Source organism: Nicotiana tomentosiformis, chromosome 12 (assembly GCF_000390325.3).
Source record: "Nicotiana tomentosiformis chromosome 12, ASM39032v3, whole genome shotgun sequence".
NCBI lineage: Eukaryota > Viridiplantae > Streptophyta > Magnoliopsida > Solanales > Solanaceae > Nicotiana > Nicotiana tomentosiformis.
The window spans coordinates 123,912,634-123,984,722 of NC_090823.1; the positions used below are offsets into that span (position 1 = coordinate 123,912,634).

At 39.3% G+C, this 72,089-nt stretch overlaps 2 protein-coding genes across 2 annotated transcripts; both read left to right on the plus strand.

Moving 5' to 3' along the window:
- The first annotated feature begins 44,954 nt into the window (after positions 1-44,954).
- Positions 44,955-46,579, plus strand: LOC104105506 (cell number regulator 7-like). Its single transcript, XM_009613827.4, has 4 exons — positions 44,955-45,095; positions 45,232-45,303; positions 45,611-45,820; positions 46,292-46,579. The coding sequence occupies exons 1-4, from the start codon at positions 45,011-45,013 to the stop codon at positions 46,369-46,371; spliced, it is 447 nt and encodes a 148-aa protein (XP_009612122.1). The 5' UTR covers positions 44,955-45,010; the 3' UTR covers positions 46,372-46,579.
- A 6,643-nt stretch (positions 46,580-53,222) lies between these two features.
- On the plus strand, positions 53,223-56,774 carry LOC104105505 (peptidyl-tRNA hydrolase, mitochondrial). The gene is made up of 8 exons (XM_009613825.4): positions 53,223-53,622; positions 53,708-53,792; positions 54,796-54,863; positions 54,951-55,001; positions 55,072-55,145; positions 56,118-56,176; positions 56,249-56,325; positions 56,405-56,774. The coding sequence occupies exons 1-8, from the start codon at positions 53,308-53,310 to the stop codon at positions 56,510-56,512; spliced, it is 837 nt and encodes a 278-aa protein (XP_009612120.1). The 5' UTR covers positions 53,223-53,307; the 3' UTR covers positions 56,513-56,774.
- Positions 56,775-72,089: the final 15,315 nt, after the last annotated feature.

The window sequence follows — 72,089 nt, forward strand, 5'->3', positions numbered from 1 at the left end:
CACGAATGAAAAAGGTTCAATATAGGTCATTATTGAAACAGTCAACAAATGTCAACTCCCAGGCCCACTTGGTCCAAACCCAAAATTCAGACAAATACCCGATTACCCATTCACCCATATCCCGGTTATGTATTTTGTTCCGAAATCCGACCTCAATTTGAGGTCTAAATTCTAGTTTTACAAAAATCCCTAATTCTTCCAAAAACCCCAATTTTCACCATGAAAATCCTAGATTTTAGGTTGAAATATTATGATAAGTAATGGAAAAATTGAAAGAAAGTAGGTTAGAATCACTTACCAACAAATTGGGGAAGAAAAGTTCTTGGGAGAATCGCCTCTAGGGTTTTCTAGCTTTGAAAATTTGAAGAATGAACAAAATCCCGTTTTTGGTACTGTTTTAATCACTGGCATCAGGGGTGCTTCGCGTTCGCGTGAAACCTAACACGTTCGCGAAGAGCAAAGCCTCAATGGCTTAGACGATTGTGAGTTGATCTACGCATTCATGTAGGTTTAGCCCCCTAGCCTCTGCGTCTGCGATCCTTGTATCGCGTTCGCATAGAGCAATAGTCAACCCCCAGCCCCCATCTCTATTTCACTATGCGTTCGCGATTGACTGGCCTTCGCGAAGAGCATTCCCCCCAATGCTCCGCGTTCGCGACCGAAGTTTCGTGTTCGCGTAGAACAAAATCTCTCCCAGCCCATTTTACCCTTCGTGATCACGGGAGTATATTCGCGACCGCAAAGAAGGAAACACCAGAAACTAACAGAAGTGAAAAACCAGCAAACGTTCTAAGTTCAAAAGGTGTGTAGGCTATCTGAAACTCACCCGAGCCCTCAGGGATCCAAACCAAATATGCACACAAGTCCAAAAACCTGATACGAACTCACTCGCGCAATCAAAATACCAAAATAACACCTAGAATTACGAATCAGACACCAAATCAAATGATGTTTTCAATGAAATTTTAGAATTTCTATTTTAACAAACGAATGTCCGAATCATGTCAAATCAACTCCGTTTCTCACCAAATTTGACACACAAGTCATAAATATAGTAATGGACCTATACTGGGTTCCAAAACCAAAATACGGACCCGATATCAATAAAGTCAAATACTGGTCAATTCTTTAAAGTCATTAAGCCTTTTAACTTTAAAATTTCGACAAAAAGCGATAACTCGAGCAAGGGACCTACGGATTCGATTCTGGGCATACGCCCAGGTCCCAAATCATGATACAGACCCACTGGGACCGTCAAAACACAGATCTGGGTCAGTTTGCTTAAAATGTTGACCGAAATTAACTCAAATGGATTTTTAAGGCAATATTTCATATTTTGTCATTTTTTAACATAAAAGCCTTCCGAAAACACACCCCGACTGTGCATGCAAATCGAGGAAGTCTTAAGGAAGCTATTGGAGGCTTCAAAACATAGAATTAAGGTTTAAAACTCTAGATGACCTATCAGGTCATCACATTCTCCATCTCTAAAATAACCGTTTGTCCTCGAGCAGACACAAAAAATTACCTGGGATGGTGAAAAGGTGTGGATATCTACTCCGCATGTCCGAATCGAACTACTAAGTAGTTGCCTCGACCGGTTGACCTCTCCATTGCACTCGAACTGAAGGATAACTCTTAGACCTTAACTGTCGAACTTGCCAGGCTAGAATAGCCTTTGGCTCCTCCTCATAAGTCAAATCCTTGTCCAATTGGACTGAGCTGAAGTCTAACATATGGGATGGATCACCATGATACTTCTGGAGCATGGACACATGGAACACTGGATGGACCACTGATAAACTAGGTGGCAATGCGAGCATGTACGCCACCTCACCCACTCTCTCCAGAATCTCAAAGGATCTGATGTACCTAGGGCTCAGCTTGCCCTTCTTTCCGAACCTCATCACACCCTTCATGGGTGAAACCCAAACCAATAATCTCTCTCTGACCACGAATGCAACACCACGAACTCTACGGTCGGCATAACTCTTCTACCTAGACTGAGCTGTGCGAAGTCGATCCTGAATAATTTTGACCTTATCCAAGGCATCCTGTTCCAAATCTGTACCCAACAATCGAGCCTCCCCCGGCTCGAACCATCCAACTGGCGATCGACACCGCCTCTCATATAGTGCCTCATAGGGAGCCATCTGAATGCTCGACTGGTAGCCGTTGTTATCGAAAAACTCTGCAAGTGGCAAAAACTAATCCCAAGAACCCCCGAAATCTATAACACAAGCGCAGAGCACATCCTCTAATGTCTGAATAGTGCGCTCGGACTGTCCGTCTGTCTGAGGATGAAATGTTGTGCTTAACTCAACCTGCGTGCCCAACTCACGTTGTACCGCTCTCCAGAAGTGCGAGATGACCTGAGTACCTTGATCTGAAATGATAGACATGGGCACACCGTGAAGACGGACGATCTCGCGGATGTAAAAATCAGCCAACTGCTCAGACGATTAGGTAACTGCCACAGGAATGAAATGCGTTGACTTGGTCAGCCTGTCCACAATAACCCATAATGCATCGAACTTCCTCTGAGTCCGTGTAAGTCCAACAAATAAATCCATACTGATACGCTCCCACTTCCACTCAGGAATCTCCAACTTCTGAAGCAACCCACCATGTATCTGATGCTCACACTTTACTTGCTGACAATTTAAACACCAAGCTACATAAGCAATTATGTCCTTCTTCATTATCCTCCACCGATAATGTTGCCGCAAATCTTGATACATTTTGGCGACACCTGGATGAATAGAATACCGGGAACTGTTGGCCTCCTAAAGAATCAACTCACGAAGTCCATCTACATTGGGCACATAAATACGACCCGGAATTTCCACCTTCGGGGTCATTATGGCACCTAATATTTCACTTGCTAGGCAAACTAACGTTAGAGGATCCTTAAGCCAATTTTTCAATTAATTCAATTAAGTAAAACTAATTAAGCCGAAAAGAAAATAAAACGGAATACAAATGACATAAACCGATAATATCTAAGTACAACCTGGATCTGGAGTCATAAGTTCACGAGCTTCTAAAATCTCTACAAAATCGGGTTTGAAATAAATACAACTGTCTTGAATGAAAAGAACAGTAAATAGGGGAAATGGAAGGGGACATAAAGGTCTGCGAACGCCAGCATATCTACCTCGAGTCTCCAAATACCAATCTGAGATAGTACGTCTCACAAACAACTGGGACTAGTACCAAAGTCTGCACAAGAAGTGCATAGTGTAGTATGAGTACAACCGACCTAATATACTCTGGAAGTGTCGAGCCTAACCTCGACGAGGTAGTGACGAGGCTATGACAAGACACCCATGTAATTAAACCTGTACAGACGGAAATATACGTACAAAATAATAACATATAAAGAATTAACAAATACAACTGGGAGGGTACATGCGAAAAGGGTACACGATACGATAACTACAACAGGGAATAATAACAAGAATGAGTCAATCAACCTTCAATCAACAAAATGAACAAGTATAATGAATAATTCTGCACGACATCACCCTTCATGCTTTTACACTCAGCCTCACTATGAAATAGTAATAATGACACGACATCACCCTTCATGCTTTTACTCTCAATCTCACCATAAAATGATAAATACGGCACGGCATCACCCTTCGTTTTACTCTCAATTTAATCATGAATCAATAGATACGGCACGACATCACCCTTCGTGCTTTAACTCTCAAATACGGCACGACATCACCCATCGTGCTTTAACACTCTCCCTTACCATGTAAAATGAACATATAAAAATTGGGAGATGGAATAAGCAATATCAAGTCTTACGTCAACAATAGTTCCACAATACCGATCTCAATTTCAGAAACAATACTCAATTATCACAAATAGCTCATAAGTACGGAAAGAACGATCAATTTATCAATTAACTAGTCTAAGCATGAATATTAGGATCAAAAAAGAGATAGATTACAAGAAACAAGTCCCACCCGCATGCTTTTAACCCAATAACAACGCATAAGTACTCGTCACCTCACATATACGTTGTATCCAACATTTAAACAAGTAGTAAATAGGCAAACAAGTCCTAATACCTCAAGTCAAGGTTAACCACGACACTTACCTCGCTCTGAAGGCTAACTCAAAGATCAACCACGGCTTTGCCTTTCGAACAAGCCTCCAAACCCACCAAATCTAGTAAATTAACAACCAAACGATTCAAAATAAGCTTTAGGAACTACCCACAAATGAAAAAGGTTCAATTTAGCTCATTATTGAAAAAGTCAACAAACGTTAACTCCCGGCCCCGCATGGTCCAAACCCGAAATTCGGACTAAAACCCTATTACTCATTCACCACTGAGTCTGGTTATGTATTTTGTTTCGAAATCCGACCTCAATTTGAGGTCTAAATTCCAATTTTACAAAAATCCCTAATTTTTCCCAAACCCTCAATTTCCACCATGAAAATCCTAAATTTTAGGTTGAAATCTTATGAAAAGTAATGGAGAAATTGAAAGAATGTAGGTTAGAATCATTTACCAACAAATTGGGGAAGATACGTTCTTGGGAGAATCACCTCTAGGGCTTTCTAGCTTTGAAAATTTGAAGAATGAACAAAATCCCGTTTTTGGGACTGTTTTAATCACTGTCGTCAGATGTGCATCGCATTCGTGTGAAACCTGACGTGTTCGTGAAGAGCAAAGCCTCAATGGCTTACACGATAGCGAGTTGATCTACGCATTCGCATAGGCTTAGCCCCCCTAGCCTCCGCATCCATGATCCTTATATCGCCTTCGCATAGAACAACAGCCAACTCCCAACCCCCACCTCTATTTCACTACGCGTTCACGATTGACTGGCCGCGTTCGCGAAGAGCAGGCCCGCCAATGCTCTGCATTTGCGACCAAGGTTTCATGTTCGCGTAGAAAAAAATCTTTCCCAGCCCATTTTACCCTTCGCGATCGTGGGAGTATATTCGCGACTGCGAAGAAGGAAACACTAGAAACCAGCAAAAGTGAAAAACCAGCAAACTTTCTAAGTTCAAAAGGTCTATGGGCTATCCGAAACTCACCCGAGCCCTCGGGGATCCAAACCAAATGTGAACACAAGTCTAAAAACCTGATACGAACTCACTCGCGCAATCAAAATACTAAAATAACACCTAAAATTATGAAACGGACACCAAATCAAATGAAGTTTTCAATGAAATTTTAAAATTTCTATTTTAACAACCGGACATCCGAATCATGTCAAACCAACTCCATTTCTCACAAAATTTGAGACACAAGTCATAAATATAGTAATGGATCTATACCGAATTCCGAAACCAAAATACGGATCGGGTATCAACAAAGTCAAACACTGGTTAATTCTTTAAAGTCATTAAGCCTTTAAACTTTGAAATTTCGACAAAAAGTGATAACTCGAGCTAGGCACATCGGAATTCGATTCCGGACATACGCCTAGGTCCCAAATCATAATACGGACCCACCGAGACCGTCAAAATTCGGATCCGTATCCGTTTGCTAAAACTATTGATCGAAGTCAACTCAAATGGATTTTTAAAGCAAAATTTCATATTTTATCAATTGTTAACATAAAAGCCTTCCAGAAAAACACTCGGACTACACACGCAAATCGAGAAAGGCTTAAGGAAGCCATTGGAGGCTTTGAAACACAAAATTAAGGTTTAAAATTTTAGATGACCTATCGGGTCATCACAAACGCCATCAGATTTGGCGATTTAGAGATATCGAGGAAGAGATTACCCTCTAAAGCAATCGGGCATTCCTCGAGCCCAAAATTGGTCAATCGATTCCTTGCCCCGAGTGCATACCTTGATCGGAAATTCACCATCAGTTTTTCCCTTCCGGAGGACGCTCGGATTCTTTTCGCCCCGTAGGGGTGGCCATCTATCTTCGGTGCCTGGTGACCGAGGATAATCAAGCTAAGATGAACAAGGTGGATGCTCTCTGACTTTTCAACGAGGCGCAACAGACGCTGAACCAGGTAACTTCATGCTTTCCTAAGTGAATTGTTTATTTACATTTAGATTATTTCGTAGATGACTTAGCTTTTCTTTTCTTATTCGTAGGTTTCGGTGCTTCATTACAAGGCCTTTTGAGGTACCGGGATGACCGGAAACAACTCGTAGCCGATGTTCGAGAGCTTACTGAGAAGAGAGACGCCTTCAAACTTATTAGTGAGCAGCTCGAAGGGGAGGCTAAGAACCTCCGTGCCGAGTTGGAAGTAGCTCGGAAGGATCATGCTGACTTGGTCGAACAGGTAAATATTTTCGAAGTTAGTGATGATGAATTTGATTCGGTGACTAATGATCAACATCTGCAGGTCCGGCAAAAACTTGATCATATTGATCAGCTCCGGGCCGAAATGGATATGGTCAAAGATGAAACCGATGAATAGAGAGTCAAAATGGATTGTTTGGCCTCGACAAAGGAGGCTGCTCGGGCACAACTAACTTCGGCCGAAATCCAGCTAAGAGCGGCAAAGGAAAGGGCCGAGGTTCATACAAAAGGGGTTGAGGAGCTCCAATCTCGGCTCGGTTCTGCCGTTTTAGATCGAGATAATCTGGCCAAAGAGCATAAAACAGCTAAGTTAGAGGTCGTCGTGGTCAAGGACGAAGCTGCTGAAATGGTGGCCCAGTATAAGGACGATTCTGAAGCGGCTCAAAACTATTCAAAAAATATAGCTGAGCATACGAAGTAGCAATCTCACAGGCTAGCCCTCGAGGAAGTTCACGCTCGGGGTTTTGATTTATCGGCTGATATTGAGGATGCCAAGGTGCTTGAAGCTGAGGCCAGGAAACTGGCCTATCCCGAGGAGGAAGATTCCGAGGGCTCAGTCAGGTCCAAGAGTGGAGGTGACCCAAAAAATCCCGATGACGAGGCGGGCTCGGCCAAGATCAGGCTACTTCTATTTGACTTTGTTTCTTTTTGTACTTAGTACTCTGTGTCGAGGATGCTCGGCCTTTGTAAAGACAATACTCCATAAATACAAATTTTATATTTTTTTGATAATTCTCGAGTTCTTCCTTTGCTTTTCTTTTTATGTTTTTGCAAAGATTGAATTGGCTTAGCATTAAATAGTCATGTTCGGAATTCCGAACAGGATTTTCATCGTGGGATCCGGTATGTCCGGGAAATGTTCCCCGAATACTTATGATTTTTAGAATATGACTTGTTGAGAGTGTGTTTTGCTCAGGTTTCGTAAGCTTTTGTAATCTCGGGTTTTGTTAACCCGGAAATGGCCTTAGCCTTTAGTTCGGGCAATGCCAAATAATCTTCATGCCCTCAAGGTTTGTTAACCTAGAACGACCTTAGCCTTTTAGTTGGGGCAATGCCAAAAAAGCTTCATGCCCTCGAGTTTTGTTAACTCGGAACGGTCTTAGCCTTTTAGTTCGAGAAATGCCAAATAAGTTGTATGCCATCGAGTGTTGTTAACTCGGAATGGCCTTAGCTTTTTAGTTCGGGCAATACCAAATAAGCTTCATGACCTCGAGTGTTGTTAACTCGGAACGACCTTAGCCTTTTAGTTCGGGCAATTCCAAATATGCTTCATGCCCTCGAGTGCTGTTAACTTGGAATGGCCTTAGCCTTTTAGTTTGGACAATGCTAAATAAGCTTCATGCCTGATCTCGGCCAAACCCATACCACAATTTAGCAGTGAGGCGGTCGATGCAATAATAAACCCAATGAAGGTCAGGATCGAATCCACAGGGAGTTAGAATATGGGATTAGGTGTATATCTAAGTTAATTACAAGTTTTGACTCAAATTACACTTCCACAAACTTGATTGGTGTTCTACTTATACTTGACTCTATTGTTTGCAAGTATAAAACTAAGGACAATATTTTTAGTTTTGAGTTTTTCGAATGATTAAAAAGGACTAGGTTTGTGACTTCTACCTAGGTGGTTACCTAATGGGTTGTAAACTCCAGGGCAAATTTGATTAGTTGGGGTCGTGATGTAGCAATCACATCCGGGTACTCACTCTATACCTCTCGGTAGTTTGAGTGATTTTGCCCAATTTCGCTTTCTCAAGCCCAATTGGGTATTTTCACAATACAAGTGATATTAGTTCAAGTCAGGTATTACTATCTCTAGGTTTAACCCTTTAATTGGGACTATCAATTTCGTAAGTTCACCCTAATTTCTTGTTAGCCAAGTTTTCCTAGACTTAATCTCTCTTTCTCAAGTAGAGGCCAAGTCAAATAGGCATGAATCAATGTTTGCAACCATTGATTCTAGGTCATGAACAAGGCTAAATATCACTAACCCAATCAAAAACAAGCCCTAAATTAAACACCCATAAAATACCCACACTAAGGTTGGGTCACAACCCTAGCTAAAGATTTAGCTACTCATAAAAAATAAAGAAATACAAGAAAAAATTAAGATATAATGCATAATAATTGATTAGACAAAGAAACTCTAATGTTAAGAAGTTAATCTAGCACAAAATTACTCAATACAGTAAAGAAAAAGGCCCAGGTGCACTTCTGAAAACTCGACTTCCCCTAAAAATGACAAAATTTTTATTTATACTAAGCTAAAAATATCTGACAAAAAAGCCCATACGAAGGTTGTGCGACCGCATAATTCTGGTGCGGTCCGCACAATGAGCTACTGCGGCCGCATAATTATGGTGCGGTCCACATTCTTGGGAACTTGGGCTTGGAACTTGAGGGCTTCTGCGGTCCGTATAAAAATGGGTGCGGCCACACAAAACTGTTGCGGTCCGCACTCCTTGCTTTTTTTGGACTTGACACAACTCTCTGATTCTTCATTGTAGACCGCATAATAATGAATACGGCCGCACAATTTCGGTGCGGTCCGAATGCCTTTAGCTGGCACAAAAACTACTCTTTGAATCTCCCCTCTACGGCCGCACTAGAATTGTGTGATCCGCACTGCTTGCCTTTTTGCCCTGTTTTGGTTCTTGGTTACTTTTGAATCCTTTATGAGTTGATTTTGACTTCTTTGGCTCGTGTCCCAATATTCATGCTAGTAAGCACATTTTGTTAGTTTCCGGGAATGCCTTTAAGCATTTTTGAGCTAAATTGCAAGTAAAAGAGAGCAAATAATCGGTCAAAATCCCCACTTATCAACTCCCCCAAACTAAAGTTTTTGCTTGTCCTCAAGCAAATAAGGCAATTCCCACCTCCACTAGAAAAAGAGATATTTCAGATGGCCTAAGGTGAGTCAATCACACATCAATTGGGACCAACAATTACCCACAACACATATGAATTATCAATAATGCAATGATTTTCTAATTTGACACTAGAGCATCAAAAGTTGACTCTATTCATCAAGGAAGCTCGTTCTTTCGCGTAGGTCATTGTGGATCCCAAACTCCTCCTCCACTACTCTCCATTAGCATATCTCACTTTATAATGCAACACTCGATACAAGGATTGTGAAAAGTTTACTCATCTCTCTCAAAAGAATGCCACAAGTCCGGCTCTAAGTACCATAAGCTTGCCCCTCATGTAAATCACCATTAATGTAAGCTCACTCAACTTAAAATCATGTAGGAATTTTGCGGGATGTAATGAAGGCTTTTAGACCAAGGTAGGATTTGTTGGAATAGAATGGTTTCATCTTTCCTTAAGCAATCTATTTTCTCTTTTCGGCTCATACTTTCTCGACTCTTTGAGTCATTTTCTTCTTCCTCGGGGGAACTAGAGAGACGTAACGTCTCTCTTTCTTGATCATGACATTCATTCTTCTCCTTTTTTATTTACTTCAGCCTTTTATCCTCATTTTCTTTTGAATTCCCTTCGACTCTTCACTTTATTCAATTTCTTTTTGTCATTTTTCTTTTTGTTCTTTCTTTCTTTTCTTTTTGCCTTTTATCACTACAAACTCCTCGTCTCTCCCCCAAACTTATGTTTTTACCAATTGTTTCTCAAGAATGCTAAGGAAATATTGTGTACCAAGAGAGGATCATTTCAGAACGGATAAAGACTTATAACTTGGTTATTGAAATACAAAGGCTTTGGCTCAAAGGGGTTGACTAGGGATATCACATTGGTAGGCTATGGAAGATTTCAATTTCAAGTTAGATCAAGGAGAGCCTACAATCATTTCTCAAGCCAAGGTACACTTAAAATATTTCCTAGAAAAACAGTCGGGGCAAGTTCTAGACTATTGGTACGGAAACTTGGACTTGTAATCCAATACCTCACCTCTCACACTGCTGGATTGCTAAAGAGAGCAGAGACTCGAGGGCCCACAACAACCCTAGCTAAGATTGAGAATCACAAATGGCTCGACTGAACCACTCGATGACTATTTGAGTCAACACAAGAGTCTAAAGGTCACAACTAAAGCTATTTTATGCCAACAACTTTGTTTTTAACCATAAGATCAGAGGTAAATGTGTTGGTACCAAGTGAAGCATGCTCGAGGCACTTTTATCCATTATTACTATATTTTGTCAAAACATAAAAGAAAACTGACTCAATCCCTTAAGAAAGTTGTCACGCCATCCATCCCCACCCGGTTCACACAACATCCACCTTTGAAAAGAACCGTGGCATTAAAAAAATCAAAGGCTTATTGTTCCCACAAAATTAAAATAAGAAGCTACTAAAGAAAATTAAAAGGAAGCTACTAAAGTAAATAAGAAGTTATACTACTAAGGAAAAATAACTAAAGAAGCTATAAAATATACTACGGAAAGCGAGATATAAAAATATATAGACCGAAGTCAAATGAGTATATACATAAGGAAAATGAATATCTACATCAAATTAGGACAATATATACATACCAAAGGAAAACAAAGACGAAAGAAAAAAAAATAGTATCAGAGTTATTATAGCGCACATGTCAAATGTCAAAGTCAAAATAATCAAAATAGACCACCCCCATATGAAAATAAGCATTATCCTCAATGCTTAATAAAAATAAGAACAGGGAAAGGGTAGATAGTTAACAGAACTCCATATGTGGTCTTAATCTGCATAGGATCACCAGCACCCTATGTCTCCTCCAACTGTATGTCATCATCTTCTGGCTGATGTACAACAGGGTTTCTGAGCATCTGTATCATCTCCTCAGCAGTGTATGCAGTCGCAACCGACTCCTCAGACTGGCCAGTTAGTGCCTCTGGTGCTAGGACTGTCTGCTCTATAAGCAAGTCCAATGGAAGATCTCCGGCAGATGCAATCTTTTCAACCTCTTTGCTTATCTTCTCTACCGATTCCTTTGATGCCTGAGATCTACGCATCTTTTTGACTTGCTTTCCCAAATCCTTAATGACCTTCCCATGTGTCGCCAGGGTATCAAAAATGTTCTTTTGGTTCTCTAGAATCTTCTTCAATGTTTCCTTCACTGACGGAGGTACCTGTGGCTCTGCTGGGCCTGCTGGGGTTGAGGACTGTGCTACAACAGCACTGGATATATCGGTCATCTTTGTAGCCGTTACCTACATCCAGTTGTTCAGACTCGCCAATGTCTGGGAGACTCGCAATGCAGTCTGAGGATAAGTAGATGAGGCTGGCACTGACAGTCTAGCAGAAATAGGTGGACCGGAAGATGAGGGTGGCATGGCTGCTGTACAGGTGGAAGTACCGGCTATGATGGAAGGCTCAACAGCTGAATTAGTAACCATTACCGCTGGCTCCTCAGCCTGGCAAGTGGATGTAGTAGTGTTTCCTTTGAATTTTGGGTTGTCAGCTCCCTGAATGTGATACCATGAGAAAGACTTCTTGGCCTTCACTTCTGTATCATAATGCTTCGGCCCCTACCCCTTGATCCTTGAAATATTCTGTAAGAAAGTTCGGGAACGGATATGATCTTTCCCCCTTATGGACAGCTAAAGTGATGTTGGTGGACATGATGGCACCAACATTTATCTGATACCCTGCCATAATTGAAGCCACCAACAATGCAAGGGGGAGTGAAAGCATGTTTGCATTGAGGCATGGGTCAATGCGGCTACAGACGAACGTTTTCCACCCTTTTGCTTCAAAGTTTAGGGTGGCCCGGATAATTAGAACCCCTGTTGTAAGCCACGTAGGTGTTGACCCTGGGATTTCCAGAATCGCAGCTAACAACGGATGAGCTGCATCACCCATATCTAGATTTTACAAATATTGCACTGCCTCTACTTCTTCAAACCCGACATATTTGTTTAGTGCACATGCGTCAAAGCAGATTTTAAGATTCCGCACTTTTGTTACCTTAGTTCCCTTTTTTATGTGAGCAACATTTGCATAGAATTCCTTGACCATGTACTCATTTGAATCTAGGACGCTGGTGGTGAACCATTTCCATCCTTTCCACTTATGGAATTTCCTAAGGATATTGGGGTTATGCTTGTTCAAATCTTTCATCAGAAATTGTCGCTCAAGAGTGAGCAACCGCTGCGGCCACCATTCCCAAAATTTACCAAAGGCAGCGGCACTGACGAATCTATTCTCCCATAGCTCTGGTTTCTTTTATCTCTCCAAACCTACTACTGTAGTATCTTCCCCTATCCCATCATCTGGGACATCATTATCATCGTTCACATTAATTCGATCAGCTAGAGCATGTGATGATGAGGGCTCAGAATCTTGACTACCATCTTCTGAACCTTCAGACGAACTGGCAGCTAAAGAAGACTCATCTACCAAATGAAATCTCCCCTTAAAAAGGTTGTCACGTCATCCATCGTTGGGAAGAGCCACCCGGTTCACACAAAATCCACCTTTGGAAAGAACCATGGCATTAAGAAAACCAAAGGCTTATTGTTCACACAAAACATAAATAAGAAGTTATACTACTAAGGAAAAACAAACTAAAGAATCTATGAAATAAACTACGGAAAGAGAGATAAATGAATATACAAACCGAAGACAAATGAGTATATACATAAGGAAAATGAATATCTCTATCAAATGGGAAGAATATATACGTACCAAAGGAAAATAAAGACGAAAGAAAAAATAGTATCAGAGTTATTACAGCCCAAATGTCAAATGTCAAAGTCAAATAATCAAAATATACCCCCCCCCCCCCAAATGAAAATAAGCATTTTCCTCAATGCTTAACCAAAATAAGAACAGGGAAAGGGTATAGAGTTAAGAGAATTCCCTATGTGGTCTCAGTCTGCATAGGATCATCAACACCCTCTATCTCCTCCAATTGTATGTCATCATCTCCTGGCTGAGGGACAACAGGGTTGTTGAGCATCTGTATCATCTCCTCCGCAGAGTGAGCAGTCGCAACCAGCTCCTCAGACTGGCCGGCCGGTGCCTCTGCTGGTGCTGCCTGTGCTGCTGGGTCTTTCTGCTCCATAAAGAAGTCCAATGGAATATCTCCGGCAGATCCAATCCTTTCAACCTCTTTGCTCATCTTCTCAACCGACTTCTTTGATTCCTGGGATATACGCATCTTCTTGACTTGTTTGTCCAAATCCTTAATGACCTTCCCATGCGTCGCCAAAGTATCAACAATGGTCTTCCGGTTCTTCAGAATCTTCTTCAACGTTTCCTCCACTGACAGAGGTACTTGTGGCTCTGCTGGGGCAGAGGACTGTGCTGCAAGAATACTGGATATATCGGTCAGCTTTGTAATAGCTTCCTGCATCCAGTTGTTGAGACTCGCCAATGTTTGGAAGACTCATAGCGGAGTCTGAGGATAAGTAGATGAGGCCGGCACTGGTAATGGCACTAATAGTCTAGCAGAAATAGGAGGACCAGAAGATGAGGGTGACATGGATGTTGTCCCGGTGGAAGTACCGGTTGCGATGGAAGGCTCGGCAGCTGAATCAGTAACTACTACCGCTGGCTTCTCAGACTGGCCAGTGGAGGTAGTAGCTTTACCCTTGAATTTCGGGTTGTCAGCTCCCTGAAGGTGGTACCATGAAAAAGGCTTCTTAGCCTTCACTTCTGTATCATTATGCTTCGGCTCCACCCCTTGATCCTTGAAATATTCGGTAAGGAAGTTCGGGTACGGATAGGATCTTTCACCCTTCTGGATAGCTAAAGTGATGTTGGTGGACATGGTGGCACCAACATTTATCGGATACCCCGCCATAATTGAAGCCACCAAGACTGCACGGGGAAGTGGAAGCATGTTTTCATTGAGGCATGCGTCAATGCAGCTACACACGAATGTTTTCCACCATTTTGCTTCAAAGTTTAGGGTGGCTTGGACTATTGGAACTGCTGTTGTGAGCCACTGAGGTGTTGACCCTCAAATTTCCAGAATCTCAGCTAGCCATGGGTGAGTTGTGTCACTAATAGCCAGCTTCTCTAAGTATTGGACTGCCTCCACTTCCTCAAACCCCACATACTTGTTTAGTGCACATGTGTCAAAGCGGATTTTCAAATTCCGCACTTTTGTCACCTTAGTTCCCTTTTTATGTGAGCAACATTTGCGTAGAATTCCTTGACCAGGCACTCATTTGCATCTAAGACACTGGTGGTGAACAATTTCCATCCTTTCCACTCCTGGAATTGCCTAAGGATATTGGGGTTGTGCTTGTTCAAATCTTTCATCAGAAATTGTCGCTCAAGAGTGAGCGACCTTTGTGGCCACCATTCCCTAAACTTTGCAAAGGCGACAACACTGACAAATTTATCCTCCCATACCTCTAGTCTCTTAGATCTCTCCAAACCTCCCACTGCAGTATCACCTCCTCTCCCATCGTCTGGGATATCATCATCATCGTCCACATTAATTGGGTCAGTTGGAGCATGTAAGAAAGAGGACTCAGAATCTTGACTACCCTCTTCCAAACCTTCAGACGAATTGGCAGAAGAATATGACTCATCTACTAGGTGGAATCTACGAGGAAATTGTTGTGATTGGTCTTCCTGCTGTGATTGCATGGAGTTACTCTCAGAAGCTTCCCCAGATGGGACATACTCACTGGTTTCCGAGGGTTCGGGATGTTTGTTGGTTGTAGCTTTCTTACTTATAATCCTTTGAAGTGCTATAGGTAGGTTGTTTTTACCTCGACCTCGGGAAGGTTCTGACCTCCCTTGCGATGTATCTAATCGAACACGTGAGCGAACCATTGTCTGCAATGCATAAGGATAAGAGTCAGTTAGATTTGTAAACCACATATGCATGCACAACAACTACAGTAAAGCAGTCTCAGAAGGGGCAGTGTGGACCATACAAAAGTGAGTGCGGCCGCACAGCCCCAGGTTCAGACTACTGGGGTCTCTGATGTTTCATCAGTGCGGACCGCACAAAAATGAGTGCGGCCGCACAAGTCCACTGCGGACCGCACAATTTTGAGTGCGGTCGCACAATTCAAGCACACAATTTTCCTAACTCAGAGAGTTGCGGACCGCACAAAAGTGTGTGCGGGCGCATAGCCTCTAGTGCGGACCGCACAAAAAATGAGTGTGGCCGCATAATTCAAAATTCACGGGAACTTTATAGGGTTAATGCAATATTTTCATAATATAGACATGGTTTGCACAATTAAACATGTATAGCTATTTACCCAGACCCCAATTAACACTTAATATGCTACCCACATGATTATAAGCAGAAAAAGACTAACTATTGACATTTTAGACATGTAATTAACCCTAAATCAAAGAACAAAATAAAATAAAAAATGAAAAATCTATAGATGGAATTAACATACCAGTTATGAAGATGCAAGTGATGAAATAAGGGACAATTTAAGAGCAGTGGGGAAATTTACTGTGCTAGTCTAGCTTCAGGGCTCAGAAAATTGAAAAATGTAAAATGAACCCGTGGGGCCCAGATTTTTACCTGAGTGCGGTCGCATAATTTTGATGCCGACCGCACTCCTTACAAGCCTTTGAGAAGTCTCACTGCGGACCGCAAAAAATGTGTGTGGCCGCAATTTGTTTAGCATTTTTGACAGGCCAAACTTCAGAGACCATGTATTTTTCATCTCCCAGTTGTGCGACCGCACACAAAATTATGCGGCCGCAGAGTGGCAGTGCAGTCCGCATAATTCTAGTGCGGTCCTGCAATGCACACCCATTCATGCATACACTTCAATACTAGTTAGTACAAAATAAAGCCTATCTAATCTAAAGAAGAAAAAACAAGAAAAAGAAAAAGACACATGGGTTGCCTTCCAAGAAGCTCCTGATTTAACGTAGCGGCACGACGCATGTTACCATCAATCACTTGAACTGGAGCAACGCCACAACGTGGATATCATCAACCTTGCCAAGATAATGTTTAACCCGGTGCTCGTTGACTCTAAAAACCTTATCATTCTTATTTTTCAAATCTAGAGCACCAAAGGGTGTCACATGTACAACTTCAAATGGGCCACTCCACTTTGATTTCAGCTTTTTCGAAAACATCCGCAACCGAGAGTTCAACAAAAGCACAAGATCACCTTCTTTGAAATATTTGTTCTAGATATACTTGTCGTGGAGGTACTTCATCTTGTCCTTATATAAGGACGAACTGGAGTATGCATGAAACCGGAACTCATCAAGTTCATTCAATTGCTCCACCATAAGATTTGCATCTACATCCCACTCAAGGTTAAGCTTCTTCAATGCCCACATAGCCTTATGCTCAAGTTCCACCGGAAGGTGACAAACCTTCCCGAACACTAACCGATATAGAGACATACCAATTGGTGTTTTGTAAGCTATTTTATAAGCCCAAAGAGTATCGTCAAGTTTCATCGACCAATCTGTCTGGTTGGTATTCACAGTCTTTGACAGAATACTCTTGATCTCCCGGTTGGAGACTTCAACCTGTCCACTTGTGTGAGGATGATAGGGGGTCGACACTTTGTGAGTGACACCATACTTGGAGTGTAAAGTAAAAAAATCTTTGTTGCAAAAGTGTGATCCCCCATCACTAATGACGGCCCTTGGAGTACCAAACCTTGTGAATATATTCTTCTTCAAGAAATCTACCACACTTCGAGCTTTATTGTTGGGAAAAACCACAACTTCAACCCATTTGGACACGTAATCCACAGCTACCAATATATTGGTATTCCCACATGAGCTCATAAACGGATCCATAAAATCAATGCCCCAAACATCAAAAATATCAATCTCTAGGATGGTGGTGAGAGGCATCTCATTTTTCTTGGAGATCCCACCGGCCTTTTGGCATTCATCACAACGCTTAATGAGATCGCTAGCGTCCTTGTAAAGGGTATGCCAATAGAATCCACAGCTTAGCACCTTTGTAGCAGTTCTCGCTCCACCATGGTGACCACCATATGGTGAAGAGTGGCAAGCTTCAAGAATACCCAATTGTTCTTCTTCTGGTACACATCTTCGGATAACACCATCAGTACAAATTTTGAAGAGATATGGCTCATCCCAATAGTAGTTCAGGCAGTCCTATTTGAGCTTCTTCTTTTGGTTTGAAGAGAGCTCATTCGGAACAATGCCACTCACAAGATAGTTGGCCACATCGGCAAACCATGGCATCCTAGTCAAAGAAATGAAAAGGAGTTGTTCGTCATGAAATGAATCGTTGATCTCAAGGCCATCATGTGGCCTCCCCTCCTCCTCCAATCTGGACAAGTGGTCCACCACTTGATTCTCGCTGCCCTTTTGGTCTTGAATCTCTAGATCAAACTCTTGCAATAGAAGCACCCACTGTATCAACCTTGCCTTAGAGTCTTTTTGCTCATCAAATAACTAAGTGTCGCATGGTCGGTGTGAACAATCACCTTTGTGCCCATTAGGTACGGGAGGAACTTCTCCACAGCAAAGACAATGGCTAGGAGTTCTTTCTTGGTCACCGTATAGTTGACTTGGGCCTCATTCATGGTCTTGCTAGCATAGTAGACCAGATGAAATATCTTCTTAATTCGTTGCCCCAATACCTCTCCAACCACCACATCGTTTGCATCACACATGAGCTCAAATGGTAAGCTCCAATTTGGCGCGGTGATAATAGGAGTGGTAGTCACCTTATACTTGAGTAGTTCAAATGCCTTCATACAATCTTCATTGAAAAGGAACTTGGCATCTTTCTCCAAGAGTTTGCACAAGGGGTTTACCACCTTAGAAAAGTTCTTGATGAATCGGCGGTAAAACCCCGCATGACCTAGAAAGCTCCTCACTCCCTTCACGGAAGTAGGGGGATAGAGTTTGGATATCACTTCAATTTTTGCTTTATCAACCTCAATGCCATTCTTGGAAATACCTTATCCAAGTTATCCAAGTACTTTTCAAAAGAATTCCCCACGACAGAAAAATCATCCATGAAAACTTTGAGAAAGTCCTCCACCATATTGGTGAAGATGGCCATATGTACCGTTGAAAAGTTACCGGTGCATTGCATAACCCGAATGGCATCCGCGAGAATGTGAAAGTGCCATAGGTACAAGTGAAAGTGGTCTTCTCTTGGTCTTCAGGAGCAATAAGAATCTGGTTATACCCGGAATATCCATCAAGGAAGCAATAATAAGCACATCCGGCTAACCTATCCAACATTTGATCAAGAAATGGAAGCGAAAAATGGTCCTTCCGAGTAACTTTGTTGAGCTTCCTATAATCCATACACACTCTCCACCCGATGACAGTTTTTGTGGGGATTAATTCATTTTTGTCATTTGTTATCAAAGTCATGCCCTATTTCTTTGGGACATATTGCATTGGCGAGGTCCGCTAACTATCGTAAATGGGGTAAACAATGTCGGTATCCAACGACTTGATGATCTCTTTCTTTACTACCTCTTGCATGGCCTCATTCAATCGTCTTTGATGTTCCACGGAGGGTTTGGCATCCTCCTCCAAAATGATTTTGTGGATGTAAAAGGCGGGGCTTATACCCCAAATATCCGCCAATGTCCAACCTATTGCTTTATTCCTCCTTTTGAGCACCGCAATTGTGGAATCTACCTGCACGTTAGTTAATCACGAGGAAAGAATAACAGGTAAAGTCGAACTAGGGCCTAGAAACTCATACCTGAGGTGTGAAGGCAAAGGCTTTAACTCCAAGGTGGGAGGCTCCTCGATTGAGGGCTTTGTTGGTGGAGTCTTCCGGTTTTCGAGATCCAAGGAAAGTTTTTGGGGCTCATAAGTATATGATCCCATTCCTTGCAAAGCATTGACACAATCTACAAACCCTTCCTTCTCATCCATATCATAATTCAACAACACAACTTCCGAGGTGTCTTCAACATTTATCACAACACTTGTGTCATCAACAATTACTTCGGTCACAAGATTCATGAACGAACACACTTCGTTGCTATTTGGCTGCCTAATTGATTTACAAACATGGAACACCAATTTTTCATCACCCACTCGGAATGTGAGCTCGCCAGCTTCCACCTCAACTAAGGCCTTCCCTGTAGCAAGGAAAGGTCTCCCCATAATGATTGGCACCTCGTAGTTAACCTCACATCATCACCCATATGTCTTCTTTGGTTTGAGGTACTAGCAACTCCACCTCTCCCACTTCTTGTTGTCATTTTCATTGCATGCCCCGTATTCCCACCTTTCGAGTTCACCACCGTATCACTCGGTAGTGCCCCTTTGGGTGAGTATTTAAAGCTTGAGAAATTTGTCCAAGTTAAACCTCCAAGTTACGGATAGAAGTGTTGTGGAGGCTAATTGGGCATCAGAGTCGGCGTTTTTCTCCATCATTTGCTTAAACATATTTTTAATCCATCCCATTTAAATATTGGAAGAACTAGGACCTTACGACAGATACGGAGGCGGGTTTGTTTGGTTGTTGATATATCGGGGGCCTCAGAAAGCCCGACCTCCGATTTCCTTGATTGTTATTGTTCCAACCCCTTTGATTATTGTTGCCTCCCCAATTGCTTAGATTATTTCCACCCCAATTACCTTGATTATTTTCTCCCTAATAGCCTTGATCACCCCAATTGCTTTGATTATTGTTGTTGCCACCACTCCAATTTCTTTGGTGGCCTTGATTGTTCCAATTTCCTTGGTTTCCTTGTGATCTCCATTGTTGTTGATTTGGAGTATTGCTTCATTGACCTTGATAATTGTTGACATATTGAACCTCTTCATATTGCTCATCATATGAATAATCTTGATTATACCCACTATTACTTTGCTCAAATTATTCCGGATGGTTTTGTACTTGTTGACCTCATTGCCATCTCTTGTTTACCATCATGTTCACCCCTTCCATAGCATTCACCTGTTTCGGCCCTTGAACTTGTTGAAGTTGAGCCTTGGCCAATTGGTTCATGGTGGTTGTCAACTCCGTAATAGCTTACTAATGATCATGTAGCTCCATGTGTAGGTGAATAATATTTGGGTCACCCTGAGGAATATTGGCTCTACTTTGCCACGCCGAAGAGGTATCCGCCATCTCTTCCAAGATTTCACAAGCTTCAGAATAAGGCGTGTTCATGAAGTTACCCCCGACGAGTTAATTTACCACACACTGATTCGTTGTGTTGATCCACATGTAGAAGGTCTGTTGGATTATGGCCTCGGTCATATCATTGTTCGGGCATTCTTTGACCATGGTACAATATCTTTCCCAAATATCGTACAATGGCTCATTGGGCTCTTGTTTGAAAGATAGAATTTCATCCCTTAGTGTAGCCATATGCCCTTGAGAGAAGAATTTGGCAATGAACTTCTTGGCTAACTTATCCCAAGTGTGGATGGAATGATTGGGCTATCTCTCTATCAAGTCCAAAGCCTTTCCGTGTAGAGAAAAGGGAAACAGCCTTAACCACAGTGCATCCTCGGAGACATTTATTTGCTTGCTCCCCCAACAAGTATCGACAAAACCTTTGAGATGCTTGTAGGCATTTTGGTGTGGAGCTCCGATGAAGAAACCCCGCTGCTCAAGCAGTGTAAGCATCACGTTGGTTATTTAGAAGTTGCCCGCCCTAATTCGGGGAAGGACTATTGCACTTGCATAGCCCTCATTCGGCAATACCCGGTGCACTGCTCTTGGTGGCTATAAAACGGATAATGGCTTGTAACATGGCTATTGAAAGAAAAGGGATTTGGCTCAAAGGGGTTGACTAGGGATATCACATTGGTAGGCTACAGAAGCTTTCAAGTTTCAAATTGGATCAAGGAGAGCCTACAATCATTTCTCAAGTCGAGCTACACTTAGAATTTCACCTAGACAAATATTCAAGGCAAGTTCTAGACTTATTAGCACGGAACTTGGACTTGCAATTCAATACCTCACCTCTCAAGCTGCTGGATTGTTAAAGAGAATAGAGTCGAGGGCCCACAACAACCCTAGCTAAGATTGAAAATCACAAATGGCTCAAAGAAATTACTTAATGATTGTTTTAGTCAACACAAGAGTCTAGACTTATTGGCACGAAACTTGGACTTGCAATTCAATACGTCACCTCTCAAGCTGCTGGATTGTTCAAGAGAACAGATTCGAGGTCCCACAACAACCCTAGCTAAGATTGAAAATCACAAATGGCTCAAAGAAATCACGCAATGATTATTTTAGTCAACACAAGAGTCTAAAGGTCACATCTAGAGCTATTCTTTGCCAATCAACGTGTTTCTAACCATAAGGTCGAAGGTAAATGTGTTAGTACCAAGTGAAGCCTACTTGAGACACTTTTATTCATTACTACTATATATACAAAAACATAAAGAAAACGGACTCAATCCCTTAAGAAGGTTGTCATGGGAAGAGCCACCCGGTTCACACAACATCCACCTTTGGAAAGAACCATAGCATTAAGAAAACCAAAGGCTTATTGCTCACATAAAAAGTAAAAAGAAGCTAACAACTTAAAAAGAAAGTAGACTGAAAATGTACAAAATGAAGTAAAGCGAATATATACATAATGGGAAGGAATATATATGTCGAATAGTGAGAATATATACATACCAAAAGTGAAAATAAAGATCAATAACGATAAAAGTAAAGATAAAGAAAAATAGTATAATGGTTATTACATACCAAATGTCATCAAATCAAAATGGACCACCCCCAAATGAAAAATAGCATTGTCCTCAATGCTTATAACGAATAAGAACAGGAAAGGGGGATAGAGAGTAGAGAAAACTCCCTATGTGGTCTATGTCTGCATCGGGTCATCAGAACCATCTGTATCCTCTAACTGGATCTCCACATCCTCTGACTGGGGGACTATGGGGTTGCTAAGCATCTAAATCAGCTCTGTAGCCGTGTGTGCAGTGGTAGCCGGCTCTTCAGACTGGCCGATTGTTGTATTTGATGCCTCGAGCACTGCTGCATGTGCTGATGGGAATGTCTCCTCCATGAGCAGGTCTAGTGGGATATCACCAGCAGAAGCAATCTTCTCAACCTCTTTGCTCAAATTCTCCACCGACTCCTTAGATGCCTGAGTCTTACGCATCTTCTTCACTTGCTTCCCTAAATCATTGATAATCCTCCCATGTATATCAAAAGTCTCACGAATCTTCTTCTGGTCATCCAGAATCTTCTTCTGGTTGTCCAGAATCTTCTTCAAAGAGTCCTCCACTGATGGAGGTACCTGAAGCTCTGATAGGCTGAATACTGTGCTACCACTGCACTGGATATGGCAGTCAGCTTTGTGGTAGTTGCCTGCATCCATTTGTTCAGACTGGATAGTGTCTGTGAAACCCGCAGTGTAGTCTGAGGGTATATAGAAGATGTGGGCACTGACAGTGGCAATGATATGGAAGGTCCGGAGGGAGGAAGAGGCATGGCAGCTGTTACGGCAGAAGTATAGGCCGTTGTGGAGGGCTCGACAACTGACACGGTGGCCACTACCCCTGGCTCTTTAGACTGGCCAGTGGAGGTAGTGGCTTTACCCCTGAATTTAGGGTTGTCCACTCCCTGGAGGTGGTACCATGAGAAAGGCTTTTTAGCCTTCACCTCCACATCAAAATGTCTCGGCTCTACCCCTTGGTCTTGGAAATACTCTATGAGGAAGTTGGGGTAGGGATACGATCTCTCTTCTTCCTGGACTGCATTGGAGATGTTGTAGGACATTAAGTTTCCCACATTAATAGGATAGCCGGCCATAATGGAATCTACCAATACTGCCCGGGGGAGTGGAAGGACATTCTTATGCTGGCACGGGTCAAGACGGCTACACACGAATGTTGCTCACCCTTTTGCTTCAAAGTTAAGGGTGACTCTGATAATTTGAACTCCTGTTGTGAGCCATGCAGGTGTTGTATCTTGAATAGCAAGTATATCAGCTAGCCATGGGCGAACTGCATCACCCAAGGCTAGCTTCTCCAGGTATTGCACTGCCTCGACATCCTCAAACCCTACATATGTGTTCAGTGTATGGCCATCAAACCGGATTTTCAAGTTTCGGACCTTCGTCACCTTTGTACCCTTTTGGATATGGGTAGCATTGGCAAAAAATGCCTTGACAAGGTATTCATTTGCATCATGCATCCGGCAGGTGAACTATTTCCATCTTTTTCTCTCTGTAAATTGCCATAGGATATTCAGATTATGCTAGCTTAGGTCTTTAGTTATGAATTGTCGCTCAAGAGTGAGTGACCTTTTGGGCCACCATTCCCAAAATTTTCCATACGTCTTTTCATTTACAAATCTATCAGCCCACACCTCCGACCTTTTTGATCTAGCCAGACCTCCCATGATTGTGTCACCCCCTCTCCCGTCATCCGGAACCTCATAATCATCATCTAAATTGATTGGGGTAGCTGTTGTGGCGGGTGTTGTAGCTGTTGTGGTGGGTGTTATAGCTGTTGTGGCAGGTGGTCCAGATGCCTGACTACCTCCCTTTGAGCCATCAGAAGAACTAGAGGAGGAGGTAGGTTCATCGACTAAACGGAGTCTATCGGGGAATTATTGTGATTGTGCCCCCGGCTGTGGTTGTACAGAATCTCCCTTAGACATTTCCCGGGATGGGAGGTATTCACTGGTGTCTGAGGATTCCGAAGGTGGTCTACTGATAGTAGACTTTTTTCCTAAGACTTTCTAGACTGATAGTGGCATGTTATGCTTTCCGCTACCCCGGCCTCGGGAGGATTCTTCCCTCCCTTTGGAAGCATCACCTCGACCACGTGAATGCACCATTGTTTGCAACAAACAAGTAGTGAAAGTCAATTAAAATTAGGATTCAACATGTGTTATTGAATTATAGTTGGAAAGAAAGACATTGCTTCTCATAACAGGGAAGCGCAGACCGCATACAATTGAGTGTCGCCGCATACTGCCCATCGCGGACCGCACAAAAATTATTGCGGCCGTGAAAACCCATCGTGGACCGCACAAAATTGAGTGCGGTCGCAAAAATCCCAGGTTCAGACTACTGGTTCTCTGAAGTTACCTCAGCGCGGACCGCATACTTGTGAGTGCGGCCGCGAAAACCCATCGCGGACCACACAAAATTGAGTGCGACTGCATAATCGATTTGTTGGGTCTCTGAAGTTTAATTGTGCAGACCGCACAAAATTGAGTGCGGCCGCGAAAACCAAATGCGGACCACACAAAATTGAGTGCGGCTGCACAAGTTTAGCAATGACAAGTGCCTTCAACCTAGGGTATCGCGGACCGCACAATTTTGTATGCGACCGCATACCCTAGCGCGGACCGCACAAAAATGTGTGCGGCCGCAAAATTCAAATCAGAGCGGCACTGAGGTACGATTAATACTAGGGTTTTCACTAATTTGGCATGATTTGTGGCAATTGAATAATAAAGGCTACTAACCGCAGACCCCATTATGCATTCAAACACTACCCACATGCTTTTAAACAAGAATTAAGCATCAATTTGACATTTTTGGCAAGAATTTAACCCTAGATAAAAAGAAAACTACAACAAGGAGGAAAGAAAAGAAAAGGATGAAATTAATTCATTTAAATTAACATACCAGTAATGAAATGTAGTAGGAAATCAACAATTGATGAGTATGGGATGAGATTGAAAATAAGAAAGAGTGCACTGTGCTTGAGAGGTCAGAGAGTGTAAAGTCTGAATAATCTCAAAAACTCCTATTTATACTATGGCCCACCGACTTACCTGAGTGCGGACGCACAATTTTTGCGCAGTCCGCACTCTTTACCTTTTCTAACTCGGAAGTTGATTTCGTGACGTGGTCCGCATATAAATGGCTGCGGCCGCACAATCTGTGTGGTCCGCAAAATTTTGATCCGGCCGCGAATCCTTAAGGGATTTTGTCACGCCAAACTTCAGAGAGTTGGCATTTTCCATCTTTCAATTGTGCGACCACACACAGAAATATGCGGCCGCATAATTCTGGCACGGTCCGCACAATTTCACTACTTGGCCAATTTTTATCTTGTCTATTTTCTGAACTGCACACCCAATTCCTGCATACACTTCGCAACCAGTTAGTCCAAAACAATGCCTAATCTAACAAGAAAATCGTAAGAAAGAAAAATTCATGGGTTTCCTCCCAAGAAGCACCCGATTTAACGTCACAGCACGACGCATGTTACCATCATTTATTTGAAATGGAGTAATGCCACAACGTGGTCATCATCAACCTTACCAAGGTAGTGCTTCACCCGGTTCCCATTCACTCTAAAAATCTCACCATTCTTATTTTTCAAATCAAGAGTACCAAAAGGAGTCACATGTACCACTTCAAAAGGACCACTCCACTTTGATTTAAGCTTTTCCGGAAGCATCCGTAACCGAGAGTTGAATAAAAGAACAAGGTCACCTTCTTTGAATTCTTTGTTCCGAATGTACTTATCATGTAGGTACTTCATCTTGTCCTTATACAAGGACGAACTGGAGTAAGCATGGAACCGGAACTCATCAAGTTCATTCAATTGCTCCACCTGAAGATTGGCAGCTACATCCCATTCAAGGTTCAATTTCTTCAACGCCCACATGGCCTTATGCTCTAATTCAACCGGAAGGTGACATGCTTTCCCAAACACCAACCGATACAGAGACATACCAATTGGAGTCTTGTAAGATGTTCTATAGGACCAAAGAGCATCGACAAGTTTCCTTGACCAATCAGTCTGATTTGCATTGACAGTCTTGGATAGAATACTCTTGATCTACCTGTTGGAGACTTCAACCTGTCCACTTGCCTGGGGGTGATAGGGCGTTGACACCTTGTGAGTGACACCATACTTGGCGAGTAAAGTGTCAAAGGCTTTGTTGCAAAAATGTGAACCCCATCACTAATGATGGCCCTTGGAGTACCACACCTTGTGAATATGTTCTTCTTCAAGAAAGCTAATACACTCCGAGCTTCATTGTTGGGCAAACCCACGGCTTCAGCCCATTTGGAAATGTAATCCACAGCTACCAATATATAGGTGTTCCCACATGAGCTCACAAACGGACCCATAAAATAAATGCCCCAAACATCAAAAATATCAATCTCCGGGATGGTGGTGAGAGGCATATCATTTTTATTGGAGATCCCACCGGCCCTTTAGCATTCATCACAATACGTAAAGAGCTCGCTAGCATCTTTGTACAAGGTAGGCCAATAGAATCCACAGCTTAGGACCTTTGTAGCAGTTCTCGCTCCACATGGTGACCACCATAGGGCGAAGAATGGCAAGCTTCCAGAATACCCAATTGCTCTTCTTCTGGAGCATATCTCTGGATAACACCATCCGTGCAAATTTTGAAGAGATATGGCGCATCCCAATAGTAGTCCAGGCAATCCCGTTTGAGCTTCTTCCTTTGGTTTGAGGAGAACTCATTCGGAACAATGCCGCTCACAAGATAATTGGCCACATCGGCAAACCATGGCATCCCTCGTTCATGGTCTTGTTAGCATAGTATACTGGATGAAAGATCTTATTAATTCGTTGCCCCAATACCGCACCAACCGCCACATCGCTTGCATCGCACATGAGCTCAAATGGTAAGCTCCAATTTGGCACGGTGATAATAGGAGTGGTAGTCAACTTATACTTTAGTAGTTCAAATGCCTTCATATAATCTTCATTGAAAATTAACTTGGTACCTTTCTCCAAGAGTTTGCACAAGGGGTTTACCATATTAGAAAAGTCCTTGATGAATCGGCGGTAAAACCCTGCATGACCTAGAAAACTTCTCACTCCCTTTACGGAAGTAGGGGGAGGGAGTTTGGATATCACTTCAATTTTTGCTTTATCAACCTCAATACCATTCTTGGAAATCATGTGACCGAGGACAATGCCCTCGTTGACCATAAAGTGACACTTATCCCAATTCAGCACCAAGTTAATTTCTTCACAACGTGCCAATACCTTATCCAAGTTATCTAAGCACTCTTCAAAAGAATCCCCCATGGCAGAGAAATCATCCATGAAAACCTCGAGAAAGTCCTCCACCATATCAGTGAAGATGGACATCATACACCGCTGAAAAGTTGTTGGTACATTGCATAACCCGAATAGCATCCGCGAGAATGCGAAAGTGCCATATGGACAAGTGAAGGTGGTCTTCTCTTAGTCTTCAGGTGCAATAAGAATCTGGTTATATCCGGAATATCCATCCAAGAAGCAATAATACGCACGTCCGGCTAACATATCCAACATTTGATCAAGAAATGGAAGCGGAAAATGGTCTTTTCGCGTAACGTTGTTGAGTTTTCTATAATCCATGCATACTTTCCACCCGATGACAGTTATTGTGGGGATCAATTCATTTTTGTCATTTGTGATCACAGTCATGCCTCCTTTCTTTGGGACATATTGCACCGGTGAGGTCCACTAACTATCGGAAATGGGGTAAACCACCCCGGCATCCAACCACTTGATGATCTCTTTATTTACTACCTCTTGCATGGCCTCATTCAATCGTCTTTGATGTTCTACGGAGGGTTTGGCATCCTCATCCAAATTGATTTTGTGCATGCAAAAGGCGGGGCTTATACCCTGAAAATCCGTCAATGTCCAACCTATTGCTTTCTTCCTCCTTTGAAGCACTGCAAAGGTGGCATCTACCTGCACGTTAGTTAAGCACGGGGAAATAATAACAGGTAAAGTAGAACAAGGGCCTAGAAACTCATACCTGAGGTGCGAAGGCAAAGGCTTTAAATCCAAGGTGGGAGGTTCCTTGATTGAGGGCTTTGTTGGTGGAGTCTTCCGGTTTTCGAGATCCAAGGAAAGTTTTCTGGGCTTATGAGTATATGATCCCATTACTTGCAAAGCATTGACACATTCTACAAAGCTTTCCTTCTCATCCTCATCATGATTCAACAACACAATTTCCAAGGTATCTTCCACATTTATCATAGCACTTGTGTCATAAACAAGAACTTCGGTCACAAGGTCCACGACCGAGCACACTTTGTTGCTATTTGGCTGGCTCATTGATTTACAAACATATAACACCATGTTTTCATCGTCTACCCTGAAGGTGAGCTCTCCAGCTTCCACATCAACTAAGTCCTTCCCTGTAGCAAGGAAAGGTCTCCCCATAATGATTGGCACCTCATAGTCAACCTCACAGTCAAGTATCACAAAATTTGCGGGAAGGATGAACTTGTCGACCCTAACTAACACGTCATCAATTATCCCCAATGGCCTTTTCATTATCCGATACGCCATTTGCAACCTCATGGATGTGGGTCTTGGTTGCCCAATCCCCAACGTTTTGAACACATAATAGGGCATCAAGTTAATGTTTGCCCCCAAATCACATAGAGCTTTGGCGAAATTGGCACTCCTAATAGTGCACAGGATTGTGAAAGCACCGGGGTCTTCCAACTTTGGAGCCATGGAGTGCACCATAGCACTCACTTGATCAGTCATTTTGATCATTTCACAGTTCATTGATCTCTTCTTATGAACTTGGCATATCCCGGCATTTGTTCTAAGGCTTCAACCAAAGGCACATTTATGGACAAACATTTTATCATATCAATGAATTTCTTGAATTGATTCTCATTATTTTGATTTTCAAGTCTTTGAAGGTATGGAGGAGGAGACCTTGGCATTGGTACCTTAGCCTTTGGCACTACCGGTTCCGGCGTGTCAGTCATGTGCTCCCTAGACGGGTTCACTTCTTCTTGCGTCTCCTCCACATTTTCATCAATATCAATCCTTGCTTCTTCATTAGCTTGAACATCATGGCTTGGCCCATCATCATCTTGTACCAACACATCATCACCCACATGTCTTCTTTGGTTTGAGGTACTAGCAACTCCACCGCTCCCACTTCTTGTTGTTACGGCCATTGTATGCCCCGTATTTCAACCTTTTGGGTTCACCACTGTATCACTAAGTAGTTCCCCCTTTGGGTGAGTATTTAAAGCTTGAAAATTCTGGCCAATTTGCACCTCCAAGTTGCGGATAGAAGTGTTATGGGAGGTTAATTGGGTATCGGAGTCGGCATTTTTCTAAATTATCTACTTAAACATGTTTTCAATCCATCCCATTTCACTATTAGAAGAACTAGGACCTTAAGACGGATATGGAGGCGGGTTGTTTGGTTGTTGATACATCGGGGACCTCTGAAAACTTGACCCCCGATTTCCTTGATTGTTATTATTCCAAACCCCTTGATTATTGTTGTTCCCCCAATTTCTTTGATTGTTTTCACCCCAATTACCTTGATTATTTCCTCCCCAATTGCCTTGAATACCTTGATTACCCCAATTTCTTTGATTATTGTTGTTACCACTGCTCCAATTTCCTTGGTGGCCTTGGTTGTTCCAGTTTCCTTGGTTTTCTTGTGATCTCCATTGTTGTTGATTTGGAGCATTGCTTCTTTGACCTTGATAATTGTTGACATATTGAACCTCTTCATATTGCTCATCATATGAATCATCTTGATTATACCCACTATTACTTTGCTCAAATTGTTCTGGATGGTTTTGTACTTGTTGACCTCGTTGTCGTCTCTTGTTTACCATCACGTTCACCCCTTCCATAGCATTCACTTGTTTCGACCCTTGAACCTATTGAAGCTGAGCCTTGGCCAATTGGTTCATGGTGGTTGTCAACTCCGCAATAGCTTGTCCATGATTATGTAACTCCTTGTGTAGGTGAATAACATTTGGGTCACCCTGAGGAACATTGGCTCTACTTTGCCATGTTGAAGAGGTGTCCGCCATCTCATCCAAGATTTCACAAGCTTCAGAATAAGGCGTGTTCATGAAGTTACCCCCAGCGAGTTGATTTACCATACACTGATTTGTTGTGTTGATCGCCCTGTTGAAGGTCTATTGGATCATGGCCTCGGTCATATCATTGTTCGGGCATTCTTTGACCATGGTGCGATACCTTTCTCAAATCTCATGCAATGGCTCATTGGGTTCTTGTTTGAAAGGTAAAATTTCATCCCTTAGTGTAGCCATGTGCCTCGGAGAGAAGAATTTGGCAATGAATTTCTCGGCCAACTCATCCCAATTGTGGATGGAATGATTGGGCAATATCTCTAACCAGTCCAAAGCCTTTCCCCGTAGAGAAAAGGGAAATAGCCTTAACCGCAGGGCATCCTCTGTGACATTTGTTTGCTTGCTCCCCTAACAAGTATCAACGAATCCTTTGAGGTGCTTGTAGGCATTTTGGTGTGGAGCTCCGGTGAAGAAACCCCGATTCTCAAGCAGTGTAAGCATCACGTTGGTAATTTGGAAATTGCCCGCCCTAATCCGGGACCGGACTATTGCACTTGCATAGCCCTCATTCGGCAACACCTGGTGCGCTGCCCTTTATGGAGGCGGTCGGCCTCACCTGTTTACTTGAGGCTCGGGATGAACCTCATCCACTTGATCGTCATCTACCTCCTCCCCCAATGGTAAATTTCTGGGGGGGCTCATTGTTAAGGGATATTTTGTACCTAAAGCAATTCACAAAGAAAATTGGTGCTTCAGAAGGAAAGAAAAACAAAACATACAAATACCTAGATATATAGCTAAATCTGTTTAACTCCACGACAACGACGCCAAAAATTGATCTCTTCCAAACCTACACCACAATTTAGTAGTGAGGCGGTCGATGCAATAATAAACCCAACAAAGGTCGGGATCGAATCCACAGGGAGTTAGAATATGAGATTAGGTGTATATATAAGTTACTTTCAAGTTTTGGCTTTAATTTCACTTCCACAAACTTGATTGGTTTTTCTATTTTTAACTTTACTCTAAAGATTGCAATAATTGAAACTAGGGACAATATTTTTGTTGTAATTTTTTCAAATGTTTAAAGAGACTAGGGTAGTGACTTCTACCTAGGTGGATATCTAACGGGTAGAAAAATCTAGGACAAGCTTGATTAGTTGGGATTGTGATATAGCTATCACACCCGGGTACTCACTCTATAGTCTATACCTCTCGGTAGTTTGAGTGATTTTACCCAATTTAGCTTTCTCAAGTCTAAATGGGTATTCATGCAAATCAAATGATATTTGCTCGAGTTGGGTATTACTATCTCTAGGTTTAACCCTTTAATTGGGGCTATCAATTTCTTGAGTTCATCCCAATTGCTTGTTAGCCTAGTTTTTCTAGACTTAGTCCCGCTTTCTCAAGTAGAGACTAAGTCATAAAGGAATGAATCAATGTTTGCAACCATTAATTCTTGAGTTATAGCAAGAACTAGGCTAAATATCACTAACTCATTCACATTCAAGCCCTAAAATCAAACACCCATTAAATACTCACACTAGGGTTGGGTCACAACCCTATCTATGGGTTTAGCTACTCATGGAAATAACAAAAATTAAAGATGAAATGGAGATAAAATCCATGATATTAATTTATGGAATGAAAGTCTAATGTTAAAAAGTGAATCTAGTACAAAACCTCCAAAAACCAAAAAGTCAGTCGTATATAGAACATAACATAACTTGACATACCCTAAAAATGACAAAACGTTCTATTTATACTGAGCTGAAAATATCAGACAAAAATGCCCCTGCGAAGGTTGTGCGGCCGCGTAATTCTGAGTGTGGCCGCACTTTTGCTTTCGCGGCCGCATAATTCTGATGCGGTCTGCGTTCTTCTCCTTTGGATCTATCTCTGGTTCTTCATTTTGCAGACCGCATAATTTCGATCGCGACCGCACAAGAAATTCTGCTGCCGCACAATTCTGGTGTGGTCCGCACTTCTCACTTTTGCTCAAGTTGTCAGCTCTCTGAATCTCCGTAATTGCGGTCCGCGTAATTTCAATCGCGGCCACGAAGGGACTTTCGCGGCCACATATTTCTGGTGCGGTTCACGCTCATCATTTAGCCCAAAAATCACTCTCTGGATCTCCCTCTCGCGGACCGCGTAATTTTGATCGCGGCCGCATCATGGCTTTTGCGGCTGCATAATATTTGTGCAGTTCGCGCTTCAGACCTCTTTGCCCAGCCTTGGTTATTGTTCAGCTTTTGACTCCTTTGTGAGTTGATTTTGATTCCTTTGGCTCATTTTGAACAATTCCTGCAAGCAAGCATATTTCATTAGTTTTCGGGAATACCTTCAAATATTTTTGGCCTAAAACACAAGTAAAATAGAGCAAATAATAGGTTAAAATCCCCACTTATCAGTTAGTCCCTAATTCACTCTCGCTCTTTCTTTCTGAGATCGGTTCGTTTCTGTGGATAGCTTCCCGGGGGAGCTCGAGGTTCATTCCTTCTCAGTGATCGATCTTGGTTTTGCAGTTGAGCTATCGTTGTCTGTTGAGCCTGTAGCATTTCGAAGATAATACGTAGGTTGATTCAATCATTTTTGTCGTCATGAATGTTTTGGACAATCGAACGGACTTCCCTGCGTATACTGTTTCCGAGGTCAGTGGGCTGGTTTGTGTCGATGGCCATATGCGAACAGGCGTTGTTGGGAACCACCACCGGGATTCTACCAAGATTGAACGGTGTTTCCTCGTTACCGAGAGCTGCATTGTTGCTTCTGCCATGGTGGTCGGGTTCTGTGTCTATCTGTGGGTTTGACATTTCGAACATGACATGAAATCAGAAATACTTTAAAGAACAAGTGTAAAATGGAGTGTGTTATGGTGATTCGTATCAAATTTCTGCTATTATCCTTGGCCTCACGGTGGGCGCCAAATTATTTACCCTCAAACTCGGATAACAATTAAATTTGTTAGTGGTTTAAAGGATATGCGGATAAATTTGATACGGAAAGATAAATTAGATAGCAGTTGAAATAAATAACGGTAAACTAACTGCAAACCACGCGAATTGGACAATTTCAGCCTAGGAAAGCTGGCCGCCCTCAGGCCGAAAATACTTTTATTGACAACAAAGCACAAAAGAATTAGAACTAGAAGAGTAGCGGTCATGTATTGTTTATGAGTATATGTTACAATATGTTTCATGAATTGTAAGACTCCCTTTATATATTAGAGGAACCTACTTTTAAGGTATTATTCTATTATTCCATAAAAGGTAAAAAAAGGTCTTTGATTTGTTGACCGTTGGCCCCTTTTTTTGTATGTTCCGTAATTTTCACCGTAATGTCTGGTTAGTTGCGGGAATTTCAGAACCCTGTCGGATAAGTTGGAAATATATTTCTTGAGACCGTTATGATCAGGACCGGTTGTGACCTCGATAAATCTGAAGGCAAGTCTGGTGGTTTCGATGGCTAATTTGGTAAGGCAGGAACCGATCTCCGGGATTTTATCACCATCTCTAGATCCCAAATTATCGTGTTGGATGCTCAATCAAATCCTGAATTCGATTTTACCCCTAAGGGATAGTTTGGTTCTAAGTTCTAACAAAAGCTCCAATTTGGGATAATAATATTCCAAGATAATATAAACCTTATACCGATATTAATTAATACTCATAACCAAAAAAATATAATTTCAAATTTTATATCAATATTAAGATTCAAATTCCAGTGACCAAACACCCCTAAAAAAATTATATAAGTTAAGATTCAAATTAGTGTTTGAGTTCCAATTGAGCAGCTTCTTTGCCTGATACTCTTCTTCTACGTTCTATCCATTTCACCCTGCCTCTTCCTCTCTTCCACTTACTTAATTATTTAATATTCGTATGTGATATCTATATTAAACTAATAAATATATGACATATATTTTTTGTACATATATGTATTCTCATTTTTAATTTTTAATTACTAAAGTTAAATTACTTAGATATTATGAATACGGCATGGTCAAGAAGAGCATACCCTAAATAATAGACTAGAAAAGCTTATAAACAATTTAATTCCATGCTAGTCTAGGAAATACTCCATAATTCTTCACAGAGGAAGAGGTACAAATATGATAAAAGACATCTCCTCTTTTAACACTGAATGGGAAGAAACTTAAGATTTCGGAACTTAAATATGATCTTTTTGGACTCAAATGACCAAAATGAGTGGAAAAAAAATATTGTGACGAAACTATATATAGCGCCCTTTTAAAGGGCGCTATATATGAAGTTGATTAGACGTCCAGGTATAGCACAGTTTATTAAGGCGCTATATGTATAGCGCCTTAATAAACAGCCTATACCCCTTCAAATACCCGTCCCTTCCCCTTCCCCTGTTACAGAAGCAACCCCCATTCCCCCCATTTTAAAATCAAAGCAGCGGTCCCCCCTCCCCTCCCCCCATTAACGACTCAAAAAAACTCGAGTGGACCCCACCCGTCCCACAAAAAGTAAAGATTATTGGTCACACATCCTAGCTAAGCCTTCTCTCGGTGTGGGTTGCTCGTTTCGGATTCAAATGTTCAACTTTCCAAAAACATAAATCGAGGTATTCCGATTTAGTTTTTGTCAAAACTCGTATAAAAATGCATATTAGTTGTTTTAAATGTGTTCTATATTGTTTTGTATTTTTTTGCGATTAAACTAGTATGTTATTTTTATCCGGACTAAGATATTAGTGTGCTAAAAAATATAAAAATTGAGAAATCATTATTATTTGTTTAAAAAAATGTTAATAAATTACTTTTTACTGTTGTATATGTATTTTCTTGAATGTTTTGTGATTAAATATATTTGTTATTTTTATCTGGTTTAGATTATTTATTTTCTTAAAGACTATTAATATAGTGCCATTTTAGCGTAGTAAAATGTAGTGCATTTTAGCGTAGTATCCTTGTAGTTATTGAAATTAATTATTTAAGTATCTCTTATACCCAAAAATACGTCAAAATAGCTGATAGATCAAACATAAACTCTGTCTAATTCTAGTCAACGATCGTAAGAAAATAATATGAGAAAACAATAATATTTTCCGGATATCTTGGTGCTACTGGGCCTTAAATATCGAACCCGGAACCCATTTGTGAATATTTAATAATTAAATCTTGTATAATTATAAAAATTAATTATTTAATTTTATTATAGTCAAAAATAAGTGAGTAACAAACAAACGTATAAAATAAAACATGTAAAATAATAAAACTATATATAAATTAATAAAACTAACACATCGAGTCCGGAACCCATAATGACGATCATGCTGCAGCGCATCCTCCGATAAAGAGGCAACGTGATGAGGATGATCCTGATAGCATAGTCAGGCGGGATGGGAGGTGCCTCAGGCCAGCGGTTGCATTGAAGCACACAGGCTGTGGGACGCATTGATTTTTTAATTTATATTTTATGTAAATAATAGCAACAATTTTTATTGTTTACATTATATGCGCATTATGTTTTTATTTTTCTCGGTTATTCATTATTTTAATACTACAACACAAACACAAACATAGCAACTTAACATAATTTAAATTCAGTACAACTAATGAAAATACATGACACTTTAATTTCTCCTAGTATTCTCTGCTCCAACCACTTTAATTTCTCTTCTAGACTATTTTTTTCTTCTTTCGCCTCTTTTAGTTTCTCCTGCAATGCCGCAATTTCTCATTTCATTTCAGACTCACGGCATTGGTATTCACAGTTCATATCCCAAGTATACTGCAAAGATCGTTTGTAGCATTCCTGTTTAATGGGTTCATCAAGCCATACCTCAAAATTGCAATAATTTTCGTCATTGCCTCCAAACCTGTTTACACACATCCAGTATCTGCGCCCAACATGACCATCAGACCAACAATCCTTCACCATACAGTGTTTGCCACAATAGCACATTGGTACATAATTGCATCCAGACATTTGTTAATGCAAAAAAAAACTGCTTTTATGGAAAGTTTTGCTATTTGTTTTGGTTAAGCGCAGATAATAACTAAAATGCGCTAATTATTTTATAGGCAAAGCAATACACATAACGTAGTATTTAATCGCGCTATGCTTCGCGTGTTAAAGATTCTTTCGCGTACAATACAGCTTTTGCAGGCGGGTAACTTTTCATGTCAACAAGACAACACACATAACGTAGTATTTAACCACTCTATGCTTCGCGTGTTAAAGATTCTTTCGGGTACAATACAGCTTTTGCAGGCGGTCAACTTTTCAGGTCAACAAGACAACACACATAACGTAGTATTTACCCGCGCTATCTTATTACATACGGGACTAGGACTAATTCTATATATATATATATATATATATATATATATATTCACATAATTATCAAACATCTTCCTCCTCCGATAGTGTAGTTTTCTAATAATTTTAGATTGAAATTCGAAAGTCAACGTAATAAGTTTGATTTTTTAATCCAATACTATTTTTGATAACATGAATGGGAGGGAGAAATTCATTAATTTACTCCACTGATAATGTTAAATATCAATAAGATTTAACAACAATGGAAACATAATTTTATTTGATACATTTTGCAACATAAACAAGTACATACACTTATTACAACCACATTACTGAAACAAAACATTACGTGTATCCTTGATAGTTGGGCACATTAGATGAACTTCCACCAGGAGCTGGATTACCACCGCCACCCAAATCAGCTGAAGGACATTTTCGACTGTCGTGTCCTGTTTACGAGCATATACCACATTTGCGCGCATAAACGGTATCACCAACATCTATTTGGTTCCGTATAGGCGTTCTTTTTTGCACCTATCGCTGACGCAAAAACTCCTTGTTACACACCATTTTAATTGGTTCCGGCGACCAATAATGCTCAGCACCAACTGGTTGCAACTGCTCACTATAGGTGTTTAAATATGCAGCAACACTATATTATTTATCAACGTAGTTGGTTGGACCTAAACCTGTATGTTGAAAGCACTTAATGGTATGTGAGCACGGCATATGGTAGATAGACCATTTCCCACAAGAGCATAACCTTCTAGATTCATTTATGGTGTGTACACTATTCCACCGATTTTGATGGATAGCGGTGCGAACTTTAAAAATATTTCTGTCGTGATCATACTGTAAAAATGAATGCCAATGTGCTCGTCGCCTGTATTTCTCAAATCTTTTCATTCGTAGTGGCATAAATTCAACATTCCTTTCCATCAATGACGTTGCAGCTGCAGCCCTTTCAACAAACCTCTCCGACATCTGCTTGAATGACATTCGCACCATGGCAGTGACAGGCAATCCTCGTGCAGACTTCAATAATCCGTTGAAAGACTCTAACACATTTGTAGTCAGAATTTCCCATCTTTTGCCACCATCTGCATGCAAAGTCCACTTTTCAGGCTTATGTCGCATCAACCAACGATAGGCTGCCTTGTCTTCCTACCTGATAGATTCCATGTGCCTCCGAAATTTATGCTCTTGGTGATATGTTGCAGCCATCCATATTAAATCATGCAAATCCTTGTTGGGATGTGCCTTCTGGAAATTGACTTTCATGTGCCTCACACAGTAACGGTGGTAGGCATACGGTTCTTGCCATACAGGAAAATTCTCGACAAAACTTATAATACCACCATGCCGATCAGATATTAAACAAATACTTGAACGCTGTTTGACAACGTGCTCTTTCAAGTGGTTCAAAAATAGTGTCTGCGTCTCTTGTCTTTCATTAGCACAAATAGTAAAAGCTAAAGGAAATATACTTCCATTAGCATCTACTGCAACAGCGATCAACAGCTTATTGCAATGCGGCCATGTACTTGGATAGAGCTGCAAATGACTTATCCCAATTACCATAAACAATTTCAAACGCACGTTTGCGCCCGAGAAATGTCTTTCTTTTGGTAATGGTACAACCATATTCTTGGTGGACGGATGCAATGCACTCTTTGATCTTGTACCTTCTGGACGCTTCAATGTGTGGAATCGGGACAAGAGAAATCAAGTCAACATCCAAGTTGAAGTGATTCCCACTGAATGTGTCCATTTCACAAGCGTGGGTGCCAATGTATTTACCCACTTTCTACATACCTGTTTTCTTCTTGCTCGCACGCAGAATCCAATGACAACCCGTAAACCATCTACAGCAAACAACCTTGTATACATCTGGAGTTGACTCACATACCGTCATCTCACGATACTCTTTTACACTGTACATTTTCGCCGCCCTGCTTAGGCGCATTTTATGAGGAAAAAGCATGCCTTTTGCCAGCATGTTGGTCTAGACTCATCCCAGATTGCTGTCCGAATTTCGTCAATATCCCTTGTGAGGGCATACACATCCGGCATACTTGGCAAATGATCAAGGTAGGGAATCTCCCTTGAATGAAACGGCACTTGAGACTCGTACACTCTTGGTCTAACGAGGGGTGATGATGATCCCTCATCAAATCAGGTCCAACATTCTCTTCCTTCTCATCACCACCCTCATTAGAGAAGGGTGTGTCATCTCCGGACTTATCGAAATTGTTGTCATAATCACTGTTCTCTTTCTGACTCTGTGCATCTGCCAGATCCCTATTAAATATGTCGTCTTCGGGTAATTAAGTCAGGACAAGAGGTTCAACTTGCTCGTTTTCACTGCACAAATAACAAAATAATTAGCTACTCAAATTGATAAATGCTTTACATATAGTTATATCATTTCACTTACAAGTCGTAATGTGTTGACATCCCATGATGAACATTATCCTGTTAGTGATGACTTCTGTATGGACCATCATGATCCAACACACCAGAACTACACATATTCCAACTGGGCGTGGGTTCATAACTTGTAAAATTCAACTCTGGCTGGTACCCCCTGTGGAATATAAGAGTGTTAATACAAATTCAATACAACAAAAATAAACATCATAACACAAAGGAAAATTAAAGTTTACCACTCGTCTTGTGGATTATGTAAAGTAGGAAAGAAATTATTTTCTCGCTCCTCATTCGCCCGAGGAGATAAGTTTAAATCAGGCCAAACTCTTTCATCTCGAACCTGTTCAGCAAAAACTGCTTCAAAATAACCACCCGATGACTGAGGGTTATCCCTGCTTTGCGCAACCTCATTATTGCGAACGTCTTCAACCTTCTCGTATATTTTCAACATTTTTATCAAAAGAAATTCACGATATTCATCCGGAATCCTCAAAAAATAACTCAAAGTTTCATCATCCTCGACGTTAAACTCAGCGTAACAAGCAACCCCTTGCGGAGTGACAGAATACGGATATCTTCCGGTTACTTTAAGGTTCACCGAACGTTAGCTCACACTTATTTTGTTACACAACAACGATACCAGTCTATCGTACTCCATTGTAAGTGGTAACTTAACATGACATTGTGGAGATAAACTATAGCTCACTGAGTTATTCGCCACCACAACCTCACCCCCCAATATAATGAAACACTTACTTTTCGCTCTGCAGACATTATGATAAAATGCTTGAGAATTTAACAAGAAGAAAAATTTAACAGGAGTTAAGAATATTTCTGAATGAATTTTTGCAAAATCCTTAACGCCTTTAAATAAAGCAATACCCAATCCGGGGGGTCAAATATTTTGAGGTATAGCGCCCTTTTAAAGGGCGCTATACCCATTTGAATTATTGTTATGTCAGTTAAGCGCAGAAGAGTTATTGGTGGGCCCATAAAATATGTATAGCGTCGTTTATAAAGGTGCTATACCTAACAGTCTTGTTAAAGTCAGACCTTAACGCCTTTATAAAAAGCGTTATACAGCTATATATAGTTTGATCAAGGTATTTTTATTTTCACTCATTTCGATCATTTGAATCCAAAAAGACCATTTAGGTTCAGACTCGGAAACTTAAGGTGTCTAGGTAGTTCATGTATTAGTCAATGACTCAGTTTTAATTGGAACAACGTGAAAAAAGTGGGTTCGAATCCGCCACTTTAATTCTTTTTAGTTTCTTTGTTCCATCATCATGCACCTAATAATGGCATCTCTTCAATCGACACTACCTAGCAATTGGGGTCTACTGAAAATTAATAATAAAAAGTTGGGTGATATATAGCATCTTATAAGGCAAGCTATCAGACAAATGATAAGGAATACCATCAGTTTAGTCTTTTTTTTTTTCTTGAAATGGCTAATACATTATATACTTCGTTTACTTTTACTTGTTCACTATTCTAAAAATAAATTTTCACTTTTACTTGTCACTTTTAGCATATCAAGAGAAAATAATTTCTTTTTTCCTGTTATACTCACAGTATTAATTACTCATTTCAAATCATCTTCTCAAATCCATTAAAAATATACATTATTTAATATGGGCATGATGGTAAATTATGTACTTCATTTATTATTTTTTAAGAGATGTGCAAAGTCTATAGTGAACAAGTAAAAATGAACGGAGAGAGTATTATCCAAATCAAACGCGAGTATATTAGTAATGAGAAATGGTCGGCCGGGGTAGTATCAGTGGCGGACCCAAGTGGTGGATAGCAGGTTCAACTGAACCTGCTTCACAAAAAAATAATATTGTGTATATGTATAAATTAGGATTAAAACTGTGTAAATTTTGCATAAATATTTTATTTAAACTCACTTGACAACTACTATTTTACGACTAAATTTATATAATTCTAAGATTGAACCCCGCTTGTACAAAATCCTGAGTCCGCCGCAGGGTAGTATCCCACTGCATTGAACCAGACATAGAAACATATGCTCTAGCAAGGCAGTTAGCTATCAATTAGTTATGTATATGTACGCCTAACAATGTAAAGCATTTTCTGATAATATAGTTTAAGAAGTGATAACATGTTAGCTATCATTTTACGAAGTTATTAATTAATTTTCAAAAAAATTACTTTTTTGATTATATATTGCTTTATACATTATAGTGCATAAAACATAAATCATAGTAGTTTATTAATAATAAAATCCCTTGCTAAAAGGATCATAATTAAGTATCTCTAGCATTATCTCTTAGCAGCATGACAAAGTTGGTTGATCTACCAAATCATACTTGTGTTACACCCTCATTATAAACTAAAGCAACGCCTTCTAATTTTTTACGTACTAGTGTTTTAATATCTGTATAATTATATTGACAAAGAATTTAATGCAAAGAACAATTATGAATGTCGGAACCTAAAAAGCAAAGGGAAAATTTAAGATGTGGGACTCCATTTCAAGGGAAAGCATCTTTGTCAAGATTTAATGGCCCTTGTCCTCTTTAACATGTGGTTTGTATGTACTATGCCCATCACTCTTTCTGTGCCTAAAAACATAGGTGTAGCTTCTAAAGATGGAGTTTCCCCATCAACAATACATTCTAGTTTCTATTAAGAATATTGTTCTTATTGTTATCTCAATATCCTTTTACACTTTGCCTTTGTCATTTGCTATTTTCATCTGAAGATTCATTTGCGATCAGCAACCAATTTATGGCTCTGGTTTCTTGGGCTAAGAAGGAATTTACTAAGTTCAAGCTCCAAAAGCCTAAAAGATTGACACTTCCTGAAACTTCTACTTCTACCAAATGTTTGGCACATCCTTTGGTAAGTCTCCTATAGATCTGCTCTCTCGCGGTGGTGTCCAAGTCAGTTTGCACACATTTTAACTAATTCAACGACTATTTATCTCCCATCATAGGTATGTAGTAACTCCGTCCATCACCGTATAAACTTGTATGCAAGGGCGGAGGTAGGGTATTATTTACGGATTCGACTGAACTCAATAACTTTTGCATCGATCCTATATTTGTATTAGAAAATCTATTAAATTTGTATTAATATATAATTATGAACCTAGTAACTAAGATACATTATGGGTTTGGCGTCAAGTTAGAACTCACAAACTTCAAATCTTAGTTTCGCCTTTGCTTGTATTAATCTTTTTGTACAATTAATGAGATCCTAATTATATGGATTATATATCTGTTAATCTTCTTTTTTCTGCCTTTTCCTTGGTTAATATGTTTGTGATCTTATGAAAGTCATTAGACTTATTTCTATACCTTGTTAGTTGAGCTGCACAAACTCATTTAACCTAAAATTCATAGAAGTAGGGTATTAAAGAGAGTTTTGAGTTATTTTGGTTAATTTGGTGACGGAAAAGCAGGTCAAGGAGGTGGTATTAGAAGCAGATTTAAGATGTGCCAACTGCCAAAACAGAGTTTCTACTGTAATTTCAAATATTGAAGGTAAGCTGTGTATAATATGTAGGTGTTTGGATATAAAAATTGTAATTTTTGGAAGAAAAAAAAATAGTATTTGGAGTTAAGTTGAAAAAAAGTATTTGGAATTTGAAATTGTGTTTGGACATGCATTTCACTTAAAAAAAATATTGCAATTTTGTGAGTGGGATTTTTAAAAAAAATTAAAATAAAAAGTGGTCTTTGAAAAACTCATTTCCGAAATTTTTTTAAAACCTTGTAAATTTTCATGGATAAACACATTTTTGAAGAAAAAAAATCGAAAAAAAGATTTTTTATTTATTTATTATGGACAAACGGGTCCTATTTCATATGGGCTGATCTTGAGATCGAAACTCAGCCCAAAAAAGAAACCGTGATATGTTTTATTTCTAAGTTTGATTCAATGCAGTTTCAATTGAATCTTGCAGATGTAGAGTCTATCGTGGTGCACGTACAAGAGAAGAAGGTGACTCTTATTCGTAAATCCACAAGAAAATGATTTTGAAATGAAATTCATTCAAACAAAAAAATGTTGGAATTTTAGAAGAAATTGTTGTAATTCATGTGCAAATGGTTGTGATCATCAATGTGTGTCTCTGCTTGTTTAATTTGTTTCCTATTTTGTTGAAGAATTACACAGTGTCAGAATGGTTGACTTACCACCTGATGTTCTGAACAAAATGAATGTATTAGTTAGTGAATTTTTCCTCTGCAATGAAGAATATATGAATAACATAAGTGAGGTGGTTGAAATGGTACCACATTATTTGCTTAAGTGGGTCTATAGACCGTGCCAGATTCAAAATTTAGACGTTGTGAGTTCTGAGTTGAATGATGAGTACTAAAATATATATCAATTTTATCTTTAAAATTTTTCCCAGCACATATATAAAGGCTGAACATCAAAGCATTGAATTTTGTACAACTCGCGAACGTATGATTGGAAGGTAAACTAGCCAGTGACGTGATAAATTCTAGTTTCTGTTCAATTAAGTAAGTTTCAAAATAACCTGAAGTGCGATAGTTGGACCAAGCCAGGCTAAGGTTAAGATAATCAAATACTATAAATTAAGTCAGTTTGTCACTTGTTAAACTTAAATGCGGAATTGATTTATTTTATGAACTTGTTAGGAGTGGTTTGATTCACATACTGGTTATGTATATATTGTAGAGATTAGTTATGCGATAAACGATAATAAAGGATTATCATGCAACAATAATAATGCACTGACATTATGTATTACTCTATGAGCATTTTGGTCTTTAAATATTTGAAGTCGCGATATAGCAGCTAATTCACATATTCTTATTTCATATTTTATGCTATATAGGCTTTTACATAATGTAATATGAAATAAATTAGTACCATCAATCAAATGTCGCATTAGGTATGTAGAGATTATCTTTTTCCTTATACTGCCATTTATTTTCCTAGTCCCTTCAACCAACCAATCTCTATGCTGTTTTGCTACACTGTTTGGTCAGTATCAGCTTAACTAGGCTATGGCTCTTGACAGCTCCATACGATTGATTCTGAGATTCCCACACCAAGAGAAGTAGTACCTTACATATTTTGTCTCCGAATTTTTTTGTTGTGCATATATATGTAAAAGAAATTCTTAAATATATTTATATATACAAATTGTTCCATCTCCTTAGTAAAGGAAAGCTTCCAATCGAGTAATAAAAGCTTTAATTAGTTTATAAGTATTTTCTTGAATTTAATAATAGAATTGATCATGGCTCGTGGCAGAGACCTTTGGAAGTTGGGGTGTAAACATTTTTGGAATTGCTTACAAGTTTGGCATTGAGTCGACATCCCGAGAAAAAAGAAAAAAAGTAGCCTTGGTGCACTAAACTCCGGTTATACGCAAGGTCCGGAAAAGGGCCGGACCACAAGGATCTATTATATACAGTCTTACTCTGTATTTTTGCAAGAGACTATTGTTTTTATGGCTCGAACTCGTAACCTCCTGCAACTTTATTAATTACGCCAAAGCTATCTTCTACCGGAGAACGAGAGAATAACAATGATAGGATAACGGGGATTATGTGCAAGTGTAAAGTATTACTCCTAATAAAAAGGAAGTTTACTTTGACTTGGGACTTTGTTTGCTAATATGGTAAAGCACTACTACAAATTCTGCTGGCATGCAGTGGTACAGCTAATCATATAGATTCACTAAAAATATCCATCCGCGTAGAGCTCCAACTTGAGGATTTTTAAGATCATGAGGAAATTCTATGGTAAGAATTAAGAAAGATTGATTCGTTATACATAGTGGTAAACATGATTATTTTTGCTTCAAGAGTACTTATGGATGCTTAGCCTGAAAATTAGCTTCTAGCTGCTAGCATTGCAGTATGATAATTACAGAAGCAACTAGGTGCTATATATTCTGGTCAACGTTGACTCCAACTTCATAGAAAAACATAGTAATAATGAATTAAAAAGAGTAGGGAATTTCTTATTGACCAATTCAAACTTGGAACTGCCTTCATCTGAGGAAGATGACTTCTAAATTCCAGCCATGCATTCAACCATAGAACTATGAATATAGCATCAATATACCTATATTTTAATTTCTCTCTCTCATTTCTCAAGTACTGGAATCAAAATCATTATTGGCAGTTCACTTAAAAATATATCAATTGATCATTAACTAATTTAATATAGCTACACGATAGTACCATGACTCTTAAATTACAAATATTTTCTTGGCCAAACTCTCAAAGCTCACGTAATTAAGCTAAAGTGCATCCCTATATATACGTTTACAGTTTTCCATATATTATACACTGCAAAACCTGTCCCATTACTCTTCTCATTACCTTGTCATGACAGGAACTCCGGTTGCCGACAGTGGTGCTCCGGGCCAATGGACCACCGGTTTATGTGGTTGCTGTGATGATCGCTCTAACTGTAAGACACTTAATTCTTCTAAAAAAATTATTGGAAGAACCCCCCCCCCCCCCCCCCCACACAACTTGTTTTTCGATTATAAATGTGGTCTTTTTTTTCCCTGGTTCTGAATTTAATCAGTCTTGATTATTTGCAGGTTGTGTCACTTGTTGGTGTCCTTGTGTCACCTTTGGCCAAAATGTTGAAATAATTGATAAAGGAACTACTTGTAAGCTATAAAAGTTTCTTTGTTTCTGCTTTTTTTGTCTTTTTTCCTGTTCATTTTTAAATGTGAAGGGAAGACTTGGAGCAACGGTAAAGTTATCTCCGTGTGACTTATAAGTTACGGGTTCGGTCCGTGAAATCAGTCACCGATGCTTACGTCATGACAAATCTGCCTATATAATACACCCTTTGGAGTGCGGCCATTCACTGGACCCTGCATGAATATAAGATATTTTGTGTACCGAACTGCCCTTTATTCATTTTTACATTTGACTACATATATATGTATAACCTGCTAATTAATTTTGCAGCTTGTGCTCATGCTGGTGTAATATACTATTGCTTGGCTCATGTGTGTTGTGCTTGTGTCTACACATGCACTTATCGTACAAAACTGAGAGCCTACTTTAGCTTGCCAGAGGACCCTTGTGGAGATTGCCTTGTTCATTTTTGTTGTCTCCCTTGTGCTGTTTGCCAAGAATACAGAGAGCTCAAAAACCGCGGTTTTGACCCTTCCCAAGGTATATAAACACAATATATACTACCCTGCTGAAACTTTTACGTGCCACAGTTCATTTGAACTCATTATATATAGAATAGCAAAAGAATTAACTCAAATAGTCGTTCACTCAATCACTTAAATTAAAAAAAATAGTTGAGGTATAATATGCATAATTTATGTATTATATATATATGTATAATCTATGTATATGGCTAGAAAAATTAAACAATAAATGTTGCCGGCTATTTGTGTAAACTAGAGGTAGAATATTCAGACTTGATTTTTTTTATCCAGAGACTTTTTTTAACAACATTTCTTCCCGTAAATAACTAGTCGAATCTAAATAGAGTGTTTTTTATAAACTTTTGAATTTTTTGTTAGGGATTAGTTCACCAAATTTTGGTATATTACAAATTTAAGAGTATATATGACAGATGCTAAATTGAATTGAATTTTGCATTCTGATTATTGATTGGTTGCATGGGTAAAGGATGGATGGCTAATGCTCAGAAATGGAGTCAAGATGGAGTCACTGTACCTCCCCCTATTGCACCAGGCATGACTCGCTAAAAGAGATTTCAACCGCAGCAAGCTGTTCCATATTTTGCTGGGCTAGTTCTTTCTTTAATCTGTTGTATCTTTTTTTTGTTAAAAATAGTAACATGTGTCAAGTGAAAATTGTGTGTATGTTTTGGTTTCTTTTGTGTTACCCTATGAATAGCTGTGTACCTCTTTAATTTGGTCTGATATAAATAAAGCTCTTGTCACTATTTACATATTATGTTTTCTTCCACTTTGGTTTTTCCTTTGTCGACGCACGCATTTGTGATGCATATATTTTTACAAGGAAGCAAATGGCGTAAAAGACCGAAAACACGATATATGCATTCCCAAAACAACAACAAAAAACAACAACAATAGTGAAATCCTACAAGTTCTCTGCCTTGTAAATATAGAGAGGTTGTTTTCGATAAACACTCCACTTATAAAAGCATAAATCAGCAATCATGAATAAAAAATACTATAGTGAAAAAAACATGAAAAAGAAACAATAACAATAGTAAGAAAATAAGATATCCTTAAAGCAATTAGTGGAAAAAAGAAATAATGTTTCCTAATGTAGTTCTGTTAAACTATGTCTTTAAAATTAGTGGGAAAAAGAGAATAATGTTTGATGAGATCCCCGCGGATAGTTAGCACTAGGGGTGGCAAACATGCGAGTCGGGTCGGATATAAGACGTATCAAAAACGGATAAATTATTCGACCCGACTCACATTTGATACGAATAAAAAACGGGTCTGAGCTACGATTGCACGTTAAGAAATTGCATGATCTTCGGAATATGATTAAATGGTGTTTGGAGAACTATTTTAAGGACGTATGCAAATAATATCATATTTAAAGGCTCGAGGTTGTGAGGAATCAGTTGAGGAAAAAGTCTTTTTTGCTAATAATTGAGAAAAAAGTTGTTTCAAAATAAGGTCCAGCTGATAATATTGTTTGTTTTGAATTTCAAACTTACTGTTTTTTATTGACGTATTTTTCTTCTTTAAATCTTTATATTGTCTGTTCTTAATTTATTACGGTGCGCAATTGATTATTTAGGATATGTATCATCTGATTCTTACAGTTCTCAGTTCCTGTTGGAATTTCTATTATGTGATTTTCAATTAACTGTTTATTATCTATTATTTTATTTACGTGTATCCCAAATTCTTATTGATTTTTGAATAATTTGTTGGACTTGAAGAATATTCAGTTTCTGGCCCACGACATAACCATGCCCAAACTTGATATAAGTCTAATAGTTGTAACTTAATGTATTACATTATTTTGTCTTAGTGGACTTGAGTTTGTTAGGTCCGGTTCGGGTACATTTAGGCCCATTGTATATATATTATTTTCTCTGTACAGTTGGACAGAAGGAACATTAGCTAATGTGAAAAGATCTGAGCCATGGTTTTTCTCTCGAATGTTCTCTAACCCTAGAATAAATTTTCATGGCGATTTCTCTGTTTTCAAATGTTATCATGGTATCAGAGCAGAGATTCGAATAGATCTTGTGCTACGCTTTCGTTCGATATTACCCTCGAAGGGTTTTCTTAAAGTTTTTTTTCATCTCTCAGCTGGTTCGCCGATTTTGATTGAGTTTACAGTAAGTTTTGTTTTTCAGTACTGGTGAGGCTTTCCGGTGATTTCGTGAAGCTTTGCAATTTTTCGCTCGAGTATCTCAATTTCCTCCTGAGGCCGAAACAAGGGTTTGCATCGGTCTCCATTTTCAATTTGCTGGTGAGTGCGGATTATTTCGGAAGGAGTTTCTAGAATTAAAGGTTGTTACTTCTTCCAGTGACGAAGAAGAGTAGTATTTCTATTTCTAATTCTCTATATAAAATAGCATATATCTGTTTCGTGGTTGTAGAGGTATGCATCTCCGTATCTATTTTTGCTTGCTTACTGCATGTATATTTTGAGTATTATACTCCTAAATTGAGTAATCATTGGAAGTAATGCTACTTCTACCTCCGTGGATGCTCCAGATCCCTCTGGTCCTTTGTTTTTACATTCCTCTGATGTTCCTGACACTTCTTTGGTGCATGTGCCTTTTTCTAGTACTGGGTTTGGGGGTTGGAGAAGAAGTATGATTGTGGCTTTATCTGCAAAGAATCAAATAGCCTTCATAGATGGAACTTGTCCTAAACCTTCTGATAATACACCTGGATTAAAGCAGTGGAATAGGTGTAACAATATGGTGATATCTTGGCTGACTAGTTCTTTATCCCCTAAAATTGAGGAGAGTGTTCAATACTCTAAGACTGCTGAAAGTATTTGGAAGTAACTTGAGAGTAGATATGGGGCTGTCAATAGGACAAAGGTATTTGAGATTAAGAAAGAACTGGCTTCAACTTGTCAAGGATCTCTTGACATAGCATCTTACTTTAACAAGTTAAAGAGGTTATGGGATGAACTAGGTTTCACGTGTAAGAATCATATGAACACTTGCACTTGTGCAGCTAAACCTGGTTTGCAACAGGAAGTTGAAGAAAATAAATTATACCAATTCTTGATCGGATTAAATGAAACCTATATAAATGTTAGAAGCAATCTCACAATGATGCGGCCTTCTCCATCCCTTGATAATGCATACAACATTTTGCTCCAAGATGAGAGTCCAAGACAAGTCAAATCTTTCCCCCAATTTAACTCAGATTTAGCTTCTTTCAATGCCAACATGTTTAACAAAATTCTTCCTCCTCAAAAGCCATATAATCAGAGGGTGAACTTTGAACAGGGGGCAAATGGTGATCAGGTCAAGGCTTCCTTATTCTGCAAATACTGCAAGAAGCCTGGACACCTAATCGAAAAATGTTATAAACTTCATGGTTATCCTTCTAACCTCAATTTTACTAAAGGCGAAAGAATTGCAGCAAATGCTAGTGTTGAGGTTGATTTTTCTGAACTCAATCCCAGTGGTGGTGCTCAGCCTACTGCTCCTAACATTTTTGGTCCTCCATCTAACTCTGAGCATGCCTCCATGATACCTGGTCTGACAAAACAGCAGTACAATTAGTTGATGAATTTGCTGCAGCAGTCTCATGTGTCAGACCCCACTCCTCAGTCCAATCTCATGGCTTCTACCAATTTTGCTGGTACATCTTTAGTTGCTGATTTGTTGAGTAGTACTAGTTCTAATTCTTGCATGCTTTCTCCTTCAGTAAATTTAACCTAGATCATTGACTCTGGTGCAACTGACCACATGACATCCAATAAAGAGTTCTTGTTCAATATAACTCCTTTACCTGTACCTTATCTTGTATCTCTTCCAAATTGTTATAAAGTAAAAGTAACTTCCACTGATTCATTTGCTTTGCATCCCTCTATTGTTCTTCACAATGTTCTCTATATTCCTTCCTTCCACCATAATCTCATTTCTGTGTACAGGATGATACAACAATTCAGATGTTTTATCCTGTTTACTTATGATTCTTGTATGCTATTACATGGCCCTTCTCTGAAGAAGCTTTTGGATCTTGGTAAACTGGACACTAGATTGTACAAGCTTGTATGGAAAAAGTCATCATCACATCCTCTGTTTTATACTGATTCATGTTTCCAGAATACTGTCAACTCAGATTCTTCTCCTAAAGTTTCTGCCTTTAATTGTGATTTTGTCCCTAGTTTACATCATATGTGTGATGCACCTAGTTCACTTTCTCCTCCTTATATTTCTGTTCCTAATTGTGAATCCAATGTTAGCTTACCTAATGTGTGCACTGTTCCTTCTTATTGTAATACGGATGACATAAATAAAATGGATATCATTTGGCACCAGAGACTTGCACATATCCCTTTTGTCAGAATGAAAGTTATTTCTGGTTTATCTGATTCCTTATCTTCTAGGCAGTCCTTCATTTGCAATGTGTGTCCCATGTCCAGACAAACAAGATGAGACCCATTTAATGGGGTCCAAAAGCAATGTCTTTCCTTTAATAAAAATGTTTGTCACCATGATTAAGACTCACTTCCACACCATTGTTCAAACCATCAGAAGTGATAATGCTCTAGAACTTGGATCTAGTTCCTCTGCCTCCTCAGTATTTTTTTTTTCTTCAAAAAATGGTATTATCCACCAGGCTAGTTGCCCTTATACACCTCAACAAAATGGAGTGATTGAGAGAAAACATAAGACCCTCCTTGAAGCATCTAGAGCTTTAATGTTCCAATCCAAAGTACCTATGCACTTTTGGGGTGACTATTTATTGACAGCCACTTACATAATCAACATATTACCTTCCAAGCTTCTTCATGATAAGTCACCTTTTGAAATGTTGTATGGTAAGGCACCTAGTTACTCTCATTTGACAAGTTTTGGCTGTTTATGTTATGCTACAGTTCCTATACCATACAGAGATAAGTTCAAACCAAGAGCAATTCCTTGTGTTTTCCTTGGCTATCCTTTTGCCAAGAAAAGTTACAAGTTGTATAACTTAGCTACCAAACAGTATTTCATTTCAAGGGATGTGGTCTTTCATGAAATTTATTTTCCTTTATCTCTCCCTAAAGACTTTTCTTGTTCTACTCCTACTTCTTTTCCTGTATCTCCCTCTCCCTGTCATTTTTTTCATGATGACTCATCCATTCCTTCTGCTTCCTTTACTTCTTCTATTCCACCTGTGTCAGTACCATCTTCTTCTCTTCCTATTCATCCTTCGAATCTCATAAGGTCTACTAGGGAGCATAATCTTCCTGCCTATTTGTAAGACTACTTATGCATTCTTTATTCCTCTTCTTCTTGCTCCAATTATGTCCTAAAGCATGCTAAATTTGAACCTAGTACTTATTCCTAAGCTGCATCTATTCCAGCTTGGCAGGATGTCATGAAAAAGGAATTTGAGGCCTTAGTGGCTAATCACACTTGGGATATCATAGAGTTATCTAAAGAAAAAAAGCCTATTGGTTGTAAGTGAGTTTATAAAATTAAATATAAAGCTGATGGGTCTATTGAAAGATATAAAGCCCGACTTGTTATTAGGGGTGACACACAGGTAGAGGGTGTTAATTTTACTAAGACATTCTCTTCGGTGATAAAGATGTCCACCGTTAAATGCTTAATAGTAGTAGCTGTAAAGAGACAATGGCCTCTTTTTCAACTAGATATCAATAATGCATTTCTGCATGGTGACCTGTATATGAAGTTACCCTCTGGCCTTTCCCTTTCTGCTGCTAGTTCTTCTACTTCTGCCCCTTTAGTGTGTAAATTGCAAAAATCCTTATATGGTCTCCGGCAAGCCTCTCGGTAGTGGTATGCAAAATTATCTCATGCTTTATGCTCTCAGGGCTATTCTCATTCCTTCACTGATTATTCTCTTTTTGTCAAGGGTTCTCCTGGGTCTTTCACAGCCTTAGTTGTGTATGTTGATGATATAATTCTTACAGGGGATAATGCTACTGAAATCTCTGCCTTGAAACAGTTTCTCCATACCCAATTCAAGATCAAAGACTTGGGTCAGTTATATTACTTTTGGGGCATTGAAATATCTTATTTTCCTTCAGGTCTCCTGTTGAATCAGAAGAAATTTGTATCTGACTTGCTCTCTGAATATAAATGTGAAGATGTTTCTCCTGTTGCTTGCCCTTTGGAACTTCATGAGAAGTTATCGGCTGATAGTGGCGAAGTCTTGGATAAACCTGAATTCTTTCGGAGTTTGGTTGGCAAGTTGCTTTTCTTGACCCATACTAGGCCGGATATATGTTTTGATGTACAACATCTTAGTCAGTTTTTAAAGTGTCCTCGCGTTCCTCATATGTTTGTTGCATTACACATTCTGAGGTATCTTAAATATACTTTAGATATTGGTCTTTTCTACTCCAATGATTCTGATCTCACTGTGAGTGCCTATGGTGATAGTGATTGGGTTGCTTGTGTTGATACAAGGTGATCTGTTACTGGTTTCTGTATTCTTTTAGGTGAAAGTTTGATTGGTTGGAAGTCCAAGAAACAACCTGTTGTCTCTCTTTCTTCTACTGAAGCAGAATATCGAGCCATTTAGCAAGGTTATTGGTGAATTAACTTGGATGGTTCGACTCTTGTCTGATCTACATGTTCCTGTCTCTCTTCCAATTTCTGTTTTTTTTTTTATAATCAAGTTGCTATACATATTGCTGAGAATCCGATCTTCCATGAACGTACAAAATATATTGAAGTGGATTGTCACTTTATTTGCTCCAAGTTGGGTGAAGGCCTGATTCACTCGAGTCATGTATCTACTTCCAAGCAGATGGCAAACATTCTTACCAAACCTCTTCCTGGGTAGAGTCATCATCAATTCCTTTCCAAGTTGAAGGTGGTTTCCCCCTCCAACTTGAGGGGGGTGTTGGACTTGAAGGATATTCAGCTTCTGGTCCACGACAAAAACAGGCCCAAACTTGATATAAGTTCAATAGTTGTAACTTAATGTATTGCATTATTTTGTCTTAGTGGACTTGAGTTTGTTAGGTCCGATCCGGCTACATTTAGGCACATTATATATATATATATATATATATATATATATTATTTTCTTTGTACAGTTGGATAGAAGGAACATTAGCTAATGTGAAAAGATTTGAGCCATGATTTTTCTCTCGAATCTTCTCTAACCCTAGAATAAATTTCCATGGCGATTTCTCTGTTTCCAAGTGTTATCATCATCAAATTAACTTTCAAAATGAATAACATCCAAATAGCTCGCTAAAAAGAAACATCCAGATAAATTTCATTATAATCTCATAGAAAGTGAGTAATTAAATGAAAAGACCTTGAATTAACGTATGCTCATAGTTGTGTAACTTTGCCTTCTTATTCATTTATTTCCAAGTCTTATGCTTTAGAGTGGCTAAAAAAATCTCTTTTTCCTTTTTTTTGGGTAAACCAAACGACGTCGTTGGCCGCCATACAATTCCATTTGAGTCAATCCGTTCCCATTCAAAATTCGGATTCCAACACCTACTTACCATCTAAAACCACAATGAAACTAGCATGTGCAATTTCTAGCACTGCCTCATCGGCGACGGTCCTTTGCCGCCGCGGCCGCCGCCTCTTCTCCTCTTTTTCCCTTCCCAAAACCCTAAATTCATCATCATACTGGAGGAATTGGATGAGCAACACCGCCGCTACTAACTCTTTACATCAAATTTCCTGTTCAATGTCCACCTCAACCTCCCCATCACCCTCACCGACGTTATCGGAACCACCGCCGGAGAAGCCGAAGCCGAAACCTCAGCCTTGGCTTATTGTTGGCCTCGGTAACCCTGGGAAACGATACGCTGGCACCCGTCATAATGTCCGTTCTCTTCTTTTTCTAATATACTTGATGTTTTCGCACTGGTTTCTATATCATGTATTGATAATACTATTGAATTTGGCAGGTGGGTTTTGAGATGATAGATACTATAGCTGATGCTGAAGGAATATCTATGGGCAGTGTTTCCTTTAAAGCTCAATTTGGGAAAGGTACTTTCTTTAAGCTTGATTATACTGGATTTCAGAGTTTTCCTGATATATACAGTTACGTTGTGATCTTTTCTAACGTTTCAAAATATTGTCTACACAGTATCATTGTAGTTGCACAGCATCATTGCATTGACTAGTCTTTTTGTGGGAAAAAACTTATTTTCACCAGCTACGAACCTAATGGATACATGACTCACGTCTTCACATTAACATAGTTAATTATTACACATTACTGTTTGGATTCATGATACACGTCGTCACATTAACATAGTAAATATTCAAAATACATTCTCACCTTAATTTATCACTTAACCATGGTAACTTAATATGGTTTGGTGTAAATACGGGGTGTGTAAGTTTTATCTTTTTGTGATTCTAATATAATCCGTATCTGTTTGCTAATTATGTTGTAATATTCCCAACTTTTGAACTCCGGGCCTTGGTCATAGTGGTAAGAGGGCACGCCACGGCTTTGAACCTTGCCAAGACTATGTATATAACTGGAGAAGGGAGGGGTTGGTCCATTATCTGCTGAATCGTGTGCTTTTAGTGATTTCTTGGTTATCAAAAATAAATTTGTTTGTTGATTAGCTTTGTTAAATGGGTCATTGATTTGCTTTGATCTACTGTTTTCGAACGTTTGTGACTATTAAGTAGGTGCTTCATCTACATTCTTCAAAATGCAGTAAAATTAGCAGAAGAATTTACTCAACCCTTATGGATACTCCATTTAACTTAGCTAATTATTGAAGCTAGGCTTTGTTTTGTTGCATTGAGGTTTTCGTTCTCTAATTTAGCCACTATTGAAGTACCACTAATGTTGATATTTGGCTATCTTTGCGGTAAACTGCATTGACATGCTGCGGCTATGGGGGAGATTATTTAAACAAAGTTTTTCCGGATTAAGAAGTGGAAAGAAGGAACAAGTTTGATAATGAACTCGGTCATTCAAAATTGCTCTTTAGGATCACTTTCATGTTCTTTGGTTTCTTTTGCTTTCTAGGTTTCATTGGAGATGTTCCAATTATGCTTGCTAAACCTCAAACGTTCATGAATGCAAGTGGTGAGTCTGTAAGTCCACTTGTCTTGGCATGACCTGTCTCTTGTAGCTTCCATCCACCAAGTAGCATAAGATTGATATTTTACACTGTTTGACAGGTTGGAGCAATTGTTTCATATTATAAGATTCCACTGAAACAAGTTCTTGTGGTAAGCTATTGACAATTGAGCATAGAACTTATCTTTGTAATAACTTCCAACTAAAACTTTATAATTGCAGGTTTTTGACGATTTGGATTTGCCTTTTGCAAAGTTGCGGTTACTGCCAAAAGGTGGTCATGGAGGACACAATGGGTAATCTTTATTGTTGAATAGTTTCCTTTATCTGGAGCTTTCATCATGTGCTTATAATGATTCTGAAGTCTATTCCAGATTTTCTGCTATTTGCTTGAATATTTGATGCTTGAATATGTAGATAGTAATTGATTGAAAACTTGAAAGCAAGAATATTGATGGATACCAAGCATTTCATAGTTTGCTCCTTCTCATAAACTGCTTTTGGTTGATCATCAAAGTGTGAAGAAGACGTAATGATGGATTTATCAATTTGCGTAGGTTCACAAGTCAAGCTGGTCTACAGACCAAGTAGTTGGTTTTCATTAGTTTTTGGTTTTTTTCCTCAATTTCTCATTGTTTTACACTTTTACTTGGTACAACGACTATTTGTGGATGAAAATTTAACAATAGAAATAATCTTCACATTCAAATGATCATGATGTGTTGGAATCAAAACTGCTTGTTGACTGCTTTTCTCCTGGCTTTAAGTGAAAGAGTAAAACATATGATTGGTTTCTCTTTTTGATAAACGAGAGATCCCCAAGAGCCAGTGGCACACGGTTCGAAACCCGTGATGTGCGCCTAACCACACATCGGGCATTGCACTCTAACCACTAGAATAAAGCCTTGTGATTGGCGTTTCTGGTCTCCCACTATAAGGTGTCTTAAATCTGTAAAGTAATGTCATGGTAGGGCATCTTATGATACATGGAATATGGAAGCTTGATATATGTAGAATCTCCCTCCTGAGCCCGGAGTAAAGTAAATAAAAAGATGAAGGCCATACCGTTAGCACTCTGTCTGGATAGGTTTAGATTTAGCACCATTTCCTTCTGTAATTTCTGAACGAATACAAAAGAAATAGGAAAACCTTGGTGATCTGAAGAATTTGCTTGTCCAATATTCTTAGCTTAAATATATTTTTCTGCACTCTCTGCTTTATGGGTACTGCTTACTGGCATGACTAACTTCTTGCCTTATGTTTTAAAGGATGAGGAGCATTATGAATCACCTTAAAGGGAGCCGTGATTTTCCTCGTTTACGAATAGGTATTACCTCAGATCATTATGTACATCATTTCTGTGTGTTATTGTAGTTTCAAACATTGATATTTTCTTTAGGCATTGGGAGGCCTCCGGGGAAAATGGATCCCGCAAGTTTTGTTCTTCGCGCATTCAATCGACAAGAACGTGAGGAGGTACTTGCTTTTCTTTACTTATTTAAGTAGATTTCAGAAATACAATCACATATTGATGTTTGGCTTCTTTTAATTTCAGTTGGACTTCACATTACATAATGGTTTGGAAGCAGTGAGAATTTTAGTGCTCGAGGGTTTTGACAAAAGTGCCACATTTGTGAATAGTGCCAAACCCTTGACAGTTTAGTTTAGGGAAATTCTTTTTTTCAGATTTTCGCCAATTCACGAGAAGGCAGCGGAAGAACCATTGCTTGTAAGGCTACAGAAATATAGTTTGGTTAAACCAGAGTCATTCTAATACGAAGCCATAAAATCTTGTCAAGACAATTTTGGTAATGATTTTTTGATAGAGTTTTCTACTTTTCGGGGGTCCCCTTTGCCTTTGTTGTAATCATGATAAGTTTAAACATTCATTGTTTTGTTGTAAGGTATCCAAATGTGACGTCAAACTGGTCTTGTTTCTTAGTTTTATATCCCGGTCGAAAGGGGTTAAATTCATTAATTTCATATATGTATATTTATTCCTTTTTTTTGTGTGTGTGGAATTTGTCTGTAAGTTACTAGCCGCAGAGTATTCAATTCGTCAACGTCGTTCAAAATTTTCACTGAGGGAAGTTGTGGGACATTCCTTGCGGAGAATTTTGACACTCATGTATATAGGGGTGGCAAATGGGCGGGTTGTGTCGAGCGGGTTTTGAAATAAGTAAATTATCCGACCCGACTCGACCCATATTTAATACGGATAAAAAATGGGTTATTCGGCGGATAATATAGATATCTATATTACCCATGACTTCTTAAATATGATCATTTTTGGAAGAATTCTTAATCTCCAAACTTGAGGAACCTCAATTTGAGTCTTTCCAAATGTAAAAGTTAACTCATTAATTATCTATTGGTTATTCATTTTCTAAGTGGATAATATGATTCGCATCCACCCATTGTTAAAAAGTTCATTATCCAACCCACTTTTTAATGAATAATATGACCATATGGGTAATAACTGTTTTCTTTTAATCATTTTCTCACATCTACTCATGTACAAGCTGCGCTAAGAATCTGATACTGAAATTTGCCTTTGTATAAGAAAACAATTATAAAATTAGAGTACATAAATGGCCCCTTAAACTTGGCATACCTATTGAACAAGTCCTGAACTGAGTCCGAAATGTGCCAATTAGACACGACTTACTCGCATGGACATATAGCCTGTTTGGCCAAGCTTCTCTGGAGACAAAAGTAGTTTTTTTTTTTCAAAAGTATTTTTTTTTTCTAACTTGAGGTGTTTGGCCAAGCTAAGGGAGGCATGTGGGCCGGGCCCGGTCCTAAGTAGGCTTCGTGGGCCCGGTCCTAAGTGGGCTAGGTCATATGTGGGCCCGGGCTTCGCGGGCTTCTTGTTGGAATCGGACCGGGACCACGAACTAACGGTCTCGGGCCTAAGTGGGTCGGTCCATGGCCCAAGTGGGCCCAACAGATACTTTCTATTTTTTTAAAAAAATTATAGAAGTTAGAGAAAAAAAAACGGTAATAAATCTAAGGAAATTCCTTGTAAATTATATTATAGAATTGTGACCTACATTTTTTAATTCAAATTTAAAGACAAAAATAAGCTATATATATATATATATATATATATATATATATAATAAGTGTATAGTATAGTATAGTATAGTATAGTATATATATAAGTTATATTCGATATATATACATATCTTAAGATGTATATATAGTATATTATAGTATATATATATATATATATAAGCTATATTCGATATATATAAATATCTTAATATGTATATATAGTATATTATAGTATATATATAAGCTATATTCTCTCTCTATATATATATATAAGCTATATATATATATAAGAAAAGGTGTAATTACAAAAAAAATTGGGGTTAAAACAAAGGTGTTCCACACATCATATTAAAGATCTGCGAGTCTATTTTCTAACTCATTAAACCGTTTGTCAATATGATATCGGAGTAGAGATATATGGGAGCCTTTGCGAGACTGCGCAGACTGTCACCTACTTGCTTAAACGAGAATCCAAAAATGGACCAGTTCGGGTCATCCAAAGAGGACTTTTTAAAGGTCTATCTACTTCATATATTATACTTGGGTTAAATGACTATTTTGGCAGGTAAAACAGTCATATTTTAAATGCCATAACGACTATGATGTGGCATATTTTTTTTAAAAAAAAAAATTTAGTCGTTGGGCCCGGATAGGCCCGTTTAGGACCGTTTGAACCGGCTCACTTCCCAGCTAGTCCTGGTCCCAACCGGTCCCGGTCTTGCGGGCCTCGCCTATGGAACCGGCCCACTACCCAGCCCACCTCCCATGGTCCTGGTCCTATCCGGTTAGGACCGTTTAGGCCCACCGCCCATTTGGGCTTGTGGTCCTAGGCCGGGCCCGGTCCTAACCGGCCCACATGCCACCATTAGGCCAAGTTTTTTGGGGGGAAAAAGTGCTTTTGGGAAGAAGCAGAAGTAGTTTCTGAAAAGCAGAAGCAGAAATAGTTTTGACTTTTCTTTTTACCAAAAATAACCTTAACAAAATATAATATATACCACAATAACCGTTAAACATAATACTTAGGTTATTGATGTATAAATATTTCTTATTATTTTTAGGATAGCTTTCTAATATATAGTGACTTTGGGGGTGAAATCTTTTATATTTGTTGAATGATTTTTAATATATTTAACTTATATTAAAAGAATTAAGTATTTTTAACTTCATTGTTGCTGTGATTACATCACCTTCATGTCCGTCAACATGACAACCAACTTACACATGTATAGCTGGACTACTGATCTTGTGGTTTGGGAGGTACTGCATGGTTGTGTGTAATCTAATTACTTCCCAGTGGTGTTAGCATGACATCATGCTCATTCTGGGGTGTTTTGATGACATACAACAACAATATCCCAACAAGACAGCATCCACAACATTCCTTCAACACCCAAAACCAAATATTCTTCAATGCAGCCAAAACACACAAGAACTTGGTAGCAGAATGTTTCATCCTAACTTGTTTGCTATTTTTTGCAGGTTGCAGATATAGGTTCAAATTTTTACTTAAATAAAATGAAAAGATTTAATTATTGCATGTAATAACAAAATTTTAAGATTATTTATTTACCTATAATATTAACTATTAAGTATCTATTCATGTCCTTATTCGTAATTTGATAATCTAAAGCACTTTCTGAAAAGTTTAGCCAAACACAAATTATTGCTCAAAAGTGCTTTTCAGAGTGATTAGCCAAACACAAATTATTTCTGTTCAAAAGTATTTTTTTCAAAAGCACTTTTGAAAAAAGCACTTCTCAAAGCTTGGCCAAATAGGCTAATAGTGTGATCAAGGGTGTGTAACGTGCACTACAGGAAAAAAGGCTTTTAGCGAGGGAAATACGGTCGTTGAAAGTCCTGATCCAGTCGCAATTAGTAATTAACGGGCAAAAAATATCTGATCGTCGATGGTCGTTAAAAGTTTCGACGTTAAAAGTTTACGATCAGATTTCGATCCGGTCGTTAAAAATATTTAGCGACAACAAGAAATACGGTCGTTCTACCTACTTTTAGCGACCAAATTTTTCCTTCGCTAATTATTACGTGAAAACGCATTAGTTATGACAACTAATCCAATTGTTAAAAGTGCACCCGATCATTAATATGATAATTACCGTAAAGATACATAAAAAATAGTAATCCTTCTTTCATATACATTACACTTGAGCAAGTATGAAAAAAAATACAAATCGTCAATATTCATATAATATTTCATAGATAATTACAAGAGCTAAAACCTCACATTACCAAAAATATATCAATCTAAATTGTATGACATTGTAGAATTAAACATAAAAATATCTTAAATAACGCCCAAAAAAACCAAAAATATGTCTCTTTTATGCTTTAACTTGATCTTTAACATACTCGGTTGCTGTTTATACTTGCTCTGCGCTTTCTTCCTAGACAGATTCTTCAAACTTCAAAATCTTGATATGTCAAAAAAACAAAACAATGGTAAAACAACATACCAAGAAAAATTACATTTTCTAGAGATGAATATTCTACAAAATCCAACATTCACTATATAGTTCTAATAAGAATTCTTATCATGATATCCGTTTGCAACTCTGAACATATATTACGGCATTAACTGTGCTTCAATCCCGAACTAGTTAGGGTCAATTATATGAGTCTTCTATACTCATTCAATTTTCACACCTTTTTTTCTTATACTCAAACAATCAAGAATATGTGATCTTCCAAAAAAGAAAAAAATTGGCCTAAGGTGGATGCTTTTGAAAATTCAAAAAATTATAGTTGGATAAGAAGGAGGGTTGGGTTTAAATTTAATTCCTATCCTACCAAAATCAGTTTCTCTTGCAAACTGTCCCTGAAACAAAACAAAAAAAACTCCATCCGAGCTTTGTCAAAGGCATCAATCTACCCACATCTGGTAGAAAATGAGGATCATCCTTATAATAGTTTGAACTCTAAAATATACCAGTCTGTGGGAGCCCAAAATGTACCAGTTGAAGACTTAAAATATCATCAACTATGTAGCTTAAAGTGCATCATGCATATTTGAAAGGTCACATTTACAAACTCCACTAATGCTTTTCTTAAGTTATACTCAATTCAACCTTCATCAAAAACTAATTTTCAATAATTGTAAAGGTGTACATATTAAATATTCATTGAGGTTAAGTCATAGCAAACAACCTTGCAGGTTCACAGCCAGTATATTCACTTAGGACATGAAATTTTCATACGCCAAAAAATATCTTGTTGGAGATAGAGAAAATAAACAAAGAGATTACAAGTTTACAAGATATAGGGTTAGGGTAGAGAGATTTTGGAAGACTGATCAGTCTCTGAAAGCTAAAAGCATCTGCTAAAAGTTTTTGAGTTATTGGAGAAGAAACTCAAATTATCACAAAACAATTCTGAATTTCTTTCCATTGATCTCCAAGTAGCTACAAAGTTAGTAAAGGTTCTAAAATTATAATCTAAAGTTATGGACCTCATATGTGATTCAGACCTGGCACCCTATAGTTTCCTAGAATGTATTGATGTATACAAGTCTGTCTCCTGGTAAAATTAAAATATCTTTTAATATCCACTTTAGTTTCGTAATAAACTACACCTCCCATTCCTAAGATGATTTTTCTCAAAATATATAATACATTTAAACATAAAATCATTAACCAGTATGTGTATCAAATGTGTACGTGTTCTAAAAGATTAACAACAAAGAGATAGGAAATTCTTTGGAGATGAAGTTCCGCGGTAAGACTTCTAATATCAAAATACAAGTAGCAAATATATGAAATACTCATATCCAACTCAAGTTACTCAAACCCTGCAATTACCAAGAAAGTATTCAGAACACATTTTATCTAGATCAAAGCTCACTAATTAATACAAAATATAAGCACATTTAATTACATGTAAAGCCATCCTCGGACAGTTTTAAATTGCAAATGATATTACAATGCTTCTAATTGGCACCCTTATTACAAATACCTGGAGAATTATCACTGTTGATCACCTTGATTATAAATTGATAAAAATTATTTTTGAGGATCATTGTCAAACATCGACGCTCCGAAACCTGAAAGGACATATCAAAGGTTCAGACTATGACAACTCCAATATAATGTAGAGAAGTTATGGATCTAAATTAATGGAGAAAATACCAACTGCTGAACAGAAAAAAGAAAATAGTGAATACTATCAAAACTAAACTCGTGATGAAGTCACTACAGTACCATGTAATTAATTATTCACTATGTATAGCTCAGTTACTAGTTAATGCGAAATATAGACACTATGATTTATATAATAAATTTTGCACTTCGCTCAATATTTGGTCCTTTCGCAAGCTTTGTTGACTTAAGAGAGATTGATTTTATTTTTATTTTATTTTATGAATTAATATCTTACCCTTATAGTGATTATGTACATGTGATTGACTACTGAAAATTCTGTATACATCATATTAAAAAATTAAGCTTTCTAGAATTTATGAAGAATGATGAAATCAATCTCTTCTCTTCACTCTATAAGAAAACACATTCCTCCTTCCCTATCTTTCTCCCTCTCCAGCGGCACACCAATTTTTTGTACTTACTTATATTTCATCCTCATTTTTCTCTGCCTATGGAAGGCGGAGATTCACAAAGTGATAAACTATTTTTATTTTCTTGCCCTCCTCTACTTTAGCATATTCAATATATAGTCACTCTTTCAAAAAAGAATTTCACACTCTCCTTCGAGTATCATTAAATAACTAGAATTTTTTTCTTACATCAATTCTTATAACTACTTAGTTCAAATGGTTCTTGTAAGATTCTAGAAACTAAAAGCAAAACTCATGATCTTTATATTCACGTGCAATTCCCTCACAATCATCCAACACAATTTGTAACTCTCAATTCCTAATAATTCGATGTTTGTCAAATTCTCACACACCTGCATCAAACAAGTAATGTGTGCTCTTTCACAAATTAAAAATAAACCCCAATCTTCCACAGAAAAGATAGAGATAACGGTAGAAAAATATGGACTTATCAATCTCAATTTTAACAGATTTCACATCAGTTTGTAAATTCCAACTTACTCGTAATACCAATGCTTAATAGAGATCAAAGAAACTAAACTGCTATACCAAATAAAATATTAAAATTTGAAAAGTAAATTAGGAGAGAGATCCAAGTATTTAGTCGAACCTCGTGTCAGCTTCACAAATCAAACAAAAGACCCAAACATCCGAAAGAAAGGCGAATGTTAGAGATGGCACCTTAAGCAATGGCGATGAAAGAGTACTGACCCAAACATCGCTAAGTCAATTTTGCTTGTGTCTAGGACTTTTTTATGTTTTATTTGGAGGGATGGTTTGGAAAAATGTAAGGAAAATAGTTTGTATACGGTTAAAATCGGGCCCACCCGATTTTACTGTTTGACCGAGATCGAGAGTTTGCATCGAAGGACGACTCCGAAGTGGATCGGATCGAGGCACGAAGACAAGGTACTGAGATTGAGATTCGAGGCACCTGCCAAGATCGAGGCTGACAGCAATCGAGACCAAACGAGATAGGCATCGAGCAATACCGAAGATAGCGTAATAACGAAAAAGCGAGATATCCGTGACTAGTCGAAGATCATAGCGAAAATTTCAGAACGGATCGAAGCAAGATAGGTTGTTTAGTTAATCATAGGATCTCCTTCTGTAATTAGAATTGTACCATATATAGAATTTCTCTACTATATAAAGGGGGGTTCCAACCATTTGTAAGGACAACTTATAAAAGAGCAATATAATTTTCTTTCTCGCTCACATTCTTGTTCTTCAGCTTATTGTATTTTTATTGTCCATGTATCAATCAGTTCGAGGATACTCTAACTCAAGGGTTGAGTTCTACTCAAATACGGGTTTGATTTACTTTATTGTATAATTATATCATTAATCTTCATATATTTCAATTGGTATTAAGTGAAATCATGTATCCTTAAACTCATATTATAAGTTTAATTGTTATCCAATTTTAAGGGTAAACAGTTTGGCGTCCAACGTGGGACTAAGGATAATAGTGATTGCTTAATACTGATTCCGATAACACACACTACTTTACGGTTGTTCTTATAAGTGTTTTTGTTTTCAGGAAAAAATATGTCAAACTCACAAACAACACCCACACATGGTGACAACGGTTTTGGATTTCACGGGGAGAAAGACAATATAGCCGCCCCAGGAATCGAGGTGCCCCAGGCTAATCTCGAGGGAGTACCAATTGCAAACCCCATCGACGTCAGTTCACATATCGCCCTAAATACAAATTTGGGCGATGATCCCGAAGGTAGCGTACACAGGGAAGGTCGATCTGTTGGTCGAGTTACGCAGGGCGGAGGAGATGGTGGAGTCAGCCTCCAATTGATATTTGAAATGTTACAGGCTCAACAAGCCGCTATAGCGCAACTACAAAATCAACATCGAGCGCTGAGTGGGGTAGAACCAGAAGTCGTCCACAAGACCTCCGGAAAGGTCGAATGCCAATGAATCGGGGACTGACTCCGTCATTATGAAAATGCTCGAGGAGCTCACTAAACGAATTGAAATGGGAGAAAAGAAAATCGAGGCAAATGACAAGAAAGTAGAGACATATAACTCCCAGGTTGACCAAATACCGGGGGCACCACCAATTTTTAAAGGTATGGACTCGAAGAAGTTCATGCAGAAGTCGTTCCCCCAAGTGCGGCTCCGAAGCCCATTCTGAAGAAATTCCGCATACCGGAAATTCCCAAGTACAATGGGACCACCGATCCAAATGAGCATGTCACCTCTTATACATGTGCGATAAAAGGAAATGATTTAGAAGATGATGAGATCGAACCAGTTATACTAAAGAAATTTGGAGAAACTCTATCAAAGGGGGCAATTATATGGTATCACAATCTGCCACCTAATTCCATTGATTCCTTCGCCATGCTTGCAGACTCTTTCGTAAAGGTACACGCCGGAGCAATAAATGTTGCAACTAGGAAGTCGGACCTCTTCAAGGTAAAACAGAAAGATAACGAAATGTTGAGGGAGTTCATATCTTGGTTCCAGATGGAACGCATGGAACTACCACCAGTCATAGACGATTGGGTTGTTCAAGATTTTACTCAAGGTTTGAACGATCGGAGTTCAGCGGCCTTACGACAGCTAAAGCAGAATTTAGTTGAATACCCAGCGGTAACCTGGGCCGATGTACATAATCGATACCAGTCGAAGATCATGGTCGGGGATGATCAATTAGGGACCCCTTCCGGTTCCGCTTATCCGATCAGGCCCGTTGGAAGAACTCATAGAGATATCGATAGAGAACCTCGGTCGAACAAAGACCGATATCAACCATACAATGCAGATCGTAAAAACAACGGCCCAGGACGCAATCCCATCTGAAATGATCGAATGAACGATAAAGGGCTCATGAGCAAAAATAGTTTCGATAAACGTGCCGAACCCACAGAGGCACCACGATTATCAGAATACAACTTCAGCATCGACTCATCAGGTATTATGTCAGCCATTGGGAGAATCAAAGATACTAGATGGCTCAAGCCCTACAGACAAATCCATCCCAAAGGAACCCCAATCAAATAGGTAAATACCATGGTATGCATGGTCACAGAACCGAAGACTGCAGACAACTAAGGGAGGAGGTGACTCGTCTATTCAACGAGGGTCACCTTCGAGAGTTCTTGAGTGACCGAACTAAATATCATTTTAGAGACAAGGATGAAAATAGGAAAAACGAGCAGGAAGAACCACAACACGTGATTCACATGATCGTTGGTGGGATTGATATTCCACAAGGGCCCATTTTCAAACGCACTAAGGTATCGATCATCAGGAAAGAACGAACTCGAGACTATGTACCAGAAGGCACTTTATCATTCAACGATGAAGAAGCAGAAGGGATCTCACAACCCCACAATTATACATTGGTAATCTCTATCATTGTGAATATAATTCAGGTTAAACGTGTTTTAATTACTTCAGGAAGCTCGGCCAATATTATTTGATCAAGGGTTGTGGAGCAGCTCGGCCTACAAGATCAGATCGTGCCCGCGGCTTGAGTTCTCAATGGTTTCAACATGGCAAACGAAACGACTAAAGAAGAAATCATTTTACCAGTAAATATAGTTGGGACTATTCAAGAAACCAAGTTCCATGTGATCGAAGGCGATATGAGATACAACGCCCTGTTTGGAAGACCCTAGATTCACAATATGAGGGCAGTCCCTTCAACACTTCACCAAATGCTGAAATTCCCAACATCGGATGGAGTAAAAATGGTGTACGGGGAACAATACACTGCCAAAGAGATGTTCGCGGTCGATGAAGTGATACTGATATCAGCACTTTCGTCAACAAAAAGATCGGTCCAAAGGAAAACATGAAGCTAAATAGCAACTATAGATGCCGACCTCGACTCAATCGGAGAAGCAGGGAACGGATGAGGACGATGACTATTGGATCCCTCAATCCTTCATAATCCCCGAGGATTCCAATGCCACCAAATCGACGGTCGAGGAGATGGAGCAGGTCGTACGGATCATGCATCTACCCGATCGAAAGGTATACCTGGGAACGGGGTTAAACCCTGAGCTCAGTGAGAAACTCATTAAATTTCCTATCAATAATATGGATTGTTTTGCTTGGTCCTATTTAGATATGACAGGGATCCCGCCGGAAATCACTACGCATCGACTGAGCTTGGACCCGAAGTTTCACCCGGTAAAACAAAAGAGAAGACCCAGTCCGAGGTAAAGCATGCATTCATCAAGGACGAGGTAACCAAACTTCTCAAAATAGGATCCATTCGGGAGGTAAAACATCCTGAATGGTTATCAAACGTAGTTGTAGTCCCTAAAAAGGTAAATAAGTTTAGGATGTGCGTAGATTATATAGATTTAAACAAAGCATGTCCTAAAGACTTTTTTCCTCTACTGAATATCAATTGCATGATCGATGCCACAGTCGGCCACGAGATCCTTAGTTTTCTCGATGCCTACTCCGTGTACAATCAAATACAAATGAACCCGGAGGATCAGGAAAAGACTTTGTTCATCACTAACTATGACACCTATTTTTATAATGTAATGCCGTTTGGACTAAAAAATGCTAGTTCCACTTATCAACGCTTAGTAAATCGAATGTTCGAAGAGCAAATAGGTAAGTCAATGGAAGTTTATATTGACGATATATTAGTTAAGTCCCTGCGAGCAGAGGACCATTTGACACATTTGCAGGAGACCTTTGATATACTAAGGAAATATAACATGAAACTCAACCCGAAGAAGTGTGCATTCGGGGTCGGCTCGGGCAAGTTACTCGGCTTTATGGTATCAAATCGGGGTATCGAAATCAACCCCGATAAGATCAAGGCGATCGAAGACATCACAGTCGTGGATAATGTTAAGGCCGTACAAAGATTAATATGGCGCATAGCCACCCTAGGCCGATTCATCTCAAAGTCTTCAGATTGAAGTCACAAGTTCTTCTCGTTGCTAAGAAAGAAGAACAATTTTGCATGGACCCCGGAATGTCAACAAGCATTGGAAGAGTTAAAGCGGTACCTCTCGAGCCCGCCACTGCTTCATAGTCCGAAAGCAGATGAGCAACTCTACTTGTACTTAGCAGTCTCAGAAATCACGGTAAGTGGAGTCCTAGTTCGAGAAGAGCAAGGTACGCAATTTCCTGTTTACTATGTTAGTCGAACTCTAGGCGAGGCCGAGACCCGGTACCCACATTTAGAAAAATTGGCGCTTGATCTAATAAGCACATCTAGGAAATTAAAACCATATTTTCAATGTCACCCAATTTGTGTGGTGACCACTTATCCTCTTCGCAATATTTTGCATAAGCCCGAGCTATGGGGCCGATTGGCCAAATGGGTCATCGAAATCAGAGGGTACGATATCGAGTATCAACCTCGAACGGCCATCAAGTCTCAAATCTTAGCAGACTTCGTGGCCGACTTTATGCCAGCCCTCGTACCTGAGGTCGAAAGAGAACTATTATTAAAATCGGGTACAACATCGGGGGTGTGGACACTATTCACAAACAATGCTTCGAACGTGAAAGGGTCCGGGCTAGGCATCGTTTTGAAGCCGCCCACAGGTAATACAATTAGACAGTCTATCAAAACTTCCAAGTTAACTAACAATGAGGTCGAGTATGAGGTCATGATTGTAGATCTCGAGCTAGCTAAGAGTTTGGGAGCAGAGGTCATCGAAGCCAAATGTGACTCCTTACTTGTGGTAAACCAAGTCAACGGAACCTTCGAGGTTCGAGATGATCGAATACAGAGATACTTGGATAAATTACAGGTAACACTACATCGGTTTCAAGAATGAACCCTACGGCATGTACCTCGAGAGCAAAATGGCAAAGTTGATGCCCTTGCAAATTTGTGGTCGTCAGTCGAAGATGACGAAATTAGCGCGGGGACTATCGTGCAACTTTCGAGGTTAGTGATTGAAGAAGACCACGCCTAAATAAACTCCACAAGTTTGACCTGGGATTGGAGGAATAAATATATCGAGTACCTAAAGGACGAAAAGCTTCCGTCGGATCCTAAGGAATCAAGGACTCTACGTACGAAGGTCGCACGATTCACATTAGCCAAAGATGGAACACTCTATAGAAGTATGTTCGATGGACCATTGGCAATATGTTTTGGTCCCGGAGACACCGACTACGTCCTATGGGAAATTCACGAGGGAACTTGTGGAAATCATTCTGGTGCCGAATCATTGGTTCACAAAGTCATCAGAGCAAGATACTACTAGGCCAATATGGAAAAAGATACGAAGGAATTTGTTCAAAAGTACGACAAGTGTCAAAGATATGCGTCGATGATCCACCAACCCGGGGAGCAACTCCATTCGGTCCTATCCCCATAGCCGTTCATGAAATGGTGAATGGATATCATCGGCCCTCTACCATCAGCCCCAGGTAAAGCTAAATTCATTTTACTTATGACTGACTATTTCTCTAAATAGGTTGAAGCACAGGCCTTCGAAAAAGTAAGGGAAAAAGAAGTTATCGACTTCATCTGGGACCACATTATATGTCGATTCAGAATGCCTGTCGAGATCGTATGCGACAATGGAAAGCAATTCATCGGCAACAAAGTAACAAAATTTCTTGAAGACCACAAAATCAAAAGGATCTTGTCAACGCCATATCACCCCAGTGGGAACGGACAGACAGAATCAACGAACAAAACCATCATTCGAAATCTAAAGAAAAGGTTGGACGACGCTAAGGTAAAATGGAGAGAAATGTTGCCCGAGGTCCTTTGGGCGTATCGAACAACGTCAAAATCCAGTACGGGGTCAACATCATTCTCTTTAGTATATGGCATCGAAGCTCTAATCCCGGTCAAAGCCGGGGAACCTAGTATCAGGTTTCGATATGCAACGGAAGAGTCAAATCACGAGGATACGAATACAAGTCTCGAATTGCTAGATGAAAAACGGGAAAGCGCCCTCGTTCGAATGGCCGCACAGAAGCAACTGATCGAAAGGTACTACACCCGAAGAGCCAATTTTCGATATTTTAGAACCGGGGACTTAGTACTGAGAAAAGTCACCCTCAATACTCGAGACCCAGACGAAGGAAAACTCGGCCCAAATTGGGAAGGACAGTATCAGATCCTCGATATCATCAGAAACGGATCTTACAAACTCGGCACGATGAACGGCAAACAATTATCAAATAATTAGAATATGTCACTCCTCAAACGATATTACTGCTAAGGTACAACCTTCTCCATTTTTATTAATATTTTATACTAACCGTTTTCAGGTGTTTAATCGAAGACATCAACGGATTCTTCAAACGCAGTCCTTAGGTATGAAAGCACGCGTTACACTCTTTTTCCCTTAGACCAGTTTTTATCCCAAATGGGTTTTTCCGACGAGGTTTTTAATGAGGCAACCATTGCTCGTGCTAACTTAGAGAAATTCAACAGTATTCGATGCTCATTTACAATCAACCTCGAATACTGGAGGGGGCATCACCCTCGGATAGTTACAAGGAAAATACTTCGTGTCGACAGGGTCTCGATAGGTAAATTTTGTAGAGGACCAAACGGTCAAATGAACCGTGTCCATTTTGATTACTCGAGCCCTAATGGAAAAACATGTACGCATGTATAATTTATTAGAAGAAGTAGTTTTCCTTACCAGATGCTCCATGATTTAGAAAAGCTTATCCTTTGCAGTTTCATACTTATGATTTATGGTGGAAATTGGCTCAAAGGCCGATCACAAATGAAGTTCAAACAATTTACCCGATACTCGGGGACTGCCGTCCAAAATCCGACACTATCAAATTACTAAACCTCGAGATCCTAAGACCTTAAAAAGGCAATTCTCGATTTTATAGGCCTAGGCCACCCACTCGGAGATTGATACTTCGAACAAGTTTGAAGTATAACAGGGGAACAAGCCCAAAAGGCGAATCCCAAGTTAAAGGCTATGGCCAAATCGACACGGTTCGGAGATGTCTGATTTCTGTTATTAAATTAACCTTCGAATATTTTCATAAAACGGTTAAAAAAGGCTACCCTCAACTAAATTTCTAAGGGTATCGATAATATCGGCCCTCGAAAACCCTAATGGATACAAAGACGTTCAAACTCTCGAACAAATTCGTTATTTTATGCTAAGGCATTGCGAAACAAAGGGTCTCGATAATATCGACCTTTGAAAATCCTAATGGGTACGGAACCATTCAAACTCTCGAGCAAATCCTTTATTTTGTTTTAAGGCACAACAGAATTTATATGATTAATTGATAAACTTATCAAGCCGAAAAAGGAGAGAAAGCCATTCTTTTTACTATGGCCATATCAGCCTAATTTATGAGCCTAAAGGGCCAGTTTATTTTTGAGTTCGAAGAAATCATCCTCACTCAATTAAAACCCAAGGGTCACCATATTCCGAGTTCAATCAAGTACTCACTCGATTATAAAAACTACAGTAGTTCGGTTTTGATCAAAATGTGTAAGCCTCGAACTTATGAACAAAACTTTCACAAGGCATAAAAGAAATAAAGACAAGTCGGAAAGGAAAGAGATCTTTATATATATGAATATTTACAAGGTTCGATCAGGATCCTATACAAAAGATCAAAAGTGAAAAATCCTGAGGTTCTTGATCTCCTCCGGGGCAGCTTCTTCTATATCGGGGTCCTCCCCATTCTCGGACCCGCTCTTGCTACCATCATCATCATCATCATCATCATCATCGGAAGTGGACAACACTCCAGCTTCGGCTTCATGCTCTCTAGCCTTTGCTATCTCATTGGTAAGATCGAAACCTCGAGCGTGAATCTCCCCGAGGGTTTCCCTCTGAGATTGGCATTTGGCGAGTTCAGCAATCCAATATGCTCGATTTTGAGCGGTCTCGAATGCCTATCTCGCTTGGACTTGAGCGGCTTCAGCATCGGCCCGATAGACGGCCACGATCGCATTCGCCTTGGCCTTTGCATTTTCGGCTTTAGATTTGGCCTTGGCAAGTTCGGAAGCTAACCGAGCCTCGAGCTCCTCTATTTTCCTTGCTTGAGCCGAGCTCTTCTCCTTCATACCTTGAAGTTGACTTTCGACCGATGATAATTGGGCTCGAGCAATCTCTTTTTCTGCAGCAAAGTGGTTCATACCTTCTTTCCACCCCCAAAGACTCGCCTTTATCATGTCGACCTCCTCACGAAACTGATCGATCCTCTCGATCTTCTGTTGCAGCTGTGAGATTGAAATGTTAGCCACCGTTCCTGAATCGAGCCCGTGAGCTTTTAAGATTTTCATTACCTGCTCGATCATGTCTGTCTGATCTTGGTGAGCCTTGGCCAACTCGGCTCGAAGATATTTGATCTCTTCCTCTTTCTGCCCACTAAGAAGTTTGAGGGCATTTCTCTCCTCCGAAATCCCTAATAAATTAGCCTCACATCGGCTCAACTCTGCCCAAAACTTAGAAAACGCCTTCTGATGAAGATCTAAAGCCTATATGAAAAAGTGAAAAGGTTAGGCAGAAAATGGAAGAACATGACATCAACAAAAGGAATAGAGACTTACCCGATTCAGGACTCGTTGAGCCTCGAAGAAAAGACCCGATGCGTCACTCGGGCCGACAATATTCTCGATACCTATAAACAAATCACGGAAGGGGTCCTCTCCCTCATGAGC

Coding starts and splice junctions, on each gene's coding strand:
- LOC104105506 (XM_009613827.4), top strand. CDS start 45,011: ATGACAGGAACTCCGGTTGCCGACAGTGGTGCTCCGGGCCAATGGACC. Junction 45,304..45,610: donor AATTGATAAAGGAACTACTT/GTAAGCTATAAA, acceptor TTAATTTTGCAG/CTTGTGCTCATGCTGGTGTA. Junction 45,821..46,291: donor CGGTTTTGACCCTTCCCAAG/GTATATAAACAC, acceptor GCATGGGTAAAG/GATGGATGGCTAATGCTCAG.
- LOC104105505 (XM_009613825.4), top strand. CDS start 53,308: ATGAAACTAGCATGTGCAATTTCTAGCACTGCCTCATCGGCGACGGTC. Junction 54,864..54,950: donor TGAATGCAAGTGGTGAGTCT/GTAAGTCCACTT, acceptor ACTGTTTGACAG/GTTGGAGCAATTGTTTCATA. Junction 55,002..55,071: donor CACTGAAACAAGTTCTTGTG/GTAAGCTATTGA, acceptor TTATAATTGCAG/GTTTTTGACGATTTGGATTT.